This window comes from Apium graveolens, chromosome 1 (assembly GCF_009905375.1).
Source record: "Apium graveolens cultivar Ventura chromosome 1, ASM990537v1, whole genome shotgun sequence".
NCBI classification, from domain to species: Eukaryota; Viridiplantae; Streptophyta; class Magnoliopsida; order Apiales; family Apiaceae; genus Apium; species Apium graveolens.
The window spans coordinates 128,734,619-128,806,707 of NC_133647.1; the positions used below are offsets into that span (position 1 = coordinate 128,734,619).

At 34.1% G+C, this 72,089-nt stretch overlaps 2 protein-coding genes and 1 long non-coding RNA gene across 3 annotated transcripts; all 3 read right to left on the reverse strand.

Annotated features, from left to right (window-relative positions):
* Positions 1 to 21,234: 21,234 nt before the first annotated feature.
* On the reverse strand, positions 21,235 to 46,184 carry LOC141666967 (uncharacterized). The gene is made up of 3 exons (XR_012552438.1): positions 46,052 to 46,184; positions 45,909 to 45,966; positions 21,235 to 21,385 (listed from the first exon to the last, which is right to left on the reverse strand). It is a non-coding gene; the product is annotated as an uncharacterized LOC141666967 (long non-coding RNA).
* Positions 46,185 to 49,760: 3,576 nt separating this feature from the next.
* LOC141666958 (UDP-glycosyltransferase 85A8-like) lies at positions 49,761 to 51,824 on the reverse strand. The gene is made up of 2 exons (XM_074473225.1): positions 51,261 to 51,824; positions 49,761 to 51,120 (listed from the first exon to the last, which is right to left on the reverse strand). Exons 1-2 carry the CDS (start codon positions 51,778 to 51,780, stop codon positions 50,192 to 50,194), a joined length of 1,449 nt encoding a protein of 482 aa, XP_074329326.1. The 5' UTR covers positions 51,781 to 51,824; the 3' UTR covers positions 49,761 to 50,191.
* Positions 51,825 to 55,651: 3,827 nt separating this feature from the next.
* Positions 55,652 to 59,342, reverse strand: LOC141706422 (uncharacterized). Its single transcript, XM_074509186.1, has 8 exons — positions 58,971 to 59,342; positions 58,413 to 58,862; positions 57,722 to 58,021; positions 57,139 to 57,637; positions 56,854 to 56,950; positions 56,491 to 56,669; positions 56,042 to 56,391; positions 55,652 to 55,681 (listed from the first exon to the last, which is right to left on the reverse strand). Exons 1-8 carry the CDS (start codon positions 59,340 to 59,342, stop codon positions 55,652 to 55,654), a joined length of 2,277 nt encoding a protein of 758 aa, XP_074365287.1.
* Between the last annotated feature and the right edge of the window lie 12,747 nt (positions 59,343 to 72,089).

Below are 72,089 nucleotides of genomic sequence, written 5' to 3' on the forward strand. Positions count from 1 at the left end.
TTACATCTACGGAGAGAAATGTGAAATCTACACAGATCACAAGAGTTTAAAGTACATTTTCACTCAGAAGGATCTCAATATGAGGCAAAGGAGATGGTTGGAATTGATCAAGGACTACGATTGCTCGATAAATTACCATCCTGGAAAGGCGAATGTTGTAGCCGATGCTTTAAGTAGGAAGGAGAGATTGAATATGATAGCAACACCAAAAGAATTGTCTGAAGAGATTAAGAGATTTGGATTAGAACTTTGTGATTATGGAATAGTTGAAGAAGTTTGTCGTGCAATGACTTTTCAGCCAATACTAGTGGAAAAGATAAGGAAATGTCAGGAAGAGGTAAAGGAGAAAGAGAAGAATCAGCTAACTGGAGAAGAGATTGGTACTCAAAAGGATGAACAAGGTATACTAAGGTTTTCCTCGAGAATTTGGATTCCTCATGTACCTGAATTGAACAATGAGATCCTGCAAGAAGCCCACAATTCAAGATTTTCAATCCATCCAGGAAGCACGAAGATGTATCGGGACTTAAAGCAGAACTTTTGGTGGCCAAATATGAAGCGAGACGTGGCAGAATGGGTTGCAAAGTGTTATACTTGTCAGAAAGTAAAAGCAGGACATCAACGACCAAGCGGATTAATTCAGCCCCTAAAGATTCCAGAATGGAAATGGGAAAATATTGCTATGGACTTTATAGTGGGACTACCGCGAACGAAATCCGGACATGACGCTATATGGGTTGTAGTTGATCGCCTTACGAAGTCGGCCCATTTCCTTCCAATTAATGAGAAGTCATTATTGAACAAATTGGTTCATCAGTACGTGCGTGAAATCGTACTAAGGCATGGAGTACCCGTATCGATAATTTCAGATGGAGATCCCCGATTTAACTCGAGATTCTGGAAGTAATTTCAAGAAAGTCTTGGCACGAAGTTGAACATGAGTACGGCGTACCACCCGCAGACTGATGGTCAGAGCGAAAGGACAATTCAAACAATCGAAGACATGTTGCGTAGTTGTACAATCGATTTTACAGGAAGTTGGGATGACCACTTGCCATTGATTGAATTCTCTTACAACAACAGCTATCACTCCAGTATTGGCATGCCACCATACGAAGCTTTGTACGGAAAAAAATGTAGATCACCGACAAGTTGGGATGAAGTAGGAGAAGGAAGGATTCTCGGCTCAGAATTGGTACAACAGTTGCATGAAACAGTCAAGTTAATTCAGAAAAGGTTGCTTGCTACTCAAGATAGACAGAGGAAGTATGTGGATCCAGCACGTAAGGATGTTCGATTCCAAGTTGGCGAAGCCATTTTGTTGAAGGTGTCACCAAGAAAAGGGTTGTCTAGATTTGGCAAGAAAGGGAAGTTAGCACCTAGATATATAGGACCTTTTGAGATTTTGAGTCAAGTGGGGAAGGTGGCCTACGAGTTAGCCTTACCACCTCAATATCAGCATGTGCATAATATGTTCCATATGTCAATGCTTAAGAAGTACAATCCTGACGCCAGCCATATGATAGAATATGAACCTGTAAAAATTCAGGCAGACCTGTCATTTGTGGAGCAACCTGTCAAATTACTCGACTGGCAAGTAAAGAGTCTTAGGAATAAGTCGGTAAAGTTAGTGAAAGTACTTTGGAGGAACCCCAAGGTCAAAGAATCAACTTGGGAGTTAGAGTCTGATATGTGTTCCCGGTATCCTCATCTGTTCTCTTAGATTCTGGGGACAGAATCCCTTAAGGGGGAGAGGATGTTACGACCGGCATTTTATGTAATATTATCTGTGGATTTTGTGTGATATTAAAGCCGTAAGTGAATATACTTAATGGTTGTAACTTGTGTGAATGAAAAATTTCTGCATTTTAAATTTGCTTTATCTAGTATATGAATTTTCAAAGCAAGAGTTTATTTATTTCCCTTATTTTTGATTTATAAGGAATATTCTAAACCTTGGAGAAATTTTCTTTTAAAAGTTATTTTGTTCACAAATTTCAAAAGTGATTTTATAAAATTTCTAAAAATCCAAGTTATTTTATGGTATAAATTTTATAATTTTTGAACGTGTATTTTATTTTATAAAAATGAATCTTTACAAATTTTATTTGTTATAATTAACAAATTACATAAGAGACCTTGCATGCAAATCACCCTTCTATTCTCTCAAAGGGAAAATAAGACTTTTCCAACTCCACTAACTCATTTGATTATTACCAAATTACTACATTAGCCTTGCATGCAAAATGGCCTAACTTTAGCTAAAGGACATTTTTGTAAGTTCTCACCTCCACTCATTATTTTGTCAACCAAAAAGCATAAAACAAAAATCAAAGTGGGAGAAGTCATTCCACTCATTCCACACTCCAACACACCACAAATTTTCTCTCCTCCCCCTCCCATCATTGCTCTCGGCCGAAGGCCTATTTCCCCACCCCCCTTCCATTTTTCATTTCATTCTTCATCTTCCCAAGTGTAAATCTTCTACCTACATTCATCTTATATACTTTCCAAGAGTTTTGTGACTTGGAAGTTGAAGTTCCATGGATGCATGTGTAGTTCTTATGGGATCTCCAAAGAAAAACTCTTGATTCTTGTGAATTCAAGAGCTCTCTATGAGATATATTATATATATGTGTTAACTAAGTGTTTTATGGAGATATCATTCTTTAAAATCATTTGCATACTACTGAAATTTCATTATATATTTATGTTTAGCCATGCATGCTAGTTTTAAGACATTAAAATGATGATCAACCATGTTTTACATGCTACTCTTTTTGAAATCATGTTATTTTGTCTAAAAATCTATAAATTCAAAATATGTGTGCTTAAAATAGATTGTTTCCATGATAAATTTCTTATTAATAGTTGAGACAAGTTATATTTCATGATTATTAAGGACGAGTAATAGGTATAAGCCGAATTTGTAAGCATTTAAACTTTATGCCTAGCCGAAATCTTCTTATGTGTTTTCCATGAGTTGCATGTTATATTTTTTTTAATTGCATGTTGTTAATTCGTGGGCATGGATGATCTCCCCTTCTGTTGAGGCATTATTTTAGGACATTAAGACACTAGGTTTGCTTTGGAAAGAGTTGGGTGCTTGGTTATTAAGTGGGAGTTAAGGTGGAAAGGGATTAGTTGGTGTTTGCATTTTTCCAGATTTGATGCACTAGTTTATGGGGAAGTTTTGAATGAGCATTTGTTGTGCACTCTGAGGCCCAAACCACCAAAATCTAGAACTAGGAGTATATAAAAGGTTTTAGGTGTTTATTGGAGGTTTATAAGTCGTTTGGTTAGGTGCACAAATGAAATTACAAAATCTGTCCAGCAGGGGACAGTTTTGTTGCAACTTAGAAATAGGAAGTTTTGACCATGTCATGGGTAGGCCCTCATTAGGCCATGTTGGGCCTTAGTTAGAGGGAGTGTCAGAGGAGTTTTTCCAGCCATAATTCATAAGATATGAGTTAGAACCATGTGTCACAAGTTAGTTCAAGTCAGGGCGTTTTCTTCCTAGAAAAACAGGGGAACCATGAACTTTAAGCTTAGGCCCAAGGAGGCCCAAGCTATGCCCTAGAGCCACATCAAGTTTGGGAAATGCCTTATGGTCAGAAGAGTCTAGTGTAGAAGTTTAGGAGGTAAACTTGTAGTTTAAGAGTGTCTAATGCACTCAAGAAACCATAGATGTCATTCTGAAATTTTTCTTATTGAGCACTTTCACTTATCACATAGTTTTAGAACACTTAGGAGTGAGATCTAGGTTGACCACTATGGTTGTAAGATAGCATAAAGCCATTAGAGTGAAAGGCCCAGGAGAGGGTCGATAGGTTTTGGATAGATAAGTAAAGGCACGTTGAGCAAGAAAGCCAAAATTTGGGAACTTTGTCTAGTTTAACGACCAAGTGACTTAAGTTGGGGATCGAGATCATCCAAGCCTAGTGTTGCATTATGGTGTATGTGATATTATTTGGTATTAAAATATGATATGTAAGTATATGTGGCTATGTGTGTAATTATATTTATAAGGTGAATATAAATTGCGTGCATATAGGCCTAAGTGCCATTTGTGTCGTAAATAGGTTGAGTTGGTGAGAGTAAAATATAATGAGGTTATTATTAATTGTGTAGGATCTCGAGACGAGGGTAAACTTGCCATAAAGGTCGAGTGAAGCTTCCAGTTGCTCCTACCAGCGAGACCAGACCAGCCTTTCTTAAGGCAGGTGATTCAACCTGGCTTCGTATTCACTGCAAATATGTAACAATTAGTTCATATATATTGATGCGATTATCCTGAGTCATTTTGATATACTTGAAACAAGCGATTCTTACGTCTATCTTTGAATTATATAGAAATTCCATGAACCCTCAAGTACGTATTACAAGTATATCAGAGGTCTTATCACGTTAGTATATTAAAGTAATTGGAATGCCATGATAAAATAAAGAGTTGTTATAATACTTGATTGATCCTCTTGATTAACATGCTAATGATTCCTAAAGTATTGATATCTCACCCTGATGCCTGAACCCCTATAGAAACTTTACCTTGATACCTAAAAGCCAGATGTTCATCAAAGTTGTCCATAATTAATTGATACCCCTCTTTCTTACCCTAAAGTTTGACAATCCTGATACCCGTTGAGCTAAAGATCATTTCTTCATACTCTAACACCCTTAGTATTCATGAAGCTTATCTTCTTGATGTTCTAGCACTTGTACCTCGACGAAAACTATAGGTTTAAGCCTAGTTTGGCATTACTCTTTCATAATATCCAATAGTCTTGCTAAATTTCCTTGTCCAAGTTCTTGTATATGGAAACCTTTCAGTTACCCTAATAGAGTAAAGTCTAGTGGATCATGGCCTTGAGATTTTGTGACATATTTCCCGTGTTTCAAGTTGATCTATAATCCTTTGATAAAAGTGTTTACTACGTAAGAGATTTTGTTATAAATCGGCATCAGTTTTTGAAATAATTAAAATATGGATTTTCAGTCCCAAAGGGGGATAAATGTTTTCTTTGAATAGTGGATCTGGACTGAGATGTGAGTCCTTTCCACACTTATATTGTAGGTTTAAAAGTTGCCTAGGGATCTCATTAATATTTTAGAACCCAGCGAGGTTCGGGATTACTTCGCGGCTGATCACCGGCTGTAATCCGTAGCATGATAAAATGATTTTTGATTAAGATATGATTTTGAAAATGTTTTGATACAAGCAAATGATGCCATCACCCAAAGTTCTATCTCTTGTTATTATTGGTTATGTCTTCACATTGTCATTCTTTACCCTGATATTACAGCTAGCAGCTATGGTTAGATTCAAGCAGACAGCACGTAAGACCTGTGACGCTGATGCGTATGTCCGAGCTCAGGTAGAATAAGAGATAGTTTTGTGTGAGGACTCGATATTAAAATCAGTTGTAATAGATGGTAGTGTTGGGCTGTTCCAAACCCTAAACTGTAAGATCTTGGATTCGGTTATATTTACTTTCTTTTAAATATTGTATTAGTTATATTTATTTTGTTTGTTAAGTTGGGGGTGTGAAATACATCACATGATTAGGTGGCGTCCCACCAGACTCTTCATCATTTCGACAAAGCGTCACATCATAACACTGTTTATCTCGATCAAAAAGTAATACTCTGAGAAGAGAAATAATTTGAAAAGGGATACATTAATTTTCTTTCCTTCTTGTCTCATATATTTATCACTGAGGGAAGCTCACACATATTTAAGAATCAAGAAGAGTATAAGCAATCGTGGAAAAGAATGACACCGTTGGTCGCCATCTACGTTTCACTTATGCATACTTTCATGGTTCGTTCGAGTAACAGATTCCAGACCCACGTCATATGATAGATTCAGAATATCTTCTAAAAATACCTTTAACATTTTAACAATTTGAACATAATTGACTTCTCATTGAATTTGCCGTCATAACTTATTACTTCATCCCTACCATGTAAGTCTTGTATTTTTAGCGTCATGCTTCCATGTTTGATATTTTAATAATTTGACCATAATCACGTTCTTATAGAATTTATAATCATAATTTCTAATTTATTCTATGCCGCGTAGCGTAACCATTGATCTCGCAATGCCTCGACTCCATCGATAGCAATATTGCTCTTCTTTAATCGTCTGGAAAATTCCTCCATTTTCTTCAATCATCCTCGGGCTTCTTTTGGGTCAATGAACCTTTTTAAACTTTAATAATTTCATAAATTGGATAAATAATATTTACGTACATTGATTCGATTATTGCTACTATTAAACAAGGTTCGCACTTTTCTTCAGGGAAAATTTTAAACTTCTCCATATTAGCAGGTCTATTTGGCCCTCGGAACTAGCAATACTGAGATTGATCAAGTATTCTTCTGGATAATCTAATACTTATAATAACAAGAACTCAAGTAGTAATTTGACAACCAAAATTTTAAAAACTTATTCTGTTTAAAGAACTTTTAGAAATTTTGTTAAGGAAGTCTTTTTCCAAAAACTTGTTTTAGAACTTTGAAAATCAGACATTTGGTCGTCATTACTATACAAGTTACTCGTTATTCTTATAATCCGCTAATGAGATATCTAATTATAGAAACTTCCGCATAAGGGTTCTTCTACCTCAGTATATATTCTATTTCTCCTTGGATTCTGTTTGCATTTATTAGCCGATGAAATTTCATTTACTGTTGCATACTAGTTTATTCGTAGCTCTATCCACATTGCTAAAATCTAGTAGTGTTTTTGACGTTCCTATCGTCGACCCTAATGCCATAGTCACGGTCAATTGATACCATTTGATGTTCTGCCCATAAATAGGGTAGTATTTCTTGCATTCTTGAGTATATCCAATATTAGGTCACACACACTGTAGAGGGGGGTGATACAGTGTATAACACAATCAAATCGAACTTTAATAACTCAAGTAACAGAAAATAAACTTTATTGAAACAATAAACTCTGTTACAGTATGAAACTTTTCTCTCTGAGTGATGAACAAATATCACGAAAGCTGCTAGGGTTACAATGAATAATCTTCTCGATTGTGATAACACTTATATTGTAAACCCTAAGTCTGTGTTTATATACTACACAGTTACAAGATAATCGCTAATTGATATGGAATATAATTCTGTTTCCTAAAATATATCAATCAGATATCTTTTCTTCCAAGTATTCTATTCTTCATAGAATTCCATCTTCATGCATATCTCTTCTTATGTTTGTCTCGATCTTCTTTCCTTTAACCAGCTTCCTTCCTTATCTGAACATCCTTCAGTACTTAAGTTCTGATATCCATCTTCTGATGATTATCTCCTGATAATATAAGTACTGATATCCTTAAGTCCTGACTTCCAGTAAGTACTGATTTATCCTGTTTAAGTAAGATCTGAAAACTAAACATAAATCACATTAGCCATGACATTATCAAATATATCTAACAATCTCCCCCAACTTGTAAATTAGCATAATATACAAGTTTAACAGATATTTGATGATGTCAAAAACATTAAGTACAAATGCATGAGAATTTGACTAGATAACTACAGCTTACAGTCCTTAAAGCTTTACCAATCTTTAACTTCTGATAACAACTTCAGTCTGTATCCATATCAGAATTTAAGTAGTTGTAGATCTTGACTTGGCTTCATCTTCTGTTCTCTCTGATGTCAGGAGTTGTTCTGAGATAGTTCTTCAACAAACATCTCTCAGCATATCTGAGTTCATCAATCATCCTCCTTTTAGCATCTTTAAGTTCTGCAAAATCTTCACCAGTTTGAAAGATTGCAGCCCTGAGATCATTAATTCTAGCTTTCCTTATATCCTGATCCAGTCTGATCAAATATGCCTTGTCAGACTCAAGATTGAATTCCACAGCCCTGTAACCCAGAAATGTAGTTATAATCTTAGCAGAATTGGGATTCATCTCAACAATATCACCCTTGTGATCTCTGTACTTTGGAAGATATATGCTGTCAGACTTAACAGAATAAAGCTTTTTCTATTTCTGAATTTGACTCTTCAAAAAATTTGCAGCACTTTTTGTTATTTTGTCATTCACTTAAAGTAAGAATAATACATATTCCAGCTCTTCAAAATACTTCAGTGGAATGGAATTTTCCCTTATATGATAAACCCTACCATCTGTCATGAAGTACAACAAGATGTGTTCTTTTAAGTAGGTATGGTAAACCATTTGTACAGATTCTAGTTGATTCAATCTCTCAGGAGTTGCTCCAATACCTGGTTCACTTAAGGAAGTTGGATCATTGATTGTGTTATGTATTCTTCTTTCATCAGCACTTCCCAATCTAGTTTTATCTCTTGCTTCCTTTCCAGTAACCACTCTTGCTTCAAAACCACTTGCAGCAGTCTTCAAAGGTTGAGTCTGTTTGGCTTTGGTGAATCCTGGTAGGAGTATCTTTGAAGGTTTAACATGAGCAATGTCAGAGGTTTCCTTTGATTTATCTTCTGATATCAAGTTAACTTGAGCTATGTCAGAGGTTACTTGCTTCTTTGAGATATCAGAACTAACTATCTCTTGACTCTGAACAACTTGAGCCATGTCAGAGGTTGTCCTAGAAACTTTTCTTGAAGTAAGAGCAAGATCAGCATCTTCATCAGTAATTTCTTCATTCACAGGAGGCACATAAACCTTGATAGGTTCACCAACTTTCTCTTTGCCCTTGGACCTTGGATCTATCTGCAGTTGTGATTTAGCTTTGGTTGCTTCAGAATTTGTCCTTTCTTTTATCACAATGCCTTTGAGTTTTGGAAGTTTCTTTTTACCAGAAGCTTCAGATTTAGATTTGACTTTTTCTGATTTAAGTCTAGCTTCTTCTTCCATCAGACTCTCCAAGTCCATTCCTGGATTTTCCTTAAGAAATAACTGTCTTGACATTTCTTCATCAAGATCTAGATGTTCATCATAACTTATCCTTTTACCAGTAGCAGAAGTAATTCTTTTTCCAGCATCAGAACTTGTCCTGTGACTTGTGATTTCAGCTTTTCTTGATGAGAAACCTCTACCTTGACTATGACCTCCACCCATTCCAGAGTTTCCTTGGTCATCTTTTTCATCATCCTTCCCCTTCAGTGTCTTTTCAGTTTTGCATTTGGACTTAATTACTTTCTCCCCTTTTTTGGCATCAGCAGGTAAGAGAAGAGAGACAAGCAATTCTACTGAGGCTTGGATTTCATCAAGTTGAGATTGCTGAGAAGCTTGATTTTTCAAAATAGCATCAATCTGAGACTGTTGCTTCTCTTGGGTCTTCTCAATATAAGCAACTCTGTCAAAGGTAGGTTGGAAGAATTTTTTCTTGTCAAGTTTCTGAACTTGTTCTTGCTTGATTAATTCATCCTGAATTTTATGTAACTCTGCATGAGTAGTTGAATGGAGACCTTGCAGATGTTTAGTACTCAATGCAGTGACTCGAAGCTGTGTTCTGAAATCATCACTAATTAACATTTCATCAGCTTTTGTCAAGTGCTCAGCAAGATTCTTTGCAGATGGAACACATGTAACTGAGTTTCATTCCTTAGTCCACTCCTGTCCTGCAGGAGTTTCACTCCAAGGCACTGGTGCTTCTCTTGTAACAAACTTCTTAACTAATTTACTTTTTTGAACAGTTTGCTGAGGTGCATGTCCTGAAGGACCTGCTTCATCAGCATCTGCATTTGGAGCAGCATCACCAGTATCATCAGCATTTGCAGCATCAGAACTTAAAGAATCAGCATCTTCTGATAAAACAACAGTATGAGAAGCAATTGAGGCTTCAATATCATCCTCTAAGTGTTGATCTGGTTCCAAGTTCTGATCAACATCCATATCCTGATGCTCACCTATATTCTGATCATCAACATCTAGATGCAGAGAAGGTGTACTAGACAATTCTGGAGTTTGAGTAGCATCAGTAACAGGTGTTATTGATGGATTAATTGTTGTTGGAGCTTCTAAGTAGAGTACCTCAGGCACAACCAGGTTCTGAATATCAATTTCAGCACTTGTGCCTGGATCAACAGGAGATACAGTCTTATGTATAGGAGACACAGATGGTGTGTTGGCCTTTTCTGTAGCAGCTTCATGAGTTGGAGTCAATGGAGAAGCAGTAGCTTCAGCAGATTCTGGTTCTTGTGAGATCAGAGATTCCTGATCTCCTTCCTTCTCTACTGCTTCCTCATCATCTGAAACTGGCCTTTTAGCTCTCTGTTTCTTGTATCTCTTTGAAGGTGGGGATTCCTTGGGAGGTTCAGCAGAAGTCATTCTTCTAAGCCTTTTGAGAAGCTTAGATCCCCCAATTCCAGAATCTTTCTGAGAAGGAACTTTCTCAGCTTCTTTAATAACAGGTTCTGATGGAGAAACATGTTCTTCACTATCAGACTCATCTCTCAGAACAATCCTCCTTCTCTTCTGTGGTGTTTGAGAAACAGTCTTTATCCTCTTGGGCTTGAAAGATGAAGGCTTCACAGTAGGTGCCGAGGATGAAGGTTGAGCTGTCTGTGAAGTTGTGAGATATGATTTGAGATATGTTCTGAGGGAAGGCTGAGGTATATATATATGAGTGGTATGTTCTGATGGTTGCTGTGGTGTTTGGGTTGTGGTGGTGGGTTGGACATCAGGATAAACAGATCTATAGGTTTGAGGATCAGCATTTACCAAGATCTGTTTTACAGACTGAGGAATCTGTAAAGGTCTAACCACCTTTTTCTTAAGGTCAACATTTACCAAGTCATTAAAAGCTCGTTTTGCAATTTTGAAAGGTGGAGTTAAGTCAGTGGTAGGTTGGGGTTCATAAGCACAACATAAAGTATATATAAGCTGACAAAATCTAGCAAAGTAGACAACATTCCTATCTTCCGTCATCCTATCCCCAATAAAACCTATCACAGCATTTGCAAAATCAAAATGAGTTTGGTTAATAATAGCATACCCGATGTGCTGACTCATTATAGGAATGGCATCAAAGTTGGAACACTTATTCCCGAAAGCTTTAGTGATGCAGTCGAAGAAGAAGCTCCATTCCTTACTGATATGAGCCTGTTTCAACTGTCCAAGCTTAGCCAAACTCTGCTCATACCCCAAACTGGCCATTAACTCTTGTAGAGCTGATTCCTCCGATGTTGAGAAAATACAGCCTTCTGGTAAATGTAAAGCCTTGCATATTGTACCAGGAGTTACCACATGTTCAGAATCATCCACTTCAAAAACAATACTGGGAGTACCAGTTGTACCACGATTATCAAAATGCCCAGTCCGCCAAAACGTCAGAACTTGTTGGCTTGAAAAGACTGAAGGCTGGGTCAATACATACCCAATTTCACTGTGTGCAAGAAGATCTTGCACAAAATGCAACTCAGGCAGAGCTTCAGCATGATCGAAAATTGTAGCATAGTTATTTGGAACGAACTTAGCTCCATCAATGATCAAATCCTTAGGTGTCATGAGAATAATTGAAATTTAAGATTTCCCACTTGCAGTTTTTCAAGGAAAAACCATTCCACTTACCCAGTAATTCCATTAATTGAGATAAAGCAGTTTTAATTCAAAACTGTTCCCACTTATTCAATTATTTTCACTACAACACCAATATTCAAAAAAAATTCGAGTGTGAGAATGACCAAAATAAATCAAATAAACAAGTACTGATATTTTAAGATCAGAACTTAATTTAAATCAAAAATGAAATGGTCATCAGAATATGGATATATCAGGATTTATCAGTGCATTTAAATTACAAACATCTCAGAGACAAAAACTTGCAAAAAGTAGAAATTCCATTAGTATATTAAGAGAATACATTCATGAAATTTAAATTACATCAGAGCATTACAAGATTGTCCTAAGCTTCTAAACCTAACATCAACAGCTTTTGTCCTAGATCAAGAAGCAGGGCAAAGCTGACGATGAAGAAAAATGGGAAGAAGAAAATAAGTTATTTCTTCTTCCTACTCTCTACAAAAAGAATAGCGAGTCTGATGATTCGCTCTTGCTGGCGGAGAGCTTCCAGCCTTTCTTCCTCCAATCGCTCCAGATGGCGATGGTAGTCCATGTAAAAGAACAGGAGGTGTGCGAGAACCTCCTGGGGAACCGAGTCCCAAATCTCATCAGGAATGACAGTCACGTGCCATTCCTGTTGCCAGGCTTCACAGCTCAGCTCCATTTTGAAGGTTTCATAGTTCAAAAACATGTTGTAGTTGACCGTGGTTTTGTTGGTATGAAGAAAATGAAGGTGAGTATGTGAGAAAAGAAATGATGTGTAGGCTGTTGTGAAGTGTTTGTTATATAGGCAAGAGAATGCCAGGAGACGCAAGGAAATTTAATGCTGACAGGTAGAAATAATTCTACCTCGTCTCCCTAGACTTGGAAGAAGAAAAACAGTCATTGAAAAGGTAAAACAGGGTTTAATGCGCACAAGAAACAAGTAAAAATTACTGTGCATGTACATGTACCACTATCCCTAAATATATTGACTGTTAATATTCCGCCCAAATATATTATGATTTAAAATGAGACTGTTTTTAGATTTTATCCACAAATAAGTCAAGTAAAGGATCATAATTTAATATCAGAACTTAGACTTATATCAGAACTTAACAGTTATCGGAACATGATTTCTTAACTCGAAAAATGAATGCCTATCTTTGGAATTCTTTACACAAATTCTGATATAGATTCTTCAGAACTTAATCATCAGAACGTTCAACAGAACTTGTCATCAGAATTTATGCAATCTGACACATAAACTGTTCATCTAAAATAACATAGATCACCACAGTAATTTTCATCATTCATATGGAGTGTTTTAGTGTGTGCATTAAGTTAAATATCAGACAAAGAGTAAAGTCTGATTCACTTCAGTACATCTTAGAAATAAGGCATAACTAAAATTTACTAAAAATTTGTCATTATTCTGAAGCCTACTATTGAATGAGTTCATGCTTGAGTCCACCTCAACTGTTTTGTGCTAATTTTGTGCATCTTTTTAAATTCCACTTTACAGTGGCTTCTCAGTGTAAGTGAGTTACGACTGCTTATCAGAATTTATGCTATTATCAGAGTATTTTTCCAGTAATCATAGAGTGTGAAAAGTTACCAAGAAAATATTTTGCTTTTCTGATGCATATTACTTAATACCAGCAATGCACTTGGGTCGTCCCTTCCACATTTTTACTCTAGACCTCAAAGGAGTACCTGATTTTTATTTCTTTTTCTTTTCCCTTTTCTTTTGATAAGTGAGGTTTATCAGCACTTAGTACATTAAGCAGATTTACTAACACCGGAACTTAACAGATGAGAAGCATTATTCTAGTTTTTGACTTAGTAATAAGATAGAAAGAGTAAACTTAACTAAGCTCAATATCAGAATTTGCTTGTGTCAATGGATTTCCACATAAATTATTACTTCTAACATGGGATATCTAGTGTATGGAAGACTACTAGGTCAGCATCTAGCACATATATCCTCATAGGATAGAATAGTTACATAAACAGATATATCACTATCAGAGTTAAGAAAGTCACATCAGACAACAGTCAGTACTTAAGCAATTTTCAATTAAGCACAGAATACACAAAGAGAGTAATTTCTGTAAATACTGATCATAAAGTCTGATGCATCAGAACAAAACTAAGCAGATTTAGAGAAAGAACCAGAAACCATTCTAATTTCATTTACCAATCTTGTAAAAGTAGCTTCACACAGTGGTTTTGTGAAGATATCTGCTAGTTGTTGATCTGTTGGAACAAAGTGCAATTCCACTGTACCTTCATCCACATGTTCCCTTATGAAGTGGTACCTGATGCTGATGTGCTTTGTCATTGAGTGTTGAACTGGATTACGTGTCATAGCAATAGCACTTTGATTATCACAGTAAATAGGGATTTTAAAATATGTTAACCCATAATCCAGTAACTGATTCTTCATCCAAAGAATCTGTGCACAACAGCTTCCTGTAGCAATGTACTCTGCTTCTGCAGTTGATGTGGAAATTGACTTTTGTTTCTTGCTAAACCAAGAAACCAATCTGCCTCCAAGAAATTGGCAGCTTCCACTTATGTTTTTCCTGTCAATTTTGCAACCTGCAAAATCTGCATCTGAGTAACCTATTAGTTTAAAATCTGATTCTCTGGGATACCACAATCCCAGATCAGTTGTTCCATTAAGATACTTGAAAATTCTTTTCACATCTGTTAAGTGAAGTTCTCTTGGATCTGCTTGAAATCCTGCACAAAGACAGGTAGCATACATGATATCAGGTCTACTAGCAGTTAGATAGAGTAGAGAGCCAATCATACCTTTGTAATCAGTAATATCTACTGATTTACCAGTATCCTTGTCCAGTTTTGTTGCAGTGGCCATGGGAGTGGATGCACTTGAACAATCTTGCATTCCAAATTTCTTCAGCAAATTTCTGGTGTACTTTGTTTGACAAATAAAAGTGCCTTCTTCATTCTGCTTGACTTAAAGGCCCAGAAAATAGCTAAGTTCCCCCATCATACTCATTTGATATCTTGACTGCATCAGTTTGGCAAACTTCTTGCAAAGTCTGTCATTTGTAGAACCAAAGATGATATCATCAACATATATCTAAACCAGAAGTAAGTCATTTCCATGGTTGAGGTAGAACAGTGTTTTGTCTATAGTTCCTCTATTAAATCCACTTTCCAGAAGAAACTGAGCTAAAGTCTCATACCATGCTCTTGGAGCTTGCTTAAGTCCATAAAGTGCTTTATCAAGCCTGTAGACATAATCTGGATATTTGGAATCTACAAATCCTGGAGGTTGTTCAACATATACTTCTTCCTCCAATTCTCCATTGAGAAAAGCACTTTTCACATCCATTTGAAAGACAGATAACTTTTTGTGAGCAGCATAAGCCAAAAATATCCTTATGGCTTCCAATCTAGCAACTGGTGCAAATGTTTCATCATAATCAATTCCCTCCTGTTGAGAATATCCTTTTGCAACCAGCCTTGCCTTATTCCTTGTAATTATGCCATCACTATCAGTTTTGTTTCTGAATACCCACTTTGTACCAACAATATATCTGTTCTTTGGTATTGGCACTAGGATCCAGACTTTGTTTCTTTCAAATTCATTTAACTCTTCCTGCATTGCTTGCACCCAATCAGCATCTTGAAGAGCTTCTTCCACTTTCTTTGGTTCAGTCTGAGAAAGAAAAGAATTGTAAAGACATTCACTTGAAGTAGCTGTTCTAGTTCTGACACCTGCATCAGGATTTCCAATTATCAAATCAGGTGTATGTGATTTAGTCCACTTCCTTGCAGATGGAAGGTTTTCTCTAGAACTAGATGCTCCCCCATGATCCATGCTGTCTTCATTAACATTTTCTGATGCTCCCCCTAAAACTATGCTCTCTGAGTTGGATTCTTCAGAATTTAGATTTTCAGAATTATCAGAACTTGGCTTATCAGAACTTGACGAATCAGAACTTGAAGAGCCAGATGTATGTTCTGATGCTTCTTGAGATGTGGTTATATCTTGAGTATGCTCCCCCTACATAGGTGCATCTTCCTTTGGCGTAGTCACCACAGTTTCAATAACATCAGAGTTTAATCCATCAGAGTTTGCAGTATCAGGTTTTGGATTGTCAGGATTTTCAGTATCAGAATTTGAGTCTTCATTTTCAAATCTTAGCTGATCATGATCAATAAAATCTTCAAGTCCAGTAATCTTCTTATCATCAAAAGAGACATTGATAGATTCCATGACCACTTTTGTTCTCAAGTTATAGACTCTGAAGGCTTTTGTGGAAAGTGGATATCCAACAAAGATTCCTTCATCAGCTTTTAGATCAAATTTGGATAGCTGTTCAGGATGAGTCTTCAGAACAAAACACTTGCATCCAAATACATGAAAATACTTCAGATTTGGCTTCTTTTTCTTCACCATCTCATATGGTGTTTTTCCTTGCTTGTTAATGAGTGTTGCATTCTGAGTAAAACAAGCAGTCTGCACAGCTTCAACCCAGAAATAGGTTGGAAGCTTTGCTTCATCAAGCATTGTACGTGCAGCTTCAATAAGAGTTCTATTCTTCCTTTCAACAACTCCATTTTGCTTTGGAGTTCCAGGAGCAGAAAATTCCTGCTTGATTTCATGGTTTTTGCAGAACTCTTCCATTATCAAAATTCTTGAACTCAGTACCATTATCACTCCTTATTATTTTCACAAAATCTTTGACTAATTTATCCAGTTACCTGACACGATCAATCAAGATAGATGCAGTTTCACTTTTAGTGTGCAAGAAATACACCCATGTGTATCTGGTGAACTCATCCACTATGACCATAACATATTTCTTCTTTGCAATAGACATGACATTTACTGGACCAAATAGATCAACATATAGAAGGTGATAAGGCTCAAGAATTGATGATTCAGTCTTGCTCTTGAATGAGGATTTCCTTTGTTTAGCCTTCTGACAAGAATCACAAAGGCCATCAGGAGCAAATACTGACTTTTGCAGTCCTCTCACAAGATCTTTCTTGACTAGTTCATTTATATTGTTGAAATTTAAATGAGAGAGTTTCTTGTGCCAATTCCAGCTTTCTTCAATTGATGTTCTACACATCAGACAGATTGCAGAACCATCAGTACTTGTTGAAAGCTTGGTTTCATAAATGTTACCACGCCTGTATCCTTTCAGAACAACTTTGCCTGTAGATTTACTTACAACTTCACAGTGTTCTTCAAAGAAATCCACATGATAACCTCTGTCACAGATTTGACTGACACTCAGCAGATTGTGTTTAAGTCCTGAGACCAGAGCTACTTCTTTAATGATGACATTCCCAAGATTGATATTGCCATATCCTAATGTTTTTCCAATGTTGCCATCTCCATAAGAAACACTTGGGCCAACCTTTTCCACAAAGTCTGATAGCAGGGCTTTATTTCCAGTCATATGTCCTGAGCATCCACTGTCCAGAACTAGGATGTTTTTCCTGTTGCCCTGCAATCACAAAGACCACTAATGATTAGTTTTAAGGACCCAGACATGCTTGGATCCTTTGGCCTTATTAAGTCTGTTAACATTTGCAGCGGATTTAGCATCAGAGTTTATGTTAACATTTTTCTTATCAGAATTTACACTATCAGACTTTGAATCAGAACTTACACTAGAAGGAACAATGGTAACTTTCTTTAAAGAAGGTTTTATTTGATAATAATCATAGTACAAACTATGATATTCCTTACAAGTATAAATGGAATAGCATAAAATACCACAATGAAAACAAGGATTTTGTGGCTTATATCTAACAAACTGACTCTTAACTCCTGACTTTGAAGGTAAGGAGTTTATGTTCTTATTTTTCCTGCAAAAAGAAGCCAGATGGTTAGAACTTCCATAGTTATGACATATTTTCCTAGGAGCATTAGGAACAGGCTTATAATCATTGCTTTTATTTACACCTTCCTTTCCATTCCTATTTTTCCTAGGAGATTTTACCTTGTTTGCATTCTTAACATCTATCAGCTTATGCTTAAGCTGCTTCTTAGTCATTAAGCCTACGTTTACTTCAGTTGTCTTTTCCTGTTTTAGTTTGTCAGAAGTTAATTCCTTTTTAACTTCTGATGTCTCATTATCAGACTTTACAGCTACAAACTTAACAAGTTTTAACTTTGGCTTTTGTTTAAAAACAACAGGCTTAATATCTATAGTTCCTTTATCATTTTTATCCTCTCCATAACCTAAGCCCTCTTTCCAGTTTTCATTACTTAACAAATTCTGAGTTGTTCTGCCAGAGTTAGTCCAAGTCCTGATAATCTCTCTTTCCTTTTCTAACTCAGCTTTTAGAGATTCATTCATTTTAAGTACTTCATCCCTAACATAGAAAGCATCATCGTTATTTTTCTGAGTTTGATGGAACAAGACTAATTCTTTTTCAAAATAATCATTCCTCTTTTTACAAGCAAGATTTTCAGAAGTTAATCTTTCACATGTTAAAGTTTGATCTCTATAACTAATGAACATGGCTTTAAGATATCTTCTCAACTTATTAATATCATCAGTATGAAAGGCCTAAGTAGTTTGAGGTCCCTTTAATTCAGCAGCTTTAGAACTGCTTTCAGCACTTGCCTTATCAGCATTTGCCATCAAGGCATAATTCTCCTCACTTTCAGAATCTGAGGTGTCTGTCCAGCTTTTCTTCTTTGTGACAAGAGCCTTGCCTTTGTCACTCTTCACTTTCTTGCAATCAGGAGATATGTGGCCCTTTTCACCACAGTTGTAGCATTTGACATTTGTATAATCTCCTCTGTCAGACTTTCCTCCTCTGCCCTCAGATTTTCTGAAATTATTCTTATCAGAACTTGTGCCTTTCCTGGAAAACTTATTTCCCTTCCTGAACTTCCTGTATGCAATCTTTGTGATTTCTTTCACCATAAGAGCACACAGCTTCATCATCTCTTCATCAGCATTCGTCTCAGGCAAGCTTTCAGATTCTGAGTCATCATCACTTTCAGAACTTGATGACTCAGTATCAGACTTTGTGAAGAGAGCTTTACTCTTGTCTTTCCTTGAGGTAGCTACCTTGGGGGATTCTTCTTCAGCCTTAAGAGCAACTGTCTTTGACTTTCCTCCTTTCCTCTTGCTTCTTTGTTCCATCTCAAGTTCATGAGTCTTGAGCATTCCATAAATTTCATCAAAAGTTGTTTCATCAAGATTATAGTTGTCTCTTATTGTTGTTGCCTTTAAATCCCAGCATTTAGGAAGAGCTAACAGGAATTTAAGGTTTGAATCTTCAAGATCATACTCCTTATTAACCAGTGACAAATCATTCAAGAGTTTGACAAATCTATCATATAAATCAGTCAATGACTCATTAGCCTTTGAGTCAAAGTGTTCATACTCTTGAGTGAGTATTGTCTTCCTGTTCTTCTTAATCGTATCCGTTCCTTGACATCTTGTTTCCAAGGCATCCCATATCTCCTTTACAGTCTTGCAGTTTATTACCCTGTTTGACATTACATTATCAATAGCACTATGCAGTAAGTATCGTACCTTAGGATCCTTAGCAATTGATGCAATATCTTCAGCAGTGTAATCACTCTTCTCTTTTGGTACAGACTTTGCTGCTTCACCTGCAACTGCAACTGCGAGCTTAGTTGGTCTGTGAGGCCCTTCCTTGATTCTATCAAGATATTCTGGATCTGTAGCTTCCAGAAACATGGTCATCCTCACCTTCCATATGGCATATTCAGATGGTCTCAATATGGGAACTCTAATAGTCTCGTATCGGCTTTGAATTTGTGTCTTTGGAGGTTCTTCAGCTTTGGTGGGCTTAGTTGGAGTTTCTGCTTCAGACATGATTGTGTTTGGATCTTAAACTATTTGTGTGTTAACAGATAGGCTCTGATACCACTTGTTAGGTCACACACAATTTAGAGGGGGGTGAATACAGTGTATAGCACAATCAAATCGAACTTTAATAACTCAAGTAACTGAAAACAAACTTTATTGAAACAATAAACTCTGTTATAGTATGGAACTGTTCTCTCTCAGTGATGAACAAATATCACGAGAGCTGTTAGGGTTATAATGAATAATCTTCTCGATTGTGATAACACTTATAGTGTAAACCCTATGTCTGTGTTTATATACTACACAGTTACAAGATAATCGCTAATTGATATGGAATATAATTCTGCTTCCTAAAATATATCAATCAGATATCTTTTCTTCCAAGTATTCTATTCTTCATAGAATTTCATCTTCATGCATATCTCTTCTTATGTTTGTCTCAATCTTCTTTCCTTTAACCAGCTTCCTTCCTTATCTGAACGTCCTTCAGTACTTAAGTTCTAATATCCATCTTCTGATGATTATCTCCTGATAATATAAGTACTGATATCCTTAAGTCCTGACTTCCAGTAAGTACTGATTTATCCTGTTTAAGTAAGATCTGAAAACTAAACATAAATCACATTAGCCATGACATTATCAAATATATCTAACATCTAATATGGTAGATATCATTCCTTGCGCAGCGTCCGAAAAGTAATAAAAAGCTTCTCGCCACAGTGGTGCCTTTAAACTTGCGATATTGGCTCTTTGTTAGCTTCCATCAACTCATTGCCTCCAGCCTGGAGCTTGACCTACTATGCAATTCTAAGTTGGCTTATACTAAAACTTTTCTATCTTTCCTTATACAAAGTTCCCACAGAAATCAATCACATTTTCCTTTAAAACCATATAAAAAGCAGGGTAGTTTACCCAACCTCCGTCGAGCTGTCGACTCTTCACAACTATAGGATCTGGGAACTCAATATATCTATAGCGTCAATATATTTTCCTTTCACTTATCTTAACAATATCCTATCTTACTAATCCATATCGGATCTGCTAATCTTAACTCACACTCAACTTGAACTCAAGATGAGTATACTTAGGGTATTCCTTATCTTATATGACCTGTTAAACCTATCTTACTTCCACCTATTCGTATTTCAGGGACCAATAACCTGTGGCTCTGATACCAACTGTAACATCCCCAATCCGGGGTCAGGATTGGGTGTCACTAAACAACTTTAACTAATATAAACCTGTATATTAAAACAAATATATAGATAACCCCTCATTATTCCGGATCGCTTACAGGTTGTGGTATGAAACAAAGAATCTTAGCTTCTAAAATTAAAATAACTAAATACAATTTTATTACCTCTTTCCTAACTTCCTCGTATTATTTACTCTAACACCTCCAAATTCCTTCAGTTGGGATCTCTCCACTTTCGCTGTCTATTAAGAGATATTCACTTTTGTCTTCATTTGATACTGAAAGAAATAAGAATTCACAAAGCAAAAGTGAGCCAAAAATGCCCAGCAAGTATCATAATTGGTTTCTAGGTATCAGATTAAAGAAACTTCTGGAAACAATTTTTAAATGATTTCAAAAATCTATATTTATTTAAAACAGTTGATCGAATAAAACATCGACCCTCAATAGCCTTTAATCATAAATCACATTCACTGTAAAAGAAAGTGAACGTTTCACTGATTCATTTCTTGAATCAAATCTTCGTTTGTTTTTATAACCATAACTTTTCAAGAAGGAATGTGATGCCCTCCAAACCCGGTCAGAAGTTTGGGGTCCACAACACACACACACACCATATTTAAACCTACTTACCATAATCAAGGATCACAACGGTGTAAAGTACGTCCACAAGCCACAATCTTATTTATTACAAACGTACAAAATCCAAATTTATTTATCTTACATCTGAAGTCAAACTTTATTAAAACTTTTAGCACGCACTAAGCCACACAACTTCTGCTAGCTTATTCCATTTCAACTTAAAAACCTAGCTGTCATACTCTACCAGGGATCCTCTCCATTACCAGTTTCCTTCTTAACTGGAAAAGAACATAAACAGATTCGCAAGAGTGAGCTAACTAGCTCAGCAAGTCATAATGATAACACTGAGATTAAATAATGATCAATTAAAATGATATAGAGAATCAAGTTTCTTGATAAAAAATAATTAGAATTGGATATTCACTTTTATTTTAAAAACCAAGGTTAGGCTACTGATCAGTCACACACTAACCCCGACGAAGGCTCCCAGCTTTGCTCTATATACAGGATCCAAGGCATACATTGGCCTATTATGACCATGAATCTGGTCTGACCACGAAACTAGTCCATATATAAAAATAATCCAATTTTATAATAATAATATGATAAACGATGTAATTCAATAGATTGAACCATAAACAACATTTATCTTGAAGCATAAGGTGATTCACAACACCAGGAAGGTATAATAATGTAAACAAGAAGATTGACCTTCAATCCAGGGAAAGAATCAGAGTGCAGAAGACCAAGGGTGCAAAGATTACAAGGAATGGTCTTCTATTATACAAGGCATAAAGGTTCTTCTAATAAAAAATCTCATATCAAGTATCAGTATGCGGTAGATATGTATTTATAGAGTAGTATCGGATATGTGTGGTTCGTATCCAAGAATTCAACAATCAATGGTTTACAAGAAATCAGGCTCATGACTCAAGATCAATAAGAATCAGGGTTTAGAGTTAAGTAATTCAAAGTACTTGCAATATAGAATAGGAACTACTGGGAATAATTGTAACATAATGAAAAAAATTCAAAAGTATTTACAAGTATACTACAAGAAAGTTCAGGGACACTTGCCTTATCAATTCGCTTTCACTTCACTAACACTTGTCAATTGGTTCCCACTCACTAACCACTTGTTTTCCTTCTTTACATCTCGCTTCCTCTATTAGACATCACATATACTCATCAACACAACTTCTCATCTCATTCTATTTGATATAAAATTCTATCTACCATTCGTTTCACCCAAACTTACAGCAAAACACTCAAACAATGCACATATAATTATATTCTACAGCAATCAGATCACATATGGCACATAGCACATAAAATATTTGATCGAAATAAATTTTCAAAGAAGATTCGGTGTCAAAATGATTTTCCAAGTATTTAATACGAATTTTTGAACATTTTTTCGGAATTAAAATTGGACTCCGAATCATTTTATAATTAAATAATAGGGTTCGAACACCCGAATTTGACTTTAAAATAATTTTATAATAATTATCGAGCTTTGAAAATAATTTAAAATAATATTTTACAGCTCAAAACTATTTTCCATAATTTTTAAATCAAAAAAATAAGTAAATCAAATTAAATAATTAATTAAAATCAATTAATAATTAATTAAATCAATTAATTTTTCAATTAATTGACCAATTAACTAAATAATTATTAACTAATTAATTCATATTTATTTTTCAATTAAAAATAATTTTTGGAATTAAAATAATAATTTTTAACATTTTAAAATAATTAAAACAATTTTCTGAAAATAAATATAAAAAGATAATACAATTTTTGAAAATAAATAAAACAGAAATCAATTTTTTATAAATTTTTTAAAACGTCAGGGACTAAAATGCAAACCGGGTAAAACTATAGAGGTCAATCTGTAATTTGGTCGTCCCCGTTGTCGGTTACCGGCCGGACGCCATTAACGGCGATCCGGGCTTTTCCAACGACATCATTACCGTCCAGAACAGCTTCAAATTAATAGGGGATGATCTTTGAGATGCCAAAAACACAAATATGCAATCAAATCATTCTAACAATCAACAAAACGGCCGGAATCATCGCCTGAAAATTCCGCCACTGTCTGGGAGCAGTTTTCCGGCGAGGCTCGATTGGGAAAATCCATGAATCGTTTGTTAGCTAGCTATATATCATTCGATTTGTTTTTAAACGATCTACATCATGGTGTAATCAATTTCAACCCATAACCCTTAAATCAAAAACGCTTAAATTCCAATTAAGAACATTCAAACACATTAACCCTAATTTTAGTTTTCCAGAATCAAACACACTTTTCTACATGTTATTGAACTCCAAATTTGACATATAATATACCAAAATTACCAGAAAGAAAAGATCTGCATGATTATGCCATCAAATCTATCAAAAACATCAAGAACAAAAATTCCTAATTTAATCTATAATTAATTCGAATTAAAACAATTAAATAAGAAAAATACCTTGATTTCAGTGCAAAAACAGATGATTAATTCAGAAAGAGGTTTTCGAGAGCTTCGTTTTAATATATTGCACGCCCGAATCGGAGTTCGATAACGTCTTTGTTTGTGCGATTGATTTTCAAGAATATGGTATTTTAATAGGGTTTTCTCTGGTTTTCAGGGGTTTGTACTGTCTGATTATAATTATACAAGTGAAATGAAATAAGAAAAGGGATATTTATATTTACGGAATATTTGTACGTTCTAGATCGTGTTGGATCGATAAATAAGTTATTTTGCCGCTAAGTAACTATAAATACGATCGTTTTGGATGAACATTATCCTGTTTTGGATAAGCACTATCCTGTTTTGGATAAGCACTATTCTGTTTTGGATAATTATCAAAACTGGGCTTTTAAAAAATGATTTGAACGAAGATAATGTTATCGGAAAGGGTTAGCGTATCGAAAATATTGCGCCGGGCAGCGCATGGATCAAACCGTAATCCGGATCAAAAAAGTCAAAACATGGAAAATGTCCGAAATTACTAGATTAGGTTAGGAAGGAGTTTTCGGAAGAGTTTTGGGTTGTAAAAACGTAAAAACGGTTTAGGTTGGACGATTCCCGACTTTATAAAATAATTTTATAATTATTCATAAAATAATTAATAAATTCATAAATCAATATTAAATCATATCATACTCCAAAAAGTACTAGAAAAATACCTTAATTATCTTTTATTCTGGACATAATAAAATTAACATACCTACACTTTACCACATATGAACATTCATATAACAACACCAATCATTAGATAATTCACCAAAAATCATATAAAATCACATAAAAATCATTTATTGCTAAAAATAATAACACGTCATGTCCCGGATATTACATCCTCCCCCCTTAAAAGGATTCTGTCCTCAGAATCTCCTAAGTAAACAACTGAGGGTACTTTTCTCGCATATCACTTTCTAACTCCCAGGTTGATTCTTCAACCTTTGCGTTTCTCCACAATACTTTTATTAAATTCACAACTTTATTTCTCAATACCTTCTCTCTCTTTTCTAGAATCTCTATTGGATTCTCTACATACAATAATTCTGCCTGAAGTTCTATCGGCTCACACTCAATTACATGCCTAGAGTCTGGATTATACTTCTTAAGCATCGATACGGGAAAAACATTATGAATATGCTCCATGTGCGGGGGTAACGCCAACTCTTATGCCACCTTGCCAACACGTTTCAAAACTTCAAAAGGTCCAATGTATCTAGGACTCAACTTCCCTTTCTTTCCGAATCTCGATAATCCTTTCCACGGTGACACTTTCAGTGACACTAAATTTCCTTCTTCGAATCCATATCCTTTCTAAAATGGTCTGCATATTTACTTTGACGATCTTGTGCTGTAATTAGCCTTCTCTGAATAACCTCAACAACTTCCTTGGTCAGCTGTACCAACTCGGGTCCAAGTATCTTACGTTCTCTGACTTCGTCTCAATATATTGGTGATCGACATTTGCGTCTATAATGAGCTTCATAGGGAGGCATTCTGATACTGGCATGATAACTGTTATTGTAAGCAAACTCTACTAAGGGAAAATGCTCGTCCCAATTGCCTTTGAAATCAATGGCACACATACGTAGCATATCTTCGATTGTTTAGATTGTTCTCTCGCTTTGGCCGTCCGTCTGCAGATGATAGGTCGTGCTCATATTTAACTTAGTTCCCAAACATTCTTGGAAACTTCTCCAAAATATTGAATTGAATCGTGGATCTCGATCAGACACGATAGATACAGGGACTCCAAGACGCATTACTATTTCCTTTAAATACATGTGAACCAACTTATCTAGGGAAAATCTTTCATTGATAGACAAGAAATGCATTGATTTGGTTAGTCTGTCCACTATCACACAAATAGCATCGTGGTCCACTTTCGTCCTTGGTAAGCCAACTATGAAGTCCATAGCAATGTGCTCCCACTTCCACTCTGGAATCTCTAGTGGCTGTAATAATCCACTTGGTCTCTGGTGCTCCGCCTTAACTCTCTGACACGTGTAGTATTTGTTAACCCATTTCGCAATTTCTCTCTTCATGTCTGGCCACCAATAATTCTCTTTTAAATCTCTTTACATCTTGGTACTCCCCGGATGAATGGAATACCTTGAATTGTGAGCTTCTTGTAGAATTTCATTCTTCAATTCTGCCACTGGTGGTATCCAAATTCTGGATGAAAATCTGAGAATACCTTGATCGTCATTTTGAGTGCATAACTCTTCTCCAATCAACCGATTGATATCCTGATCCATTATTTCCTCTTGGCACTTTCTTATATTTTCTTACAATTCTGGTTGAAAAGTCATACTATACATCTTTGCTTCATCAGGTTTGCAAATTCTGACTTCCAAGTCCAATTTCTGAAATTCCTTATATAATTCTTCAGGTATCGTCGACATGTTCAGCCTTTCTTTTCTACTTAATGCATCTACCACCACATTCGCTTTTCCTGGATGATAGTTAATCGTGCAATCATAGTCTTTGACCAACTCCAACAATCTCCTTTATCTTATATTAAGCTCCTTTTGCGTGAATATGTACTTCAAACTCTTATGATCCGTATAAATCTCGCATCTTTCTCCATATAAGTAGTGTCTCCAAATCTTTAAGGCGAATACTATCGCTGCTAGTTCCAAGTCATGAGTAGGATACTTCTGCTCATGAGGTTTCATTTGTCTTGACGCATACGCAATGACTTTATCATTCTACATCAAAACACAACCTAATGAGAAGCATCACTATAGATTACGAAATTCCCTTGATCATCTGGAAGTGACAAAACAGGTGTCGTGATTAGCCTCTTTTTCAATTCTTGAAAACTTTCTTCGCACTTCTCATTCCATATAAATTTCTCATTTTTCCTGGTAAGATTCGTCAAAGGCGTCGCAATCTTCGAGAAATCTTGAACAAATCATCGATAATATCCTGCCAGTCCTAAGAAACTTCTCACCTCTGTTGGTGTTTTTAGCCTTTCCCAATTTATAACAGCTTCAACCTTCGCTAGATCTACTTTGATCCCTTCATGACTTACCACGTGTCCTAAGAATTGAACTTCTTGTATCAAAAATTCGCACTTCGAAAACTTTACATATAACTTCTTCCTTCTCAAAATTTCCAAAGTTGTCCTTAGATGCTCCGCGTGGTCTTCCGTTGCCTTTGAGTAAATCAAGATATCATCAATAAACACAATGACAAACTTGTTCAGATATTCCTTGAAAATTCTGTTCATCAAGTCCATAAATGATGTTGGGACATTGGCCAATCCAAAAGACATCACTAAGAATTCATATGACCGTACCTTATTCTAAAAGCTGTCTTTGGTATATCTTCAGGTTTAATCTTCAATTGGTGATATCTGGATCTCAAATCAATCTTAGAGAAGTACTTGGCTCCTTTCAGCTGATCAAACAAATCATCAATTCGAGGTAATGGATACTTGTTCTTGATCGTAAGCTTATTGAGTTCTTGATAGTCGATGCATAATCTCATGCTTCCATCTTTCTTCTTAACAAATAGTACCGGTGCACCCCCATGGGGATACACTGGGTCTAATCACTCCTTTATCCAATAATTCTTATAATTTCTTTGCCAATTCCTTCATTTCCACTGGCGTCATTCTGTATGGGGCCTTAGATACTGGTTCCGTTCCAGGTGCCAAGTCGATTGCAAATTCAATTTCTCTATCTGGAGGAAGTCCTGGTAATTCGTCTGGAAATACGTCTGGAAATTCATTTACCATTGGAATGTCTTCCAGTTTTGCTGGCTCCTGACTTCTATCTATCATATATGCAATGAAATGCTCGCATCCTTGCTGTAGTAACTTCTTAGCTTGAATCATCGTCAAGAACTTCTTCGCTTATCTCTGGCCTCTAAACATCACTACTTTCTCATCTGGTGTCTTCAATATTACTTTCTTCTTACGACAGTCTATCTGAGCATCGTGCTTAAATAGCCAATCCATTCCTAAAATAACGTCAAACTCTCCTAACTTAAATGGTAATAAGTCAGCATCAAACTTATGGCCAGTAATCTCAATCTCACAGCTCTTACACACTTGGTTAATAGATACATGCTCCTGATTTGCTAATTTTACCATCATAATCTCACTTAACAATTCAACCGGATAATTCAACTTATCAACAAAACCTTGCAAAATAAATGATCGAGTCGCTCCTGAATCTACTAGCACTTTAGCACAGAAGGAGTTCACAGTAAGCGTACCTGCCACAACATCAGTATCCATGATAGCATCCTTCACAGGCATGTCATAAACTCTAGCTCTGGGAGGGTCATTCATTGTTGGAGTAGCTCCCATGATACGCAATGTGTTGTTGACTGGAATTGGTGCCTTGCAATCCCTTGCGATATATCCTGACTTCCTGCACTTGAAACAAGTAAATCCAATTGCTAGAACCTTGCATGCCTGATTCTTGGTAGGCTGGTCCTTGTTGACTGGCTCTCTGGCTGGCTGATTACGGCACTCCCTTGAATAGTGCCCCTTCGGATTGCATCTGTAGCAGACCATACTCAACTTGTTATAAACTCCACCATGTTTCTTTCCACAGACTTGACAGTCTGGTATAGCTGGCCTTTGCTGGGTTGGCTGGTTCCCAATGGCTGGGCGGTTACCTTGGCCTCCGTTGCCTGCATTTTGTCTGTTAAAATTTCTTCTGGGAGGGAACTTGCCCTTCCTTTGATTAAAATTTGGAAACTTTCCTGCTTGGGACTGTCCTTCACTTCCCTCAAACTTCCTCTTCTTACCTTCCTTCTCCTTCTGAGAGATTTCACTTTCCGTCTCCACAATCATAGCCTTCTGCACAACTCCCGCATACGTGTCCAACTCAAATATGGCCACCTTCCCTCGGATCCATGGCTTGAGTTCTTGCTGAAACCTTTTCGCTTTCTTCCTATCAGTGTCCACATATGATGGCACAAACCTAAATAATTTCTCAAACTTACTTTCATAATCTGCCACTGACATAATTCCTTGCATTAGCTCCAGAAACTTCAATTCCATTTGATTCTGAACAAACTGAGGGAAATACTTTTCTAAAAATAGCTCCTTGAATCTATCCCACGTAACATCATCCGTACCTTCCAACATCTTAACAGATTCCCACTAGTAGGTGGCTTCATTTTTCAGGTAGTAACTTACAAACTCAGACTTCTGCTCATCTCTCACTTTGACTAAGGCAAACGCCTTCTCAATTTCCTTTAACCAGACTTTTACCACAATAGGATCTACAGAACCCTTAAACTCTGGTGGATTCACCGCATGAAAGGTCTTAAAGGTTACATGAGGGTTGGTCTGCCTCTGTTGTTGTTGAGTCAGGTGAACTGTTTGTTGAGCCAAGATCTGAAGAATATGGGCTACAGTTGGGTCTATTGGACCTGGGTTGGCATTCTGATTGTTGTTGTCTTGGGTGTTGTTGTTGTTGTTGGTTTCTTCATTCTGGTTGGTGGAACGGGTATTTCTTCTGGGAGATATTTTCTGTAAAAAATCAACCAATTTATTTATCCTTTAAAACAAAATCTTTTTTATGAAAAGATTTTGTAAAATAGAAATTTATTTAGCCTTTAAAATAAAATCTTTTTTAGGAACTACTGGGAATAATTGTAACATAATGAAAAGAGTTCAAAAGTATTCACAAGTATACTACAAGAAAGTTCAGGGACACTTGCCTTATCAATTCGCTTTCACTTCACTAACACTTGTCAATTGGTTCCAACTCACTAACTACTTGCTTTCCTTTTCTACGTCCCACTTCCTCTATTAGACATCACATATACTCATCAACACTACTTCTCATCTCTTTCTATTCGATACAAACTTCTATATATCCTTCGTTTCACCCAAATCCGACGCACGGATTGAAACTTACAGCAAAAACAATCAAATAATGCACATATAATCATATTCTACAACAATCAAATCACATATGGCACATAGCACGTAATATATTTGATCGAAATAAATTTTCAAAGAAGATTTGGGGTCAAAATGATTTTCAAGGTATTTAATACAAATTTTTGAACATTTTTCAGAATTAAAATTGGACTTCGAATCATTTTATAATAAATAATAGGGTTCGAACACCCGAATTTAACTTTAAAATAATTTTATAATAATTATCAAGCTTTGAAAATAATTTAAAATAAAATTTTAAAGCTCAAAACTATTTTTCAGAATTTTTAAATCAAAAATAAATAATTAAATCAAATTAAATAATTAATTAAAATCAATTAATAATTAATTAAATCAATTAATCAATTATATTTTGAATTAATTGACCAATTCACTAATTAATTATTACCTAAAATTAATTAACTAATTAATTCAGATTTATTTTTGAATTAAAAATAATTTTTGAAATTGAAATAATAATTTTTAACATTTTAAAATAATTAAAACAATTTTATGAAAATAAATATAAAAAGATAATACAATTTTTGAAAAAAATAAAACAGAAATCAAGTTGTTATAAATTTTTAAAACGTCAGGGACTAAAATTCAAACCGGGGCAAACTACAGGGGTTAATTTGTAATTTGGTCGTCCTCGTCGCCGGTTATCGGCCGGACGCCATTAAAGACAATCCGAGCTTTTCCGGCGACACCAATACCGTCCAGAACAACTTCAAATTAGCAGGGGATGATCTTTGAGATGGCAGAAACACAAATATGCAATCAAATTATTCTAACAATCAACAAAACGGCCGGAATCATCCCCTGAAAATTTCGCCGCCGCCTGAGAGCTATTTTCCGGTGAGGATCAATTGGGGCAATCCATGAATCATTTGTTAGCTAGCTATATATCATTCGATTTGGTTTTAAACGATCTACATATGGTGTAATCAATTTCAACCCATAACCCTTGAATCGAAAACTCCTAAATTCCAATTAAGAACATTCAAACACATAAACCCTAATTTCAGTTTTCTAGAATCAAACACACTTTTCTACATGTTATTGAACTCCAAATTTGACATATAATATACCAAAATGACCAGGAAGAAAAGATGTGCATGATTATGCCATCAAATCATATCAAAAACATCAAGAGCAAAAATTCATAATTTAATCCATAATTAATTCGAATTAAAACAATTAAATAAGAAAAATACCTTGATTTCAGTGCAAAAACAGATGATTAATTCAGAAAGAGGTTTTCGAGAGCTTCATTTTGATATATTGCACGCCCGAATCGGAGTTCGATAACAACTTCGTTTGTGCGATTGATTTTCAAGAATACGGTATTTTAATAGGAGTTTCTCTGGTTTTCAGGGGGTTTGTACTATCTAATTATAATTATACAAGTGAAATGAAATAAGAAAAGGGCTATTTATATTTACGGAATATTATTACATTCTGGACCGTGTTGGATCGATAAATATGTCTTTTTTCCCCTAACTAGCTATAAATACGATCGTTTTGGATAAACATTATTCTGTTTTGGATAAGCACTATCCTGTTTTGGATAATCACTATCCTGTTTTGGATAATTATCAAAACCGGGCTTTTATAAATCGATTTGTACGAAGATAATGTTATCGAAAAGGGTTAGTGTATCGAAAATATTGTGCCGGGCCGCACACGGGTTAAACCGTAATCCGGATCGAAAAAGTCAAAATATGGAAAATGTCCAGAATTACCAGATTATGTTAGGAAGGAGTTTTCGAAAGAGTTTCGGGTTGTAAAAACCTTAAAAATGGTTGAGGTTGGACGATTCCCGGCTTTATAAAATAATTTTGTAATTATTCAGAAAATAATTAATAAATTCATAAATCAATGTAAAACCATATAATACTCCAAAAATTACCAGAAAAATACCTTAATTATCTACATTTTATTCTGGACATAATAAAATTAACATACCTAGACTTTACCACATATGAACATTCACATAACAACACCAATCATTAGATAATTCACCAAAAATCATATAAAATCACATAAAAAATCATATATTGATAAAAATAATTACACGTCATATCCCATATATTACAAGGAATACCATTAATGGCGATCAACAATAAATTAGACCAGACACTAGAACCAACATATGCACTATAACCTGCCGATCAGTCAGGATATTGCGCGAATCTATACCCAACTGTATAGACCCACTAACATATAGGGTACCCAGGCACTATGGCCTAAGAATCAAGGGTCCATCCATCTCTGGCCCTTAGGGTCCAGATCATTCCTGGCCCTTATCGTAACCATCTAGTTGTAGATTTTTTTGATGTCAAATCACTTTGATTTCAAAACATCCCGATTCAGGGTTCGCAAATAACCCGAAATAATGGGTATTTACTCAAGAGATCAATCGATAATCAAGGAACATAATCAAAAAGGTACTTGAATAAATAAGAGTAAATGTAGTGAAATATAAAAACATTTAACTATTCTGAACTTAGAATAGGAATCAAGTATATGCAGTATATCATAAGAAGGTTTAGGGATACTAACCTCAATTGATAATCCTCTAATCTTTAACTATCTGCAATATCACTCAGTCCTGATTTATCTGTATTCCCATTGACAGGCCACTTGACCTTTCTTATCATTCACCATTTCAGGTTTATCTCTATTCTGACTCCACTTGTTTTATTACTATACGTAATCAGGCTTTACTTTTACAATCTCTGTCTGGCTTTAAATGCCTCGCACTATGTGTATCTATCATGAAAAATATCATTCAATTAACTGACAATATATAATTATCTAGTCTATACGCTTATCCTTATCATCTACTCGCCCGATAATAATAGATAAGGATCATCTTTAATCATATAAAGTTTAATAGACACGTGGACTCATATTTCACATAACACCTAAACACATAAGGCATGTATCATATATTTCATATAATATATACCTCAGTTTGTCAAAACATTCGACTTGGTATGATCAAAACTGAAATCGAGTCGAAATACAATTTTATGATAATTACACGACTCAGAAACATTTACAAAATTAAGCGACCTTTCGAAACGAAAGATTTTATGTCTTGAAAGTATTTTTAATGGAAGCGGAATATTTTGAGTCTAGATGTGTTCGTTTCGTAATAAACGGACGAACGATCTATTTAATATGAATGTTTGAACATTTTTCAGAATTAAAACGGGGCTCCGAATCATTTTATAATAAAATAACAGGGTTCGAACACCCGAATCTAACTTTAAAATAATTTTATAATAATTATCGAGCTTTGAAAATATCTTTAAATAATATTTTAAAGCTCGAAACTATTTTTCGGAATTTTTGAATCAAAATAAATAATAAAATTAAAATAATCAATTAAAATTAATTAATAACTATTTTAATTAATAATCAATTAACATTTAAATTAATTGACCAAATAAATAATTAATTATCAACTAAAATTAATTAATTAATTATTTAAGATTTATTTTAAAATTAAAAATAAGTTTCAGAATTAAAAATATTTATTTTTGGAATTTTAAATAATTAAACACAATTTCTGAAAATAATTATAAACAGAAATATAACTTTTGAAATTTTTTAAAACAGAAATCTGATTTTGTAAGTTTTTAAATTTACAGGGGGTTAAATGTAAATATGAGAAAAGAACGATGGCTAAACTGCAATTTAGCCATCGTCTTCCTCCTTCGCCGACGATGGGCGAGGAAATTAACGGCGACCATCCCCCCCCCCGCCTGAAGCTTTCCAGCGAGTCAAAACACCACCAGAAATCACTTAAATTTTCAGGGAATGATCCTCTCAACTACAGGAACATTCTGCAGGGTTGTAATCATCAAATAACAAGGATTTTGATCGGAAAAATTCAAGCAAAACAACCATCTCCGTCATGTCCCAGTTTCAGGAGAGACTATTTGGCTATCCTCCGTTCAACGATCTACTCATTCGTGCCCTCAATTTCAACACATAACCCCAAACAAAGAAATACCCAAATTCCAATTCAGAACATTCAAACTCCATAAACCCTAATTTTTGAATTCGAGAATCAAACTCAATTTTCTATATGTTATTGAACTCCAAATTAATCATATAATACACTAAAATGACCAGGAAGAAATTATCTACATGATTATGCCATCAAATCATACCAACAACATCAAGAACAAAAATTCCTAGTTTAATTGTCAAATAATTCAAATTAAAATAAATAAATAAGAAAATCACCTTAATTTATGCACTAAAATGGTTGATTGATTCAGAAAATACTTTTCGAGAGCTTCGATTTGATATATTGCTCACTTGAATCGGAGTTCTATAACGCCTTCGTTTGTGAGTTTGATTTTCAAGAACGTAACGAATAATTAGGGTTTTCTCTGTATTTTATTGGTTTTAATTGACTGATTATGATTATACGAATAAAATAAGAAAAAAAATAGGCTATTTATATTTATGGAAAATTGGTTCGTGTTGGATCGTATTGGATCGATAAATTAGTTACTTAGCCGCTAAGTAACTGCATAAACGATTCGATTTGATACCCGGTTTGGATACCCGTATTGGATAATTATCCAAACCGGGCTTCTTATAAAACATCTTACACGAAAAATAATGTAATACTATCTCGTCTTTCAAGAATACGGGTTTTTTGATTTATCGAAATGATTATCGTATCGAAAATTTTGTGCTGGGACGCGCACGGATCAAACCGTAATCCGGATCGAAAAATTTAAAACACGGAAAATGTCCGGAATTGTCAGATTAGGTTAGGAAGGAGTTTTCCGAAGAGTTTTGGGTTGTAAAAATTCAAAAACGGTTGAAGTTGGATGATTCCCGTCTTTATAAAATAATTTTGTAATTATAAAAAAATAATTAATAAATTCATAAATCATTATAAAATCGTATAACACTCTAAAAATTACCAGAAAAATACCATAATCATCTATATTTTATTCTGAACATAATAAAATTAACATACTTATATTTTACCACATATAAACACCCACATATCAACACCAATCATCAGATAATTCACCAAAAATTCACATAATAATCAAATATTAATTATCAATTGATTAAAATAATTGTACTATATTTCCCGGATATTACAGCAGCTCTCAAGAACATCAATATTTCTTGAGAAAGTTTGTAACAGTTTTTATCAGAAATATAAAGAACTGTTATATTTTTATATTTGTTCAAAACACTTATACAATTGTATCCAACCCCCCTTAAACAATTGTATTATTACTGGGCAACATCTTTGGAGATGACAACAAATGTTTTCATTACGGGACAAGCTATACAGAAAAAGGGATGTCATCATGGATTCAACAATTGTTATCACTGATAACAACTAATCATCGGTGTCACTGATAATAGTTGAAGCATCTTTCTTGCTAAAGAATCAAGGCACAAATCCTCTTATTAGACAGTTCTGCATCAAAGGACAAAATTTCTATTCAATGAAGGATTAGTGTCTCATCTTAAGAAAAAAAGGTTGAGAAGCTTGCTCTTATTAAGAGTAAGGAAAGATTATGCTCATGGCTAGACTGGAATCTCAAGAAAGGTAAAGTCAATGGTTTCTACTGGAAAGCTTCATCTGAAAAAAGTTTAGCTATGGTATTAAAAGCTCTCACCTTTGAACAACAACTCAAGGAACTCTTTTGTGGAAAGGGGTTAGTGAGAGGAATGCCTCATCTGGAATTCAGAAGGATAAAATTTGTGAGGAATGTCAGAAAAGAGAATTCAAAGACACATCACATTAAATTTAAGATATAGTTTAGTGATGATTGATGACTACTCTTAACACAAAGGTGATGTTCGTGCATTCTCAAGACAGGACATTACAGATGGTGATTCATCATATCTGAAGATCAATCTAGAAGAAATTGTAAAAGAAATGATCTTATGCTCAGATAATGGGACTGAAGTCAAGAAGCAGTTCTGATTAATATCTGTAACATCAAGAATATTTTGAGACATATTCAGCACTGGAAGCTCTGTGTCAAAATGGAGTGGTACAAGAGAAGAGTCGGAACTTGATTAAAGCAACAAGGAAAATGTCAAGCTAATCAAGACTTTTGAAATACCAAAGGGCTGAAGCAGTCAATACAATTTGCTACAAGTAAGATCAGGCCTTGATTACGATGTATACATCAAGATCACTAATGAGTTAATGACCAATAGAAGAAAAAACTGGATAACCTGAAAGTGTTTGGAGAGAATGTTCTATAGAAGCAAACAATGAAATATTTTCAGTTATTTGAAGATCTTGGCATTTGCAGCTAAGACTAGTTATGATATTTTTCATGGCTACTCAATGGAGTTTACAACCTATATGGGAAATTGTGGTTGGTCAACAGAAGGTGATAGACAGTCTAAATGCATAGTTCAACAACTCCATGTTCCAAGTTGTTACATGAGAAATTAATGGTATTGATGATTTATATCCGAGCAATGGAATGGCAGTGTATTACACAACTCATTACTTCAATGAAGCCAGTCAGCAATGGTAAGGATATTCAGGAAATCCCAACAACAGCTTAGGAGGAATAAAAGAAGGATCAAGTAGTCACACTCAACATCACATTGTAAATCAAGAGGGCACTACAAGAACATATTTACTGAGATAAAGGGTTTGATGTCAATATTATTCTTAGAGTCTAGTTCTTAAGTGATCCAGATGTGGAGTAATGATTAGCAGAGCTGCTGAGTATGAATGATTATTTCTTTAGTTTTTTATCTGAAGAAGAAACTAAGAAAGTTACAGACTCTCTGATAGATCCGGATTGATTGGGTGATTACAAAGCAAGATGAACTCAATCAGTCAACAAGCAGATTGTAGGGAAGCTGGTATCCAAACCAAATGACAATTCTGTAATTGGTACAAGGATAACCAGAAGTCAAAACTGGATGAAAATGGCATTGTTACGAGGGACAAGGCCAAACTGGATGCTAGGTTATTATCAGGAAGCAGTATCTAACAAAAAGCACCAGTGATGAGACTTGAGGATATTATGACATATCAAACACCTGATGCACATTCAAACTTAAAATTTCACTCTAGTAGATGTGAACAAGTGAACTCCTGGTTGGTGAGTCAAAAGAAGAATTTAATGCACAACAATTCATGGACTTTGCAGTTGCAGATCTATTGGACTCTATATATCTCTTCTTCACAAGCTCACTTCAGGTTGGTATGAACTAGTATACTACTCAGGAAATTGTCAAGGACATGGTATGGCACTCTTACTGAAGTTACAGTTAAATATGAATGAGTAGAGTCGTCATATTAATAACTCTCTTTATCACTAGGCACAAACATAATGTTATATAAGTGTAGTTATAAATGTTCTCAAGATGCCAAAGTGCAAGGTTCCAAGTGGATCCTAGAGAATTCAATCTTATAGCTATTAACAAGATTATTAGATATCTTAAGGGACTACCAACTCATGGAGTAAAGTACCCTAAAGATATTGTGCTTAATATGTTTGGCTATATAGATATAGATTATGCAGGTTGGAAAGACAAAAGAAGCATCTCTAAAGCTCTCAACTTAAGTGACAGGAGAGCATGTCTTTTAGACAAAGAGTCACTTGCAGAAACACTTATTAAATCACTTGTTAAATTTAATCTTTCAAGAATGGTTTGTAAGTGTGGGATATCATTCATTGCATATTAGTTGGAAATCCCATTTGTAAGGAATTCTTAATATAAATTCACAAGTATTAAATCTTCAATATTTAAAGGACTTGTGAATTTATCAGTAATCCGGTACCTCGTACTTAGTGCTACTATCTTGATTATCATTATTACAACATCATATACATTTGTGGTAGTTAAGTATTATAGCATTAAGTATGAATATTATTTTAATAGATTTAAATTATGATGGTAGACAATTTCATTCCATATTAGTCTCATAATTTAAATTATATTAAAATAATATGCAACATAGTTATTTGTATCTTGTACGAATAATTGTGATACTTTTAGTATTAGTGATATTATTTAGAATTTCTGTATCAAATAATCGATGCTTATTTCTAAAATCACTAATATTGAAAGTTGAAGTATTTTTTAAGTTATGTGTATAAAACTCTCAATATTTTATATGCTTAAAAAGTATTTCTAAAATTACTAATTATCCAGAGAGTGATTGCCATGTATATAAGTCATATAATCTATTGGTAATTATTCAAGGATTATTATAAATATTTAAGTTCTAGTATCTAACTTATAGATATTTAGTATTTATTTATTTATTATTTAATTTAGGTAGTTTGGATTATGGAAATTTAAGCAATTCAATGATTTTATTTGCTCCATAATTCAAACTAAGTTAAAATAAATAAGCGGCATGATTGATTATAACTAAATCTGTCAACAATTGATATCTAGCATATTGATTATAACTTATGTGTTATAAGTTAATTATGAGATTTTGGTTTTAGTGAATTTAGCAATGTTTACATCTCAAGAATTTACTAAAATCAGAATCATGATTGTAGCATGATTAGTTGTGTACTAATTTTTGACTTATATCAGCTAATAATATTTAGTTAAGAGTTTAACAATGAACTAATTGTGAAGTATTAGTATTTGTGGTATTGCTTAAAACTTCTCTAAGTAATCAGTTGGTTAATGTTACCTTATTATTGAACCAATATTATTTGATATATTACAGTTATTAGGAGTTAACAATTGTATAGTATATGAAATTGAATGCTAATGTCTATTTAATAGATAATTGGTATTTAATTCATTGATATCTTATTTTAATATATTTGAATTATGATGTTAGACAATTCCATGACAAATCAGTTTCATGATTTAAATTATATTAAAATAGGGTGCAACATAATATTGGTATCTAAAGTACTTGAAAAGTATCATTCAATGATATATTGTTAATATTTTGTTGCAGATAATTGTGAGATTTTAAGTTTTAGTGAATTTATATGCTTTTCTATATCTGAAAGATTCACTATAATTTGAAATTATCAACATAGTCATTCTTATCAAGATTATTTATCAATAAACAATGTTGTTGATTATAATTTTATAAAGATAGATTATTGAGCTATTTATATGAATGAGAATTGCTTAGACTTTACCCTAAGTGATCAATGATCTAACAAAAAGTCATTCATATTAAAAGACATAATCTTTCTTTCTCTTCTTGATACTGCTAAGTCATCAGTCTGTGTCTTATCAAATCTAGGCATAAAAATAGACTCATGCACTCGAACAGTTTTAAGAGAAAAATCAAACTTCTTTCTACAGCGGTGGTTGCTTATTTCGTTAAAATCTTTTGAAATCACTATTGTACATCATTTCTCTCAAAAGATTAAATGCATAATTTTCATTCATTATAGATCTTAAGTGCATTTTATCTCTATATTGCCATATGTTCTGTGACAGGTTCAGCCTCCAATGACCTTATTTCATTTGATAGTCATGAGGTGAAAACCCACAATTCTATCCTAGACTATAAAGACAAACACAGAAACATAACCAACCAACACTCTTTTACCACTAAAATGAAGTATAAATGAGCGTGAGGGAGAAAGTTCCTTAGTGCACCACATAAGGATGGTTCTGAAGTCAACCCAACAGTTCCGTCTCCTACAAAATTGAGTAATATTAAAACTGAGGCAATTGCTAGCCCCCATACATCTTCTCAAAAAGATATAATGGCTGAAAAGGCACAAAAACAGTTACTAGATTCATCCTCTCAACAGGGTGCGTCTATTGAAATTCTCATGTCGGCCAGGGTATCCGATGTAGTGTCACCACCTCAAACATAAACAATTCTTAATGCACAAGGATAGGTTACACATATAAAGGAAGAGTTGATGGAAACAAGAGTTTCGACCATTTCACGGTCATATTCGATTAATCAAGGTTCTTAGTGGACCAATTGCCTTTACAGATGTAATGAGATGATACTATCCAATAGCCATATGTCAGTGGTCAGTGTCTACCTCCCCAGGTTTAAATCCCCCGGATGCATATGTGGATATTGGATCTGATATAGGTGCAGATCAGAAACTTGTTGATAATGATTCAGATTTACCTGATGAGTCACAAGGAAATGTCTTCACATACATTAGAATGGAACTTTGATCTTTATGCTAAATTCTTTGGATCATTTTTTACCTTCCCAGAGTTTAAATCTGGAACCTTAAAAGGGAAACAAGAAACTTTTAGATTATGACTCAGATTCATCTGACGAGTCTAACAAGGATAGGGATTTGCGAACTCCCATTGCACCACCCGTGACCTCCTTAAGGATGGCTAAGGTGATTCTATTTGCAAGTACAACTGGATTTTGGAGCTATGAGAGGAGTAATACACTTGTGAGAATGATTGTAAACATGAGCGGATAGAAGAGTAAAACACTTGTGAGGGAGATGAAATAGAATCACACACTCATAGTGAGGAATAAAGAGAAACACCATATCTCATTCCCTATCCCTAAACACTGGTTCTTGTTACTTCGGGTCTCGAATCTGTTTATGATTGGAACCTAACTCTTAGGGACCTAACATTTATAGATTGGATTATAATACTTTGGGACCTAACAAGTTCGGGAGCTAACAATTGGTAACAATTGGTGATCTCACAGTTGGGAGGTATATGGAGTTAGGGATATTTGTTAACAGGATGATCAGCGGTGAAAGTCATTTTTGTAGCATTTAAAGTAACATGGTTGATCATACTATGACTTTTTATTTCTTCTCCAATCATGTAAAATATAAGAACTCCTTCAGACAACAAAATACATTCATTCTTTAAGGGGGAGATAAATGCCTATATAATAGTTTGGAGGATTTCTCAACTAAAGGGGAGAAATAACAGACAGGAGGAAAAAGGTAAAGCACATGTACACTACACCACACCATTGTTGTTTGAAACAACGGATCGTATTGTACGGGAGAGAGGTGGTAAACACGAAGGTGATTTCCTAGTTATCAGAAGAATTGGTTTGGTTCATCACTGTTCTTCATAAGGGGAGAAGCTATTTTCCAAAAGGGGAGTACCATTGGTTTTTATCTACGGATCCTATTGTACGGGAGATGTGTTAAATGAAGGTGATCTCCTTTAAGCAGTTGATTCTCATAGGTGTAGAAGCAAGAGAGTTATGTTCTTCTCAATAGGAAATGTGGTTTTACAAAAGAAATTGTTGATGATTACTTCAAGACTGAGAAGTGTTATCTGGCATAGATTTGAAGAACCAAGGAAATGAAGATGAAACTACTTGAAGATCAGTTCAGTGCTAGAGGAACAAACATCTTTCATTTCAGTTACTCAAGAAATCTGGAAATGCAGTATTTGATCAAGAAAACCTATAGCATTATTTTCAAGCCCGGTACTTTACTTTTTCAAGTTGTCAGTTGACTTATCCTCTCTATTTAATTTTTTTTTTAGGTTTAACAATCAAATAGGGGGAGATTATTGGTGAGTCTGCGTAGCGGTATGAATAGTTAGATGATAACTCGATACGAGAACAACACCAGAACATGTCAGGTTAATAATACTACGACTACACAAGAAATCAGAAGAAAAGAAGACAAGGAAAATACAAAGAATCAAAAGGTTAGAAGAAATCTTGAAGTCTATTCACAGATCTCTGAAAGAAGTTAATTAATATGATCATGCCCCAGTGAAGAATAAAGGTTAAAGACTTTCAGGGTTTCAGAAATAATGCAGATTTGGTGTATAAGTGCTACTAGAAGATTTCGGTGTATTGGCATTGATTGAAGATAGACAGTGTTCGAAGCATAGGAATCTGAAGAATTGAAGACATGGTATTGATAGAGGTTCAAGAAGACAACTGTAGTCTTGAAATTATACTCACTGACAGGAGTTCATTTATATGTTCAAGCATCAGTGAAGAATAGTGAATGAAGTATTCAAGATTGCAGTAGCGATGAAGACGTTGTCTAAAGTACCAGAAAGGATTCCAGTGAAAGCATAATTGTTTATTGACAGTGTCTGAAAAGATAAAGTTGTTGCAAGCTTAACAATATAATCAAGGCCATAATACGAAGACCTGAATTAAAGTTAGTCTCCTGGGAACCAGACCAGTTGCACTAGGCGTCAAGAACTCGTAAAAGGAATCTGGGTATTATTTTTAGAAAAATTGTTAAGTTAATGAATGTACTTGGATTGAACGTTTATCTGTTAAAGTACGAGAAGAGGTGCGCGGAGTTTACAGCTAAACAGCTCGAGGGATTGTCCATGTTTAAAGTTCAATTGTTAACTTAAATAAATTTATTTAATGGACTTCAATATAATTTATTTAATAAACTTAAAATGATTTATTCTATAAACTTTAAATAAGTTTATTTCATAAATCTAAATTAGTTTATTTATATAAGTTATATTTAAGTTTATTTTATAAATTAATTTAGTTACAATTTAAACTAAAAGAAAATGAAAAAGAAAACAAAAGAAAAATAAAACAAAAGAAAATAAAAGAAAAAGATAACAAAAAGAAAAAAATCAAAAAACAAAACAAAACAAAAGAAAGAAAAAGGAAACAAAAAAATGAAAAAGAAAAACGAAAAAGAGAACAAAAAAAGGATTAAAAGAAAAGGGAAACCAGGGTGTTTGTTTTGTTTGTTAAGTACAAGAACCTGTACTAGTATAGGTTGCAAGTAACTATATTTGTTACTTGGTCGCAAGCAACAGAAGGAGTGAAAATTCTAAGGCAATATAATTCTCCTCCTGTAGTCCACTCCTGTGGTCGCAAGAAACTGTGAGCACAAGAATAAACTAAGGCAAAACTTGTACTTCCCAGTAGGTCGCAAGTAAGTTTTTGGCGGAATAAAAACTAAGTGTTGATTACCCTCTAGTTACAAGTAAAAGGAAGAGTACCCTGGTCGCAACTAACTTCTTAGCCACTACTTTATTGTATAATCAATTTATTTGTGTGGTTCATTTTTAGCCACACATTTAAATTGATATAAGTCTACACTCAAGTAGCAGATCAGCTCAGCAGTTCTGTTTATCTTCTTCTCCAAGAAAGAGAGCTGATAAAATAGAAGCAAAGATTTTCAGAGAAGTTCCGACACCTTGAATATCCGTTTAACTTTTCACCGGATTTCCACTACAATTCATCTGCTGTTCAGCAAAAAAATCCTAACAAATTATCGGCATGCCACTAGCAGTGCTCTCTAAAGTCGAATTCCACCCGCTATGTGTCAAAAAGCATTGAATGGAAGGGTGTTTCAGGACTCGTTCTTTGGAGCACCGGTTTGTCAGCCTGCCTCTTTCTCTTGTTTCAACCACAAACTACTGAGGTACCTTGGCTGCGTCGATAGCAATTATATCAGGCCCGACTATCCACATGAAGTACTTTTTGCTATTAGCCAGGCCTCATGCAAATTCAGTGAGCTGTTCAGCAGTCATGGTAGTGATACTGCCAAAATTCACATAAATAATAGAGTTTAGTTCTCTTTTGTCAAGCCAATCGATGCAGGTATCCTCTTCTTTCCACAAACTTGGGCCGATGGACTTAAGTCTGTTATCCTGAATTTGTTTCATCAATAAGTGTAGCGGTCCAATGGTATAGATATGTGGTTGACTGGCGAAAATTGCTTCCAAAATATCATGTTCAAGAGTGTCAAATGTGTTCATAATGACTGCACGAGCTTTACAAAGCGATGCAGTCATATCTATGAAGAAGTTAAGCATGATAGATATGCGAATCATAATACCGTGATGACTTGAATCCACGGAAGGGTAAGTTTGGGGGCGTCACATTTTCAAAAATTTCAAAAACAATGTACGAAAATAGAAGTTTTGAGAAAACAAATACAATTATTATTTGCCCAAATTTATGTTATTTTCAATTTTGTATGATTTTTTAAAGTAATTTAAATTTGAAAATTTGATATAACTAATTTAAAAAAAGAAGGTAAAATATAAAATATTTTCAAAAAATTCCAAAACAAGTAGGAAAACAAAATATTTTAGCAATAAATATTGTCATTTTTTATCCAAATTTATGTTATTTTCAAGTTTTTATAATTTTTAAAAGTAATTTAAATTTTAAAAATCAAATTAAGTAATTAAAAAAGGGAAAAATCTAAAATATTTTCAAAAAATTCCAGAAAAAATGTAGGAAAACATAAAGTTTGAGAAAATAAATACTGACCAAATTTATGTTGTTTTCAATTTTTTATGATTTTATAAAATAAATTAAATTTGAACATTAGAATTAAAAAAAAAGATATAAAAAATTTCAAATAATTACATAAAAATGTACGAAAAAAGAGGTTGGTTGGAGCATTTATTTCTCCTTCCACAATGATTTCATTGAGGAAGGAGTATAAAATACCAAAGTGCCAGTAACACGCGATGTAACACCCCCTTTCCCCAAGTAGAAACTTGTTGATACGGCTCCACCAAGAAGTCGTATCTAGTTGGAAAGGAAAACTCACCGATATTTCCCAGGCGGTGCCTGGTAATGGATTAACTTGTTCCAAGAATTTTACTTCCCGAGTGTTGGGTAAGTAATCAAAAACTCTTTTATCAAAACAACAACCTTGTTGCGAATATAAAATACACCACAGAGCCGGATCCCTCAGGTTTTGAGAGAGTATTTAAATCCTCTTCGAAAGGAATATCTTAAATATAAAAAAAATGAGTTTTGGGATCCGCCCTAACCTTTAAAAATCATTTTGAAGACTCGAAAACATTTTTAAGAATGTTTGGAGTAATGCTGATTTAGTAAAATAAATTAGTCCCGATATATTAGAAAATATCTGAATATTATTATTTAAATAATATTCCCATAAGGGTGATCCTTATAAAAATAATCGAGGTAGGAGTTTTAAAACTCATAATTGAAATGAATATTAAATAACCAAAGATATACTTATACGAAAGTAGGATCTTTATTTGAATAATCAAAAGTGAGTTTGATTATCGACACATTATTCTTTAATAAAATAAAGAATAGTAATTAGTAAATAATCGGAGTCATAAGTCCTCGAATGAATATTCAAATAATAATATTCATTAAATAAAATAAACGGAGTCATATGTCCTGGAATGAATATTCAAAATAATATTCATTAATAAAATAGACGGAGTCATAAGCCCTCGAATGAATATTCAAAATAATATTCATTAATAAAATAAAGTTATCGAATAAACCTTATTCGATTCATAGTTTTGAAAACTATATCTATATATACATATAAATATATATATATAATATACTCGGGAACATCGACTCCCGGTTTTAGAAAATGTTCACATTTGGGTCCCCTATACTAAGGGTATACGCAACTACTGCTTATCTCTAGCATATGTATTATGCAACTTATAAGCAATTGAATCAACAATATATATTAAGATTACAAAACAGACATGCATATATACCATATCACATGCTCCAATATATCGCAAGATTTGCTAATTAACCACCATGCATCTATCACAAGATAATGCATATACATATGTATACATCACAACAACAGTATAACGGGTAGAAAACTTGCCTGAGTGTTCCCGGATATACTTAAGCTTAGAGTGGGTCCGATAACCTATGAACAACAACATAAGTCGGAATTAAACCCCGGTCGCTTAAGAAACTAGACTTTAACCAATTGAACCCTAACGTTCGCTTATGGTCACTCCTACGCTTAACGAATCACATAAGTCGTTCGAGTACCCTCGGCTCCACCATTTTTAATAAATTAACCATTAAGAATTTTAAGACGATTCTTTCGTGATTACTCTACCAACTGCCTAATCCACTTTACATAATTGTTTCATACTCCAATTAGTCATTTAAGGGCCTTAACCAAGGTCTCAAAGTAAAGTGAGGGGTAAAGGTTCGTTCGTGAAACGTCGTTACTTAAAACGGTCGTTTCTCCTAAACCGTAAATCGGATCTAAGCGAACCACGTACCAAAACGAAGCTTACGACATGATCTAGCTAAACATGGCAAATTTAAAGATTGGTCAGTGAGTTATCTGGTACGAGATTCATGTACAACAGTCTAAGGAAAATGGGCATTGCGACGGCTATATTTACGAGTTTTCCAAGTTTCTCACTACACCAAAACCTCACCAAACAACCCACAATTATTAACACATCAAAACCTCAACTACATAATACTATACCAGTCCTTATTCTCCAGAGTCTTCATCTCAACCAACCACAATCAAGTTCTATTAACAATAACAAGATTCATTCACCAAATCACTCCAATTTCAAATCAAACTACTAATAATCAAATATCACGCTTCTCATCTTGAAAACCAACCATCAAACTTACTAATAGTAAAAGTAAAGGCTATGGTTTGAAGTTTATACCTTCCTTGGTAGGTGTTAAGTTGCTAGAAAGCCTTAGGGAGCCTCCTACAAGCTTGATCTTTCCAAAAAAATCAAGAACACAAAGTTAGGCTTTAAAATTTCTAAAAGTACGATTGAAAGAACTGTAAAAATGAGTGTCTTACCATGCTTATTTGGACGATACTTGTGAACAAGAGTTGTAGGACATCTCAATACCTTTCCAACGAGCTATAGAACACAACATTTGAGTGAGTATTGAAGGAGATATGACAATTTCAAGTTGCTGGATTTATTTTGGCCGAGTGCTTCTCTTCATGGGAGTAAAGTCAAATTTTTAATTTTTGTGTTATGATATTTTGCTTGGTTGATTTCCTTTTTGGCTTGGCAAATTATGATCTTTTACCGTGGTAACTTTTGCATGGCCAAGAATCAACCAACAACACACTTCTTTTTGTCATGCTTATGTCACCATGCTTGTGTCACCTTTTTAACACATGTCCTTTCCTTGTGGTTTGATGACATCATTCCCACTAACCTCTTTGATTAGCTTCTAATTACTTGGCTAATGACCGCTGATCTGTTATACGGTTCGCTTAACTTTCGTTTTCGTTCATCGTTTGAGGGATCATACCCGGGATCTTATTACTTGGGTTCCCTTAACCTTTCTCAATACATTATATTCCTTTTATGATCCTCTCTTAAAATCCTTGAATTTAAATTATTTTTATCATGTTACCTTATACTAAATTCCTTCGGTATCTGGTGGATTTTCGGGAAAAATCAAAGTGTTCAGATTTGAATTCTGACGATCTTTACATACACTTATATACCACATAGAGTACTAATAATATCCCAGAAGATCAATAAAAGAACCCCTACATAGTGTGGCATGAAAAGTTTTCTTATTCAGCATAATCAGCAAAACACTATTCATAAGGGTTTCAAAAATTCCAAAAATTGGGGTTATTACACGCGAATTCGAAAAAGTTATCTTTTATTTGGCAATGAATCATTGCGGAAGCAGTGCATTTTTTTCAAAAAAATAATTTTCTTGTGTAGCAAAAAAATAATAAAAAAAATTCCAAAATTATGATAAATTTGATATGACTTGTTGATATTATATAAATTTTCAATATCATTTTTTTAAAAATTTTAAACATAAATATTGGTTTTTTACCTTCTATAATGGTAAAACAAGTACACTAAAATATAAAAAACTTATTTAAGAAGAGATAATATTAATTCTAAAATACTTTATTTATGGTATAAAGTCCAGTTAGAAAAGAATAATATACAATTATATATCAAAATATTTTAACACTGCATAACCACGAATAAAATATTTTAAGTATAAATTTAATCATTTTTCTTTGAAATTGAGAATTTCGTACATTTAAATTTGAAACATATACACAAACACAAATATATATATATATATATAGTCAAATATAATAATAAGCTATTTCAAAAGTGGGCTTATTATGTTCATGTATATATTTTTGAAATGTATTTTATAAAACTTAGTAAAAATATATTTCATTAAATAATAAAATATAATTTTTATTAAATATTACTCCTTTAATTATTACTACTATTATATTATTTCAAGAAACGTGTACCTGGGATGGTGTTTGATTCATAAACTAATGGTGTTATGATTTTATGAATTAAAAACCTTCTGGATACACGTTTCTCGAAATAATCTAATAGTAATAAATATGAAATTGGTATTATTATATTTAAATTTATAATTTTATTAAACAATGGTACATATTTCTAAACGGTTTAGATTTTTTGGTTCCACGGCCTCACTTAACCAACCTCACTTAACCAACCTTGGTCGTGGAACTTTTTCCTTGACATAATGGATATACGGGGGATATAGGTGAGTCGGCAATATTGAAAACTCATGTTTAAGGTTGAATAGTGAATAACGAGTAAAGATGCATAAAAGGTCCATCGGGCCGGTTTTTGACTGGGCCTCAAAAAACCCGGGTTTTAACCGGGCTTTTCCGGTTTTGACTTTAACCAGCCCAGGCCGGGCCAGCCTTTTCGAAAATGTCAGAGCCCATTTGGGCCCTTGAGGCGGGTTTCACCAGGCTTTTTTTCGGGCCGGATTGGATCGGGCCGGGTTTTTTTCTAATTTAAATCGGATCGAGTTTTATTAAAGATTCTGAAGACTACATATGTTAGCAACTATATCATCGTAAAAATCTATTAGTTTGCATGAAAATATTTCTTCGCTGAAAACATTTAAGTTTGGCAAAAAATAAATATGTTTATAAAATAATATGTGTTATCAATGTTATCCAAATATATATAGTGTACTTACTATTTCTTCTTTCATTAATCCTGCAATAAATTATATAAATAATATTATTAATCACGAATATGTATATATATATATATTTAAAGTATTATTTATATTTATATCAAATAGAAATTTATAAATTTATAAGAAAATATATTGGAATAAACAGATTTAAACCGGATTTTTTTGAGCTTTTAATCGAGCCGGGCTAAAGACCAGGCCAGGACGAAGCCCAGGTTTTTAACCATGCCGGGCCGGGTTTTGCCTAAAAATATAGGGCCCGTCGAGGCCCTAAACGCGGGCCGCGACCGGGCCGGGCTTGACTGGGTTTTGACGGATCGGGTCGGGCCAGATTTCCGGGCCGAGGCGTTTTGTGCATCTCTAATTACGAGGGAACCATATTTGGAGTTAATAATCTATCTATGCTATAATAGACAAAATATTAAAAATTTGGTAGTTGGTGAGTCGGTACTTGTTGAAATTGCATAATTACCCTTAAATTAAGTGTAATTAAGTAATTTATTAATATTTAGTCTATTAGTCAATTCCAATTCTTATTGATATTGGAGTCAACTTCCTCTATCAGTTTAAATTCTATTTCATATCCCACTCTATATTATTATTAATCAGTAGTAAAGACAACTTCTTCTACCAATTTTAAATTCTAATTCATATTTTGTTCTATATTATTCTAATTGATATTTCGGACTAAAATAAATTTAAGCAAACTAAATATAATTGTTGAATTTAGTTGATATAATGTGCATCGAGTTAAGAAAAATAATAAATACTCTCGATCCATCTAAAAAATTATACTATATTGAACTAGGATAAACGAAATAATATATATTAGTCATCCAAGATAATGAAAATATAATTAAACTAACTAAAATAAAATCATATCTATTAATTATTCGGGCTAAAACAAAATTATTTTATTGATCCGGACATAAAAAAATTAAAACTAAACTAAATTTAATTAGTTGAATTTGATCATAGTAATGGGCCTTGGGCTAAAATAAAATAAAGTAAACCGGGATAAATCAAATTAATATCAGATTAAGCATAATTCGTATATAATTGATATGAACCAAAAATTAATTTTTAACTAAATCTAATAATTATTATTTTTTAAAACACACATAAAATGATCAATAAAACCATATTGTTCAATCAGTACTATTGTATTTTTCAAATAACTCTTATAATTTATCGATTAAGTAATAAACTCTCTAAAATAATAAATTTGTCAAATTTCCAACATAATAGAAACATTGTATTTTTATTCTCAAAAAATTATAAAATCTCTATAATAATATTTTTAAAAAACTATGAACATATACGTTTATTAATATAATTATCACGAAGTAATCATTTAAAAAGGTAAAAATAAAAAAAATAATGAACAAATTTTAAAAATTCAATTCAAAATATTTTTGTTTAAAAAATTATATAATATTAAAAGAAATTGCGCATCATGACACTGGTTTTAAGTTAGTAATAGTAATAATGTATAGGATTGTATTTAAACAGATTATTGAGAATTTGAACTCTGAGCAATGTTGAATGTAAAGACCGAACTGCATATATGAAAAAAAAATCCAGGTATTGAAACTACTTAATAAATATCATGCACTTAACAGTACTCTTCCTAGCTCGAGCGCTTGTTAATGATGAAGATTTTATCAACACGAACTTAATAGACGGTACAAACTTATGCGCTAAATTTCAGAGTTTTATATCAAACGATATATGACATGCATCGAAGAAAAAGACTTCTAAATATGGAGGGACGGACCAACGCAAAGTCTCATGGCACAGTTCTACGGGAAGATGAGATTTACTGTTGTGATTTTCGCTGGTTTCAGTAAAAATGCTGTAAATATATGCGTCTAGAAGTTGGTAGCTTCTAGTGTGCATCCTTTTTGTTTATTGGGTGGAAGAATTTTCTTTACGTTTGGTGTTGTGTTCTCGTACCATGTACGGTCCGGGTCTACTTTGCTAGCAGCACCTCATGAATGAATCTGTCTAAATTTTGTGAAGAAGAACCACCAGGGCTAGCAGCTAATTCTGCTTTCTTTTTCCATTCCAAAACATTCGTCTTTAACCTTTTTCCTTTATCACCATCCATCAGCTCTCTCACCAACTCCTCCACTTCGGCTCTCTTAACTTTATTATCAATCTCGAATCCAATTTCCCATTCCACGCAACTATACTTACAATTCGTCTGCTGTTCAGCAAAAAATGGCCAACAAATCACTGGCACGCCACTAGCAATGCTCTCTAAAGTCGAATTCCACCCGCTATGTGTCAAAAAACATCCAATGGCTGGGTGCTTCAGGACTCGTTCTTGAGAGCACCAGCTTGCCAGCCTGCCTCTTTCTCTTGTTTCAACCACAAACTCTTGAGGTACCTTGGCTGTGTCGCCAGCAATAATATCAGGCCTGACTATCCACAAGAAGTGCTTTTTGCTATTAGCTAGGCCCCATGCAAATTCAGTGAGCTGTTCAGCATTCATGGTAGTGATACTGCCAAAATTCACATAAACAACAGAGTTTAGTTCTCTATTGTCAAGCCAGTCAATGCAGGTATCCTCTTCTTTCCACAAACTTGAGCCGATGGACTTAAGTCTATTATCCTGGATTTGTTTCATCATTAAGTGCAGCGGCCCAATGGTATAGATATGTGGTTGACTCACGGAAATTGCTTCCAAAACATCCTGTTCAAGAGTGTCAAATGTGTTTATAATAACTGCACGAGCTTTACAAAGCGCTGCAGTCAGATCTATGAAGAAGTTAAGCATGATATCATTTGGGTCAGTAGTTCTGATGAAACTTGGAAAATCCTTCAATTTCATGTCTTTCATTCCAGGAGCCCAATCAATATTTGTATGTAGATATCCATTTGTTACATAGCTCATATCTGCAAAGCAAACAAAATTCTTACTCCTTCGGTCCAAAATTAAATCAGCGGTCTTTAACTTTTTACACGTATTTTAAGACGCAATCAAAAGATGACTATGTAAATAATTTTTAAAATTCATATTTTAACAGTTGGCTTACCTTGTAGTGGTATGTAGCCTCTTTCAACAAGTTGGTGGTACTGCATATATGCTATGAGGCCACAAGAGCTTGCCGTCCAAACCAGAACTTCAGTAATACCAAACTTCTCAGCAGCTGCTAGTGTGAAGCTCATCGTCGCATCAGAAACAATACATGTCACAGGTGGTAAACCCGAGATAGAGAAGTTGTTGAGTTCAGAAATAAGGTTGCAAAAAGGACCTAAACAGTTAATTGGAGTGTACTTGCACAGAGTAGCAATATCTTGAGTTGCATCAGGATCTGAGGGGGGTAGGCCATCAGGGATAGAGTAAAACCGAAAGTCGGACAAGCCATTAAGGGCCTGCAGACCCTTGGATTTGATCAGGCGATTGTGGTTAAATTCTGTGTTGACAAATGAGATATGAAAGCCCTTCTGGTGAAGAAGCTTGGCTAGGTTTAGCACTGGATTAATGTGACCTTGTGCAGGGTATGGAATACACAAGGCATGAGGCTTACTCTTTGCATCTCTCGTTGAGCTCATTTTAGTCCTATGTATTATTTTATTTTATTTTTGTTTACCATTGCTCTGAGCAGCTGAGCTTATTTATAAGTAAAATATTGATCCAACAACTAGTAAAACGAGAGAAATCTAACTGCATTTATTCTAACCCATATTAGAAATTTCGAATCAATCATCCTTCATCAGTGACCACAAATATTATTATTTGTTATAATTGTGTGATAGGTTCAACTAACTACCAGAAATTATTATTAGAACATAAATATTACGAAATATTACCATGTTACTGTGTTTCCAATCAATGTTGAGGTTCTAATAACAAAATATTTCTGAAACAGTTCACAAATAACGGGGAGATTTCAAGATGTTTTAATTGACGATTATTATGTAAATCAGGGTGGGTGTATTATTTTTAAATGAGTTATGAATCTATTATGGCCGATAAGGGTTGATTGCGGATCGAAATTAGAAAAACCTCATATTTTTGAATTGAATGCTAATTTGATTTTAAATAATCACAATCACAAAGAGTAATATATATACATATATTATTAAATAATATATTAATTAAAATTACATACTTTTCACAAATTAATAAATATGGGTCACGTGTAAGTTATTAACAGAACTTTTCATTTGTTTTGCCAAAAAATGTATGTTCAAATAATATTATATATTATTAATTTTTATTTTACTTCAAGTTTGTTTTTTGAGATATATTTTTTTGTGCAAAATTTTAATAGATGGCCCCGATATCAAATAGATGATAAACATTTTTTCCAAAAGTATAGCATATCATTCCCAAACAAAATAAAGGACATCGTCATTTTTCTAAAAACGGTTTTCTTATCAAAAATAATTTTAAATTTTTTAATTTTTTTATCTTATTTTCAAAGAAAATATTGTAACATACAATATACAGAGCTAGACCTTAAATTCTTTCTCCATGTTTCAATTAAGAAGTTAGTTTAAATATTAAAATTGGTTACTTATTTTAAAATTTTAAAAACGGAGTACTTAATATATTATTTGTACTAGTTGATAACCCGTAAGGAATAGGGGCCGAGTTAATTAATTTTAATAATTTTAAAAAATCATAAGAGTATAGGTGCTTTGTCAAAATTTCTAATTTTACACATAAAACCCAATCATAACACCCAATCTAAACTATTGAGCCTCCGTAAAGATTTCCCAAGAGACTCATTAAACACAATGTGAATAATATATCACGAAAATGCATGTTTTGTATATATGTAGGCATAAACATGTCGAACATGCATATTCTTATAATTTTCTTTTGATATATAATACCCATGTTGAACATTCATATTCAACAAATTCAAAATATTAATTGGAGTGATTACGCGTAACATATGTATAATTCAAACAAAAATATTAGTACACATAAGTTGGTAGGTATTTTAACCACTCTTCCATGTTAATATATATTTTTGGGCATCTAGTTCGGGCATCTTAGAACTATGTTGAAATCAATATAAGAATTGTAATTAAAAAACGCGTAAAAATAATACATATAATATATTAAATCAAAACAGTTGAAAACAATATATTTTCAAGTAGGAGTGTATCTATTTTTATATGGAATTAGGATGGTCTCGTGTTATTTAGAAATCAAAAAGTACAATTACAATAGAATTTTAATAATTATATTAAAAAAGTATATGATTTAAAAAAGTTAAAAAGATAAAATTACTTTTAATATAGTTGTATAATATATTGAATTAGTAATACATAAGAAAATTAGGAATACAAAGGTTAAAGTCAAATTGATGAAACAAAAATAAAACCAAATTTAATAGGATAAGACATGCAGAAATATAAGATAACAAAAATAAAAATCATATTTAATAGAACCACACGTAGAAGTATAAGATAAATAAAGGATGTAACCAAAAATTTTAGTATAGTTAAAAGACATACAAAAAATAGAATTATAAAAAATATATGAATGAATAAGTGAAACCAAAATTTGATGGTAACAAAAATTAGTGAAACCAAAATTTGTGTACTTAAAAAGGGGTTTCTTTTATTAATAAATGTTATGTTATGTTATGTTATATGTTATTAATGTTATTAATGAATAAAAAACCCTAATCTTATAATTGTAATGAATATTACTCCAATTTAAAATTGGCTTCATAATTAAATAGAAATTTACAGATATACCCCACCTGATGTAGCTGTATCACTAAATCTTTGCTCTTTGCTATATTCGAACTTAATATGTACAAAAAAGTCGATATAAAAACTTGACAACTGTCAATTTGTACAGATTATTGAAAAAATTGTGTTTGTTTATTAAAATTGGGAAAATATGTGATTGGCTCGCCGGCTGGAGTATGGACCAGCATTTCAGTAACCGGTAATCGTACCGTCAATAAGGACCGAAACATTTACTCCTACTTCAGTATGGATAACTGTCTCTTTTTCAAGGACCAGCGATTGATCGATCAGGGGTAGTCCGGTCCAATTAAATTTTATACATTATTTTTTGACATATTTTTTAATATTCATTTAAATTATATTTTTATAATATTTTTTTTAATTTTTTTTAATAATAATTTTATATTTAAACTTTTATTAAAAAAAAATTGAAAGAAATATTATGAAACTATATTTTATAGAAGTCTACAAATACTTGTAAATAGTGCATGTATACGTTGGGACGGAGGGAGTATTTCAGAAGCCCCATCCCCAAAATTATCAAAACATATACGGGTAGGAATTAAACGAGTTGATATATGAATATTTCGGTGTTTGAAAAAAAAATGGGATGAAATTCAATTCAATTTATAAATAAGTTAAAGTTAAACAAAACTTTAAGATTTAGTTATAAATTAGCTCAATTTAAACACAATATATATTGGCTCGAAAATTCGTGAACAAGTTTAATTATAATATCCGTGAACTAGTTCGTTAATATAGTTCGCGAAGAATATTCGTAAACATACTCGTTGTTATAACTCGTTAATAATATATGAATTACTAGTTGTATATACTCAAACAAATATTATGAACATACGGTTATGGCATTTATTTAGTTAATAATTATGTGTATATATTTATACAAATAAATTTATCAATTTATTTAATACATTTATTATTTTTATTAAATTTATAAATTATATATATGTCTATAGGATTTTAATTATAATACAGGTTATATAGTAAATATTTAAATATTTTATTTAATTCGTGTTCATGTATTTAATTAGTTAGTATATATCATTATTTAAATAAAAATATTGTAATTTAATCAAGATTAGAATGTTAAATGCTCAAATTTATTTGTTTGGTTTGTTAGGATTTAAAATTTATATTTAATATTTTTTTGCATTTAAAAAATATAGAAATAAATGCTAGTTATGCAAAAATTCGGGAATTTTACAACAAATTCGTAAACCGAGTTATTTGTGAGTAAGGGTTCTTAAACAATTTTCACGATTTGTTCGTTGGACCATGGTTCGTCAATTATTCATGAACAAAAAATTTTTACTCGAAAAAAATTTGAATTCAAAGTTCGAGCTCAACATATTTTTTTTGGGTAAATGAGAACATGCCTCGTATATTAAACTAAAAGAGATAAGAATGTACATGGGGTGATCCTTCTTAAAATTCTAAAGAACAAATCTCCATAAAAAAATAAGAGAAGGATCAAAGAAAAATAAAAATAAAAAGCCAAAAGGCCAAGGCACATAGGCCCAACTAGCAAACCCAAACAAGGGATCAAGAAAAAACCAACAGAAGACCAAACAAATGACCCAAACAAATCCAACCAAGTCCAGCCCTGAGACACCAGCCATGCAAGAATAAAAAACCCAAAAGCCCAGCCCATATAAACAGCACCAGGCCCAAACCAAAAAAATCCAGATCAACAGCATGCAGATGCAGATTGACCCAACTGCAGTAATAAATCAATCCAAAAAAACTAACATCTGACTTGAATCTTTCCAAATCAGCAACCAAACATCAACAAATGATAACCCCGAACAGAGCATCCAATCTCTTGCAGCAAAAACCATATCACACTCGAACGAAAACGACAGATCCCAACTTCCTTTATGCCTTTCTTCCAGAAAACACAGCACATAAAACCTATGTTGCACTCGAGTTCGTAGCAAAATAAAAACACAGGAGATGACCACCTGATCTTCACTTCCCCATAAATTCTGCAGCAGCATCATCACTCGAACAACCTTAAAATCACTCGAACAGAACCTCACAAAACCCACCCCTACCACCAACATCAAAATCTGATTACCTGTCCAGCCACCCTCGTCCTAATAACTACCTGAAACCCTCTCAGAACCCCCTCCCCTACACCACAGTACAACAGACCTAGCTCCCAAACAAAGAAGGAGACCCCATAGCAGCGAAAAAGGCCGAAACTAAGCGAATCTAGGCCACCCCACAAACTCACCTGCAACCCCTCACTAAACCACACTAAGCATAAACTCTCCAACACACCTAATATAAGAACCCCCTCCCCGAACAAAAACCAAGACCCAAGCCCCTTGCACGAGAGCCCCCCAGGAAACAACAAAACAGCAAAAAACCCAAACCCTAGACCAGAAAAGACACCCCCCAAACTAAAGCCCCCAAAACCCCTCCCTAAACCCACAAATAATAAGGAAAAAACCCCAAACACACACACACACTAGACGCACCCATACACACACACACACACCAGACGCACCCATATACATATACCACACTCCCTCACACTCACACACTCACACCAGACGCACACACATAATCCAGAAAAACACACATTAAGAACATCCTTCCACAGATAACAGCAGCACACGCCAGACTCCCACTCTCCACTAACACCCACCTCCAGACCACATAACAACTCAAAGCAACTCATTGAATTAATAGACCTACCCCTAACAATACCAAAAATCCAAACACCAAACACAGCCCAGCATACTCAAACCAAACAAACTGAGAAACACTCCACCAACTACTAAATAACTGCCAAGACATAAAACGATTGCAGCAATCAGACTAATAACAGCTACATGCCTGACTCCACCCACCCAAATTCGAAAACTCAATAACAAAATTCACCTCCCGCATGACTCTCCAAAACCAAATCTAGAACTCCATACCAACAAAATTTGGATTGAAGGAACCTCTAAACTCAGAGAAAAAAGAACCCCAACATCTATCAACAAAATCGACAAAATAGACACGATAAAATAACCTACCACCTCCACACAACTAGAAACACTCAACAATCACCCCAAAAATCACAGCAACACCTGCACAAACCACAAATCTGCCAGAACTCCCAAAAAAACTCAACCACCAATCCATAAACTCAAATCTGAAAAACAGAGGACCCTACTATACCCCATCCATGAAGTTTAGCTTGAACTCTCGGAAGTCTAGCCACTGATAACCCCATGAGCTTCTTAAAAATATCATCCTCCACATCAGCAACAATTTGCCAAGGCCTCTTCCTTTGATTTTGAAATATCCTCCTGTTACGCTCATGCCAAATGTGATAAATTATAGCAGCATACACTAACTTGTTAATTAAAGAATGTAACGACCTTCCTCGCCATTTACTAGCTGCTACCCGAATGAAATCCCCCCAATTACCCTGATAATCAACACAATACCCTTTCTTTTGAAACTCAATCAACACTCGGTGACAAAATTCACAGGAAAAGAATAAGTGCTCTCTCGAATCAGGACACTCAGAACAAAAACTGCATAAAGCTGGATGCATCACCTGCCATGCCTCCAATCTATCCAGCGTAAAGCAGTGCTTCGGAATACTCTTCGGAAACCAGATAAGATTCCATCGTAAAACAACCGACTTCTTAAATCTTATGTCCTCCCATACCTAATGGACAGAAAACAAATTATTCTTCCCTAAACCAGACTTTCAAACTACAGAATTTGTACCATCTGACAACTGAAATGGCACCTGATTAAGCCCCGGACATTTACTAATTAAATCTGCAGGCCACTCCCAACTACCATCACGAAAGAACTCATTCATTGTTGCAGATTTATTAGACCGCATAGCCAAAATATCTCTATGGCTACACCAATTGGAGAGCGGCTGATCCAACACCCAAGTGTCAAACCAGAAATTAGTATTCTGACCATTACCAATTTTAATATGAATAAAATGATGAATTTCCTCTCTAATTCTCCACGAAGCATCCCACGCCACTTCGATATCCCAAAAGCTTCTCCTCCGAATACGGTACTCATTCACCCACTTCACCCACAGAGAACATTTATTAGAAATAATGTTCCAGATGTGATAAGAAAGCAAAGCTTTATTCCAGCATCTCAAAGATTCCAGCCCCAGACCCTCCTCATGCTTCGGAACACACACATCTTTCCACGCAACCTTAGCCTTCCCCTTAGAATCCGATTTACCCCCAGATAAAACTCTGAATCAACTTCTCTATTTGCTTAGTAACTGAAACAGGGATTAAAAAAATAGACCCCCAATAAACCTGAAGAGACAGAAGCACAGACATGGCCAACTGAACCCTCCCAGCATAATTAAGTCAATTATTTTCCCACGAGTCTATTTTATCTCGGACTTTTTGAATTAACGGCTTACAGTCTCTAACCCACAATCTAGTCGAGATAAGGGGCACCCTCAAATATCTGATAGGCAGAACTCCCTCATTAAATTCCAGAATATTTTGAATTAGCAACTGAGCATCCCAACCAACATTACCCAAAAACACATTACTCTTCTCCTTATTTGGCCAAAGACCAGAGCACCTACCAAATTTATCCATAGCATCCTTCAACAAATTAACAAAATAAGGATCTGCAGCGCAAAAAAGAAATAAATCATCTGCAAAAGACAAATGAGTAATTCTTTTCTTTTTAAACTTTGGATGGAACTTAAAATTCCCTTCCTCGGAAATTCTCTGCTTAATTATTAAAGAAAGCACCTGCATCACCAGAGTGAAAAGGTACGGCGATAGAGGATCTCCTTGACGGAGACCTTTCTCACCCCTGAAATAACCATGCATCTCGCCATTAAGAATAATAGAGTATGAAGGGGTATAGATGCACTCCCTGATCCAATTCACCATCTTCTCAGGAAACTCAAACAAATAAAGAGCATCAATTAGGAACTCCCAAAAAACACTATCATAAGCCTATTTAATGTCCACTTTCATCGCACATCTAGGCACACCCACCTTTCGATGATAGTTATTCAAAATCTCCTGAGTAAGCAAGATATTGTCACTAATTCTCCTTCCGGGAATAAAGGCATTCTGGGTATCATCCACTAAGCTCCCCAAACAATCTTTAATTCGATCAGCAATAATCTTAGTGATGCACTTATACAGCACATTACACAGAGCAATAGGCCTGAACTGACCAACTACTGAAGGATACTCCACTTTAGGAATTAACGATATTAAAGTAGCATTAACTTCCTTAAGAAGCTTTCCCGTTCTGAAAAAATCCTGCACATCAAGACAAATATCAACCCCAATAACTGGCCAAGCCTTCTTAAAAAAACAAGCAGAATAACCATCCGGCCCTGAGGCTTTAACATCACCCATAGCAAAAATCACAGATTTAATTTCCTCTGGAGACACCTCACGAATCAAATTACCAGCAAAAATATCATCAATTCTATTAGCAAAAGGTTCCAACCCAAAGAATTTATCACAATTATCCCTGGTCCCTAGCGGCCTCCGATAACTCTCTTACATAGAGAATCGTGGAGAACCATTATTTAAAAAAAATAAAATATATATTTTATTTTATTTTTCATCATATATAGTTATATATTTTAATTATCAAGTTAAAAATCGAAGTTTCATAATTTTTTTATTTAAAAAATCATTGAAATTAATGAAAAATTTAGGGGTCGTTTGGTTCAGAAAACGGTATGGGTTTGGAATAAGGAATCGGGTTAGGCTGGTATGGGGATGGGGAATCATTCCTCATATAATGTGTTTGGTTCGGTATTGGAATTAAATCTGTTTGTTTTAAATATTTTTTATTCAGTGATTGAATCAAACTTTTATATGTTGCATTTGTCGAATTTAAGTTAGTTATACAACTTACAAACACAAAAAGTTAAATATGGGTGATTAAAAAAATTAAAATTTTAAAATTTCAATGTTAATTTATAATTTTAAAACAAATAAAATAAAACATTGCTAATTTGTATTAAATAAAAGTAAGTACAACTTATTTAAGATTAAACAAAATGATATTTAAAATATATGTTTTAAGATTACATTTAACTTCATAAATAAAAATAAAATAATAAAATTTAGTTTGATACCTTATACCCCTCTCTCAAACTCACCTCCCCACTACGGTATGAAATCTGATTCCAGATGGGTATAAGGAATGGGTATCAGATTTCAAAAACAGTAAACCAAACACCGGGTATGGGTTTGGAATGTACGAAACCCATACCTGATACCAGAATGAGCCGAACCAAACGACCCCTAAATTGGTTCTATAGTAGAATCACAGTAGAATCACACTTATTAAAAATTATTCCAATTTAGAATCAAATTTAAAATTAAGTAATTTTATCTAATTTTAATTGTTAATTTTTTTATTATATTCAAATATAATTATTATTCTAGATTAGCATCAAATTATGGTTTTTTGAAATAAAATTTTATAATTTGTGATGAAATTCTATAATAAAATCAATGGTTGTCCACGATTCTTCATATAAAATGGTTCTCCACGGAGTAAAGACCTATATATGTGTGTTTATCATATAAAAATATAAAATTATAATTTAAATATTCACCATGTAGTTGTTTATGAAAATTTAGTATGCTTCTATAGTGTAGCCGGCTTCTGTAATGTTTTTTTGCAATTGATATGTTTGGTCAGGGAGTATACTGTGAAAACAATCTGCGATTAATACAAATAATCAAACAAGTGTGTGCGTGAGTAAACGAAATCAAACGGAGGAAGAAAAGATATAAACAGAAGAGAGATCCTCGAGTCCAGTTGAAACTGTCTCCTTAAAGCTATTTCGCCTCTCACCGTATGTGCGAGTCGATAGCCTCCCAGGATAAAACGAGGTAGCGGCGGCGTTACGGATAACGAGCACCTTCAGCGAGCTTGAACGGGCACGAAACTATCACCGAGAGAGAGAGATTTGTGTTTAGAGACGAATATGTTTTTGGTGTGTCTAACCCTAACGCCTTAGAGGTGTTTATATAGGTGTAGATAGACTTGTGCGCTACTCTTTTCCATAATTAAATATCATTAATTATGGAATCGGTGTAATACTTGCAAGCTACTCTATTCCATAAATAATCTGAAACAGAATCAGATTGAATATATCAAGACATACACCATATCAATTAATCTGAAACAAAATCAAATTAATTTATGCCATAATATTTGAGCCAAATTCTAATGGAAAATAATAATTTCCATTATTAAGAGAATATCATCATATCTCACACATCTTTTAGTCATAATGCTCAAAAATATGACTTACCAATATGGGACTTATACCCATATTTTCCAACATATACAATTGTTATGGCAGTGTGCTCACATCTAGTATTTTTAATCTTTGGTCATTTCATTTAGAAACTGTTGTGAGCAGCTTTAGTCTCAGGTTCAGTAGTTCAGTACTTGGTAACTTGTAATGTGAATATTCACCAATTAACCTTATGCATCCAACTGAATAACTGATAGATTGCCGAGTAGTGTGCTTCCCAGTAAATGCAGAGGACGGAGAGGGAAGGGAAGAACATGCAGAAAATTGATGATGGATAATGAATTTTAATTGCACTTCTTTTGGATTTTAGATGTTCATTTTGTAATATATCACTCTCTATTTTAATTCGTGTAAAAATTAGATGATGTGGTTGGCTTTTTCAACTAAGCGAACTTTTTTTTTGTTCAAGTTGTAATATTTTTTTTCCTGCTTTAAAACCGAAACCGAAAAATTATAACCGAACCGAGAGTTTTGAAACCGAAACCGATAATACGGATGCGGTTGCAGTTTTTGATTTTTAAAACCGAAGATCTTCGGTTTCGGTTCCGATTTAATCCAAATACCGAACCAAACCGAACCGTGCTCTCCCCTAGTGACTGGTATACATGTCATTTAAGTAAGTGATAATCATTTACAACCATATATACCTAATACCCTATATACAAATGTTTTTAGCATGTGATAACTTGGTACTTTTAATATATATACTGGGTGACATGATATAACTTGTTTTGGAGTGGTTTTGTGATTTATTTCATAATAAATTTTTTCATATATAAAAATAATTTAGGGAAATTAGCTAAAATATTTATATCTTTAAACTTATTTTCAAAATAATAGTAAAATTATTTTTAAATATACAATTGTAAGGTTTATTTTAAAAAATATGATTTGTAACTTCTGCAAATTTTTATACAACTTAATTTTAAATTTTTAAAATGTTAATTTTACGGTTGCATTAGTTACGTTTCAAGTCTGCAACAGAAATGTTAGGTTCCGAAGTATCGTAGAAGAGGGGGTTGAATACGATACTCACTCAATTAAAAAATTCTTTCGAATCTTTTGCGGATATAAAATTTAATACTCGGTTAGTGGTTCTGTGTTCTTGAAGTGAATAGTGTTTGGGAATATAAAATGAGGAACACAATATATTCGGGGAAGTATATATTCATATATAAATCCGCGAGGGGTGTTGCTACACTGCGGTAAATAAATTAACCGGCTACAATCTAAGAACAACAAAGTTCTTAACTTCTACAAAGATCAACAAATTAAATCCTATACAACGATCTAGCTTTTGTTTGTCTAAGAATTTAATTATCGAGTAACGTTTATAATACCCCTAAGAATATACAAGAGTTAAATCGGGCATTATAATGTTACACCGGTGAGAATAATAACTGATATGGATTTGTGTTTATATCTCCTCTGTATCTCTTTGCAGCAAATCTTCAGGTCTTTGGGAGAGAAGATGAACAGAATAATATAACTGAATTGCTGAATACATCTGCTGCTTTGTGTAGACTTTATATTTAATTAAAAATATGTGGCTGAAATTAAACAACATAAATTAATTGATTGTATCAATAAAGATGTGGCTGAGGAGTAAACTATGACCGGGTATATTCTTTTATAACCTGCGACCAAGGATTTTAATCCACGACCTTGAATCTACAATACTAACTGGCGACCAGGAGGGTTTCGATTCTTTATTTATTTCTAACATACGACCAGTACAAGTCTTGTACTTAAACTTAAACAAAAAAAACCTCCTGGTTTCCTTTACTTGGTGAACCTGCGACCATTGGTTACTTGTTTTTATTTGTTTATTTGATTTCTTTTTCCTTTTTTTCCTTTTTCCTTTTTTATTTTGTTTTCTTTTTCTATTTTCTATTTTCTTTTTCCTTCCTTTTATTTTCTTTTTCTTTTCTTTTTCTTTTTCTTTTGTTTAAGTTTAAATTGTAACTAAATTAATTTATAAAATAAATTTAAATATAACTTTTATAAGTAAACTAATTTAGATTTATAAATAAATTTATTTAAATTTTATAAAATAAATAATTTTAAGTTTATTAAATATATTATACTAAAGTCCATTAATGAATTTATTTCATTAAACAATTAAACTTTGAACTTGGCCAATCCCTCGAGCAGTTTAGCTGTATACCCCGCGCACCTCTTCTCGTATATTAACATATAAATGTTCAATCCAAGTATGTTCCACAACTTAATAATTTTTCTATAAATAATACTCAGATTCCTTTCACGAGCTGTTGACGCCTAGTGCAACTGGTCTGGTTCACAGACGACTAACCCTGATTCAGGTCTTCGTATTATAGCCTTGATTACATTGTTAAGCTTGCAACAACCTTATCACTTCAAACACTGACTATCAATAAACAACTGTACTTTCACTGGAATCCTTTCTGGTACTTTCGACAACGTCTTCATTGCTACTACAATCTTGAATACTTCAATCACTGTTCTTCACTGATGTTTGAACATATAAATGAATTCCTGTCAGTGAATATAACTTCAAGACTACAACTCTCTTCTTTAATCTCTTTCTATACCCTATCTTCAATTCTTCAAATTCATATGCTTCATACACTGTTTATCTTCAATCAATGCTAATACACTTAAATCTTCTAGTAGCACTTATACATTGAATCTTCATCATTTCTGAAACCCTGAAAATCTTTAACCTTTATTCTTCATTGAGGCATTAACATATTAATCAGCGTCTTTCAATGACCTTTAAACAGACTTCAAGCCTTTTTCTAATATTCTTCTGATTTCTTGTGTAGATGTAGTATTATTAACATGTCATTAACTAGTGCTGTTCTCGTGTTGAGTTATCACGTAACTGTTCATACAGTTACGCAGCCTCACCAACAATCTCCCCCTATTTGATTGTTAAACCTAACAAACAAATTAAATAGAGATGATAACTCAACTAACAATTAGAAAAAGTAAAGTGTCAGGACATGTAAATAATGCTACTGATTTTCTGGATCAAATTCCGCATTTCCAGATTTCTTGAGTAAATAAAATGAAAGATGCTTGTTCCTCTAGCACTGAACTGGTCCTCAAGTAGTTTCATCTTCATTTCCTTGATTCTTCAAATCTCTGCCAGATAACGCTTCCCAGTCTTGAAGTAATCATCAACAACTTCCTTTGTAGAACCACATTTCCTGTTGAGAAGCACAGATCTCTCTTGCTTCTCCCCCTTCGTTTACCACCTCTCTCTTAAAATAGGATCCGTAGATAAAAACCAATAGTACTCCCCTTTTGGAAAACATCTTCTCCCCTTATGAAGAATAGTGATGAACCAATCCACTTCTTCTGATGTTGTATGATGTACATGTGCTTTACCTTTTTCCTCCTGCCTACTTTTTCTCCCCCTTAGTTGAGAAATCATCCAAACTATTACTTAAGCTTTTATCTCCCCCTAAGAGAAGGAATGTACGTTGTTGTTTGAAGAAGTTCTCATATTTCACTTGGTTGGAAAAAAATAACAAGTCAGAGTATAATCAACCATGTCCCTTTAAATGTTACAGAAATGGCTTCACTGTTGATCATCTTGTTAACCAATATTACCAACTCCTTATACCTCCCAACTGTAAGATCACCAATTGTTAGGCCCCGAACTTGTTAGGTCCTGAAGTATTCTAATCTAATCTGTAAATGTTAGGTCCCTAAGAGTTAGGTTCCAATCATAAATAGATTTGAGATGCGAAGTATCAAGAACCATGTTTAGGGATAGGGAATGGGATATGGTGTTTCTCTTTCTTCCTCATTGTGAGTGTGTGATTCTGTTTCGTGTACCTCACAATTGTTTCACTCTTCTCTCCACTCGTATTTACACTCATTCTCATAAATGTATCACTCCTCTCATAGTTCCAAAATCTAGCTGTACCTGCAAGGAAAATCACCTTAGCCATCCTTAAGGAGGTCACAGGTGGTGCAATGGGAGTTCGCAAATCCCCATCCTTGTTAGACTCGTCAGATAAATCTGAGTCATAATCTACAAGTTGCTAGTTTCCCTTTTAGGGTTCCAGATTTGAGCTCTGGCAAGGTAAACAATGATCCAAAGAATTTAGCATAAAGGTCAAAGTTTCCTTCTAAAGTATGTTAAGACATTTCCTTGTCACTCATCAGGTAAATCTAATTCATTGTCAACAAGTTGCTGATCTGCGCCTATGTCAGATCCACTATCCGCAGATGCATCCAAGAGATTTAAGCCCGGAGAGGTAGACACTGACCATTGACATATGACTATAGGATCTGTAATAACCGGGAAAATTATGTAAATATTATATGCTAAATAAATAAATATTATGTGTTTTATAAATTTAAAGTAATTTTTACTATGATATGAGATGTTATAACTGTTAGGTATATTTCTGTACGGGCCAGAAAATTTTTCGGTTGATTAAAATATGTTTAAATTCCAATTATAAGAACTTATCTGCAATCGGGACGCGTATTTATTAGCGTCTTTATTAAGGTACTCGTTTTATTTCATTTTACGCGTGTTTCAATGTATTTTATGTGTTCTCGGGTTTTTCTGGTAATTGAGGGATCGTTCCTGTTTTTCAAAAATCATCGGACCGGGACCCCACCGGGACGACAAACCCCACAAAATCGATGTTTTTATTTTTATAAAATTATTCGTATTTCAAATACCCCTTATTTTTGTATTTTTGAATTATTCGCAATTTTCGGGGAATTTTGACATTAATTTTGTATTTTATCATTTTTAAAATTATTCCCCGTAATTATTATTTTGGGGCTTAATTATTGTAATTTAGGGATAAAAACACCCTTAATTTATTTTGGGGATATAATTTGTTGTAAGTATAAATAGCTGATTCATGCTTTATTTATTATTTTTATTTTATTAAAAATTCAAAAAAATAATATAATAAAAGAAAAATTAAGAAGTGTTCTTGGGGGTGTTCTTGAGGGCAGCAATTAAAACTCAAAGTTGAAGGTGATTCCGGGATCCGTTTGGGACGTTCAAGTAGTCGATGTAAAGCTCTCTTCGAGCTCTAGCTAACGATATAAACATCATTAACTGAGGTTGATTCTTCTATAACTTCATTTTTTTTCATTTCTTTGTTATTTAAAGTCGGTTTGATCATAGGACGATTGTTCGATGTTTTTGTCAATTGATTATTGTTTCTGGAGTTCTAAGGAGTGATTTAGTGTTTTATTTTGTTAATTTTGGTCAAGTATCGATGAAGCTCGAGGTCCTGAGTTTAGCGGTTTTTTTGATTCAAATTTTGTGGATTGTTTCTCTGTTTTGATGCGTATAAAGTACATGAATAGATTATAAGTGATTCCAGCTTTGATTCGAGACCAGAATGATTGAGTTTGGTTTGAAAACGAATGAATTCCGTTTTTCCGATGTGTTCATCGGAAAACTGAAGCTTTCGGCCGGAGTATAGAGTTGCAGCGGCGTGTGTGGCCGTGGTTGTGTTTTCTGGGTGGCTGGAGAGGTGTTGAATGAATTCAAGGGGAGAAATCAGAGAAAGGAAGTCGATTTAGGGGGGGCGGTTGATCGCCGGAATCGGTTGAACCATCGCCAGAATCTGGGGATTTCCCAGAAACCGGTGGGAGGTTCTTCCCGACCCGGATGATTTTCTTACCCAATTTCGACCCGGTCTTTTGACCCGGGTTCGATCTGATTTTCCCCAAATGCAAAACCAATAATCTGTTTCTGATTAATTTCTTTTACTTTTATTTCAAAATTTATTTTCTTATTTTAAAAATCATTTAATTTGTTTTCAAAAATCATTTGATAATTATTTTAAACACAAAAAAATTATTTTCTGAATTATTTTAAATTCCTAAAATTATTTACTTCAATTATTTTCAAAAATACAATTTGATTTAATTATTTATAGTTTATTTTTGTTAATTATTTATCAATTTAATTAATTGATTAAAAATGAATTAATCAATTAATTTTATTTATAAATAGTTAAATAAATGTAAATTATTTATAATTAATTCAAATAATTCCTAAAAATTATTTTTAAGGTTTTAAAAATTTTATTTTGGTATATAAAAATCAATCAATATTATTATTAATTGATTTAAATCTATTTATTTCTTATTTTATTCATAATAATTAAACCGTTCGTCCGTTTAATACGAAACGAACGTGTACAGACTCAGAAAAATATTGCGCTTTCAATAAAAATATTTTTAAGCCCTAATTTCTTTTGTATTGCAATGTCATTTGATTTGTGTATCAGTTTGAGTCAGTATTTGATTGATAAATGCTAATATTGACCTAATTTTCATTCTGATCGCACTGAGACGTGCCTTTTAATGATCTGACTTATGTGTCACATGAAATATGTGAGTACGTGTTATATGAATACCATGATTACGCGTTACGTGATATATATGCTATCTGTTACAGTTTTAAAAATGCCATGTTAGTTATAAACGGTCGGGTAGATGTCAAAACGTATAGTTACGTCGATTGAGTTTAGTTCTGTCAATTAAGATAGTCCTTTTGTTTATAGAATCGAGTAGCAAGGAGCGCAGTCAAGTGTTAGACGGAGATAGTAGCCAACAGTTAGAAACAGAGTTAAAGTAAGAGGTTATTGAGCATACCAGGCAAGTAACCCTAACTTCACTTATTGTTCCAGTGACGTTTATTTTGAATCTTATTATGCAAATATTTATATATTCACATACCATTCAAGTGTTATTGACTCTGAATTTATCCTTTCAATTTCTCTACTATTCTAAGTTCAGAATAGTTAAATATTTTTACATTTGGCTATAAATTACTCGATATAGTGAAGCTTTGAATTGAGACTAGCGAATAACTAATTGTTCTGGTTATTTCGCCATTGGTTGTTGAGAAAACTCCGGACCATGAGAAATGGGGAGTTATGTGGTTAAGGATGTCATTTGATTCGACTCCTTTGACGGAAAAGGGTTTTATGGGTTGGATGGTTGCGTAAGAGGCCGTGGCGGCGGTCCAGTGTGAGCTATGTGTTATACAGGATATAACACCTTGCTAGGCCGATATGTGCCTTGGGTACCTTTTGTTTAGTTGGATATGCTTCGGCATACCGGTGTTGCTCCGCGGCTGATCACCGGCGGCAACACACCGTCGTTCGAGGATTCCAATCCCAAAACATAATATATTGCAAATGTTGTTTATTATCAAATTTATATCAGTTTTGATACTGTTCAGTTATTGTAGTTGGTTTTGTTTATCAGATATACTGTTGTTATTCCAAATCATAAGCTATTTACTACTTGCTGAGCATTTCTTTCGCTCATACTTGTTTCTTATCTTGATTCTTTCAGCTAGGCCAGGGCAAGCTTAAGTTCCAGGTCTGACCAGAGGTTATGTGTTTGTAAATAGTTGGTGTGTTTCCAGGTAGACAGTTTGGGATACTTAATTAGTCTAGAGGGTTGTAATAAAATTTGAATAAGTTGTAAAACTAATTAGACTATGGTTTGTAATAACACTTGATTTGTAGTAGTGCCTGTTCCATACTATAACCTGTGATCGATCCAGTGCAGGTAAAGGGGTCGTATTTATTATATTATTCCGCTATGATTATTTTATTTTGGTTTATTGGCGAGTGACCCCCAAATCTAGACCCCGGGTATGGAGGGCGTCACAGGTTGGTATCAGAGCTACAAGTTATGGTCACTGAAACAGGCTTAGGATTGTCATAGATGAGTCATAGGAAGATCACATAAGATAGGCGCGTGTAATTTAGCTTTTATAGGATTAAATTTAGGTTATTGGGTTAGGTTATAGTTAAGTTATTTAAGTTCCCTGGTTTGCGTTTAGCTTTAGGCCTTGTGTCATTGCCCTGCTATTTTGTTGGTTTAGTTAAGATTTCGAGCAAGGATTTAAAAGGTTTGGATAATTCAGAGTAAATTTTCTTTATGTTATTATTCTCGAGATAATAAGCAGGATTATGTGATAATCATGTCACTTGTGTTAATATGGTAGCAAGTTTATGATATTTTGAGAAGAGATAGTGTTTGCGAACTTTAATATGCTAAGGAATTGCTACATATTTGACACAATGCTTGACAGATTATTATATATATTGCTTGTTTCTTACCAGAATAATGGCACCAAAGAGAAGAAATAATTTAGGAGAGGATCATACCGAGAGTCGTACAGATCCAGCGATTATCCAGATGTTGGGACTGATGCAGCAGCAGATGTTACATCTTACACAGCAGCAACAACAGCAACAACAGAAGCAAGCAGCAGCACCACCTGCAGTGACTTTTAAGCAGTTTCAAGCAGTGAAGCCACCTGAGTTCAAGGGAAGTGCTGATCCTGTGGAAGCCAATGCATGACTCAAGGAAATGGAAAAGGCTTTTGAATTAGTCGGAGCAGGAACTGAGCAGAAGACCAAGTTTGCAAGCTACATTTTGAAGGCGAGGCGAACTATTGGTGGGAATCCACGCGAGCATTGGAAGGAGGTGAGTTTATAACTTGGGAGAGATTCACAGAGTTGTTCCTGGAAAAGTATTTCTCGAGGTATATGAAGAATCAAATGGAGATTAAGTTCTTGAATCTGACCCAGGGTGATCTTACCGTGGCGGAATACGAGGCTAAGTTTACTGAGTTAGCAAGGTTCGTGCCAGACCAAGTTGATACAGATGAAAAGAAAGCCAGAAGATTTGAACAGGGATTGAAGTTTTGGATTCAGAACAGAGTGGCCATGTTTGAGTTGACTTCATATGTGGCAATGGTTCAGAAGGCAATGGTGATTGAGAGTAGGAGTGATATGTCTCAGAAAGGAAATGATGGAAAGAAAAGGAAAATGGAAACCTCAGAGGGAGGTCAGCAGTCAAGTAATTTTTAGGGCCGTTTCAACAAAAGGCCAGGATTTCAGGGTAATAGGAATGTGGGATTCAAGAGACCACAATCAGGAAATGGAGGACAAGGCAACCGTTTTCAGAATTCAAATCAGCAGAGACCCAATCGTCCACCTGCGTCAGAGTGCAAATTTTGTGGTAGAAGGCATTTTGGGATTTGTAAGGCTAATGTGTTGTGTTATAAGTGCAATCAGAAGGGACACTATGCTAATGAGTGTCGAAGTCAGACTACAGCTCAGAGATCAGGGACAGTGTGCTTTAAATGTGGAAAGATGGGGCATATTGCCAGGGACTGCCAGACAATTGAACCAACTGCTAATATGCCAAGGATTGAAGGACCACCAGCAAAGGACCAGCCAAAGGCTAGGACATTCAATATGACTATGAAGGATGCTGTTCAGAGTTCAGACGTGGTAGCAGGTACGCTTCCAGTCAACTCCATAGATGCTAAAGTTTTATTTGATTCTGGAGCTACAAGATCATTTATTTCTCAAAGTTTTGTCGATAAACTGCATTGCGAAGTTAAGTTGTTAGAACAAGCATTAATGATAGAGTTAGCCAATAAGGATCAAGTTTCCGTCGACCGAGTGTGCCCGAAGTGCGATATTAAGATAGGAGGACATCATTTCTATGCCGACTTAATACCTTTTAAGTTGGGAGAATTTGATGTTATTTTAGGAATGGATTGGTTGTCAGAAAATAATGCTCAGATTGATTGTAAGAATAGGAAATTAAGACTTCAAACTTTGGATAGTAAGAAGAAGATAATATTTCGAGGAAATAGGCAAGAGAAGAAGTTCTTAGCGATCGCTCAAGTGAAAAAGTTATTGCGTCAGAATTGTGAAGCATATTTGGCCCATGTGGTAGACACCAGTAAAAAAGTTCCAGCACTAGAAGCGATTCCAGTTGTCAACGAATTTTCAGATGTTTTCCCAGATGATCTACCAGGATTACCTCCCGACAGAGAAATTGAATTTGCGATTGATCTAGCACCCGGAACAGAACCAGTTTCTAAAGCTCCGTACCGAATGGCACCAGTGGAGATGAAAGAATTGGCAACTCAGCTGCAAGATCTTTTGGAGAAAGGAGTGATAAGACCCAGTGTATCCCCATGGGGCGCACCAGTACTGTTTGTCAAAAAGAAGGATGGGAGTATGCGGTTGTGTATCGACTATCGAGAACTGAATAAGCTAACCATTAAGAACAAGTATCCGTTACCAAGGATCGATGATTTGTTTGACCAATTGAGAGGCGCTGTATGGTTTTCTAAGATTGATTTAAGATCCGGATATCATCAACTAAAGATCAAGCCCGAAGACATTCTGAAGACCGCATTTAGAACCAGATATGGGCATTATGAGTTTCTAGTGATGGCATTTGGATTAACCAACGCACCAGCAGCTTTCATGGATTTGATGAATCGAGTATTTAAAAAGTATTTGGATAAATTCGTGATCGTGTTCATAGACGACATCTTGATCTATTCCAAAACAGAAGAGGAGCATGTAGAGCATTTGGGGATAGTTCTGGAAATACTGCGACAGGAGAAATTGTACGCAAAGTTTTCCAAGTGTGAATTTTGGTTAAAAGAAGTACAATTTCTTGGGCACGTGATTAGCAATAAAGGAGTGGAAGTGGATCCAGCAAAGATTGAAGCCATAATTAACTGGGAGAGGCCAAAAACACAAACGGAAGTAAGAAGTTTCATGGGACTGGCAGGTTACTATAGAAGATTCGTGCAATATTTTGCGAAGATAGCTACGCCATTGACAAAGCTCACCAGGAAGAATAAAAAATTTGAATGGAATGAGAAATGCGAAGAAAGTTTCCAGGAATTAAAGAATAGATTAGTATCTTCTCCAGTGTTAGTTTTGCCAGATGATCAAGGAAATTTTGTGATTTATAGTGATGCGTCGTATAAAGGATTGGG

Excerpts from the sequence above, each read along its gene's own strand:
- LOC141666958 (XM_074473225.1), bottom strand. The coding sequence starts at position 51,780 with ATGAGCTCAACGAGAGATGCAAAGAGTAAGCCTCATGCCTTGTGTATT. Across the intron at positions 51,121-51,260 it reads AGGCTACATACCACTACAAG|ATATGAGCTATGTAACAAAT; the intron begins GTAAGCCAACTG and ends TTTGCTTTGCAG.
- LOC141706422 (XM_074509186.1), bottom strand. The coding sequence starts at position 59,342 with ATGGGTGATGTTAAAGCCTCAGGGCCGGATGGTTATTCTGCTTGTTTT. Across the intron at positions 56,951-57,138 it reads AGCTAAACTTCATGGATGGG|ATGTTGGGGTTCTTTTTTCT; the intron begins GTATAGTAGGGT and ends TTTTGTTGATAG. Across the intron at positions 55,682-56,041 it reads GGACGAGGGTGGCTGGACAG|TTGGGTCAATCTGCATCTGC; the intron begins GTAATCAGATTT and ends TTATTACTGCAG.